Here is a 72,089-nt window from a genome sequence, read left to right on the forward strand (position 1 = left end):
CACACATTCATCCACCTGTGATCAGGCAACTTCTAGGTGCACACATGACACCTTTGCAGGCTGTGTATGCGACTCATACTGCCAACACCACGCTGCACCACATAACAGTGCATGTCGGTAAAACGAGGTCATGTGCCTTATACTACACACACGCTAATTCCACCACCAGCCCATTGTTATCTGTCAAATCATCAACACAACAGCCCCACACATCGCCTTCATTCATGTGACCTGTTTGTCCACAACCTCAGCACACTACTTCAACATTGCCATCACAACCAGATAGTGGAACACCCGCAGGGACCAGAACAAGATACCAGGAGCATGATTTTCCAGACTCTACGAGGTACACCCTCTGAGTCACATACAGCACCAAGGACACACTCCGCATTGTCAAACTTCTGCACTTCACCTTTCACACCAACACCCGGCCCACCCTCAGTGTAACTATCATCAACTGCTCTCCAAGCCTACACCCACATATCTGCTAAGCCATCTAGTATCATATTAATAGTCATTAATTGGGCGCACATTTAACCTGACGTGCTGTTCTAGCCTTTACTCAAGATGGGCAGGAGTAACGGGTGTCTGCAGGCATCCGGATTAGTGGCCAATCTGAGGTACAGGTTACAAATGGTGTACAAATGGTGTTTGGGAATCTTAGCAAGGATGTTGTATTGCATTGCGGGCATGGGGTCCATAGGGGAACTGGATTGACACTTCTACTAATCGAGCAGAGAGGCTTCACCATTAATTGTGTTAAAATCTGTGACTACTGAGCTTGGAATCGACACAACTGATTGCTCCTCAGACATTGGAGTACTACATCAGCACACAGGTCCGCACCTACACAGACTACATGGGTCAGAGGTAGAGCAAGTCCTGGCTGGATGAGATGCACACCAACATCCAGCATTGGTACGTCTACGTTTGTATCCAATTCCCCAAGACAACACCATCACTACCTCATGCTGCAATTCCCTCCACATGCAGGAAATGATCTTCAGATAGATCCACTCCTAGTCAAGACAGACAGCCACCCAGGTCCATGACACCAGGCAGCTGTACTACAGCAACAACATCTATGCAGGAACAAGAGCTATACTCCAGCAGTACTTGTGCACATACAGGGTGCATGCGCACACATCATCCTCAACTTCCCCTGCCACAGCCACATGACCACCTTAGATACGTAGAATAAGCCCACAGTTAACTGCAGGAACACCTTCATACTCCTCTGCCACACTCAGTAGGCACTCCCTAACCCAAAACAATAGTAGCTGAAATATGTACATCTGCCAACCTTCACCCCGTTGCCCAAAGTCCGTCCAGCCACCGTTGCCCTGGGGACCATTCATCACATCCACAATACAATTGCATGTGAGTGATAGTTCTCCCACCTAAACAAACAGACCTGGTACTCCCTCCCTGGACACCTACACATTACACATGACCTCTACACATTCATGGGACTGTTCCGTAACTGCCTGTCATAGCAGAATGGCAAGCCACCACCCCCCCTCAGCAGATAGTAACCATCACAGGTGAGTATTTCCCTCCATGTATGTAGTTGATGGTACATTGTGACCTATGTGTGTCCTCAACCGGACTCTGACTCCACTGTATGGATGGCTTTAGTTTGTTCTACACTCTGGCATACTTTGACATATCCCTACACGTAGGTTGTTTAGTCTGGGGAAAAGAATTAGTACATCAATACGTATAGTGGTTGTAAAATGTATTTGACCATCTAGTGCGTGAAATGTGAGTAGGTGGTAGGTGCTTAATAAAAATGTTGGGAATCCAAAGTTCACAAAGGGAGATGTGATGCCTTGCAGAGCCCAGCACACATTGCTTGGCATCATTGGTCACACTGCGACCAGCAGAGCCATGTGGGAGAGTTGGAAAGTCAATAAGGTGATGCTGTTGCACAGAAAAGCAAGATGCCAGACCAGGTGACCTGGGAGATGCGCATGGCCCACTGCATCTCAACGTCTTCTCCGTGGACGACCCACCTTCCTTGGGGGACCCTCATATGCAGGCCTTGACGATGCCTGGGACGCTCCGTCGGACAATTCCACCTCCTCCTCCTTCCCTGTGCCTGTTGTCAGTCTTTGCCTTGATGTTTCTGGCCTGGTGACACAGGGAGGCTGCTGCATGTTGTCAGCAATCCGACGGAGTGAGTGACTTAAGTCCCTCTGCACCGCCAAGAGCTCAGCCAGTTTTGCCTCCATCCGTCCTTGGTGTCGTCGTTGACTGGCATATTGCTCGGCCTGTTGGTTTTTTAATTCGATGAAGGGCCCCCCTCCCTGGCTGAACTCCCTGGTGTCCCACCGGTATACCTCCATGATGTTTCTCAGTTCAGATATACTGGGCCCTGCAGCTTGCTGGTCAGGTTCTTGCCTCCGCCTTGAGCCACTCCCACCACCCCAGTCCACACGAGCCTGGCCTGCTGTAGTGGGCACATCGGGTCGCCGGGACCCCTGAGGGTTGACAGTGGTGGTGTTGTCTGCCACCTCCTGGGTGTCCGGCGAACCTTGTCCCTCATTGTCAGACTGGCTCAGTTGTGGATCTTGGGCAGGGCTCCGAGCTGTCTGCTGGGATGTGGCAGGAATGGGTGTGGTGGTTGGCACAGATGGCCCTGATCCAGCTGCTGCACGGGTTTGGGAACCAGAGGTGCCAGGTTGGTCTGTGTCATCCGTCGAGTGGTGAGAGGTGTCGCTGTTGGTGGGATCAGGATCCTGTGGAGCCTGGGACTGTGATCCATCTCCCCCACGGTTGGGGATAGATACCGCACGTTGCCCTGTGGGTGTGAGAGACAGCAGATGTTAATGCCATGTAATGCAACATCAAATTTCCATATACATTGTCGTTGTCACTGTGCCACCTGCTTTGGTTTTTTCATATTGATCACTTGCGGATGTTTATTTTGTGGGGTCAGATTGATCTGTGCTCAGGAATCATTGACATTACAATGACTGGCAGAGCCAGGCATATCAGCAGTGATTTGGCATTCATCATGCACCACAGCTATGCCAGCATGGATGCAACACATTAACACTGCGGATCACCGTTGTGGAAAAACAGAACAGCTGCGTCACGCATCTGTGCCATGGAAGTGGCACATTGCTGTAGTTGTGTAGCTGGCACAAGGCAGATCCTGTTATGCTCTGTGTGGACCTATCTGCACAATGCTGTGTCAATCCTTACGTCTGCTTCAAGCATGCACAGGGTTTTGAGGCAGCATGTGCATAGAAGTGACTGAGTGAAATCTTTAAGATTAAAGTCAGCCACTTTTAGGAGGTATTGCTGCGCCATGACAGGCAAACACCGCACACCACAACACAACCAGTACACCGACTTCTGGCGCTGGGATTTAGTACGTGGCACATCTCCAAGATGCATCACCTTGAGATTACCCAGCACCATGGCATGATTTTTTGCATCCACTGCCTCACTGAGGTGAAGCTACGGTGTTGTGGTATTAGCGCAAGGGACTTGTGCATCAGCACCGTGCATGTTTTGCTTGGATGCTTCATCAGATCTGTATTTGTTGTGTTACATGACGATTGTGACAGTGGGGCACTCCATTGCCTGTCCTGGGTGGCTATGTATATGTAAGGGGTGTGAGTGACAGGCTTTGCTGGTAGTTTGAGTCAGGATTGCAACTGGGCGTCCCTCGTGGTGTGGCTGTTACCAAATAGGGCATGCTGCCATGACAGAGGCTGTGAGTTCCTGTTAAAGATATCTGACCTTGTTGTCCTGGTGTTTGTATTTGCAGTGGTCACAGGAGGGCCTTGTGCTGCCTTCACCGGGGCCCAGTGTCAGCTATGTTGTCAGTACTTGCACACTCCATGTACATTGAGCATGAGGCATTGGTGTGTACCTGGGCCATATGGGATGTGTGCAATTGTGCATGGATGTACACAGTATTGTTGATAGTGGTGACCAACTTTTTAGATTATTCTCAATCCCCCTTGCACCCTCCTACACTCCCACTTGCACCCTTCTCAGTCGCCCCCTTGCAGCCTTCAGGCCCTGCCCCTTGCACCCACCCCCATACTGTTGAGCACTGCTGGGAGTCATATCCACCCACCCCTCCTATGTCTGGGCACTGCTGGGAGTCATATCCACCCACCCCTCTTATGTCTGGGCACTGCTGGTAGTCATATCCACCCACCCCCATACTGTTGGGCACTGCTGGGAGTCATATCCACCCACCCCATACTGTTGGCCACTGCTGGGAGTCATATCCACCCACTACTCATATGTCTGGGCACTGCTGGGTGTCATATCCACCCACCACAATACTGTTAGGCACTGCTGGGAGTCATATCCACCTACCCCCATACTGTTGGGCACTGATGGGAGTCATATCCACCCACCCCTCATATGTCTGGGCACTGCTGGGTGTCATATCCACCCACCCCTGTACTGTTAGGCACTGCTGGGGGTCATATCCACCCACCCCCATACTGTTGGCCACTGCTGGGAGTCATATCCACCCACCCCTCATATGTCTGGGCACTGCTGGGAGTCATATCCACCCACCCCTCTTATGTCTGGGCATTGCTGGTAATCATATCCACCCACCCCCATACTGTTGGGCACTGCTGGGAGTCATATCCACCCACCCCAATACTGTTGGCCACTGCTGGGAGTCATATCCACCCACCCCTCATATGTCTGGGCACTGCTGGGTGTCATATCCACCCACCCCCATACTGTTAGGCACTGCTGGGTGTCATATCCACCCACCCCCATACTGTTGGGCACTGCTGGGAGTCATATCCACCCACCCCTCCTATGTCTGGGCACTGCTGGTACTCATATCCACCCACCCCTCCTATGGCTAGGCACTGCTGGTAGTCATATCCACCCACCCCCATACTGTTGGGCACTGCTGGGAGTCATATCCACCCACCCCCATACTGTTCGCCACTGCTGGGAGTCATATCCACCCACCCCTCATATGGCTGGGCACTGCTGGGTGTCATATCTACCCACCCCATACTGTTAAGCATTGCTGGGTGTGATATCCACCCACCCCCATACTGTTGGCCACTGCTGGGAGTCATATCCACCAAACCCTCATATGTCTGGGCACTGCTGGGAGTAATATCCACCCACCCCATACTATTAGGCATTGCTGGGTGTCATATCCACCCACCCCCATACTGTTGAGCACTGCTGGGAGTCATATCCACCCACCCTTCCTATGTCTGGGCACTGCTGGGAGTCATATTCACCCACCTCTCCTATGTCTGGGCACTGCTGGTAGTCATATCCACCCACCCCCATACTGTTGGGCACTGCTGGGAGTCATATCCACCCATCCCCATACTGTTGGCCACTGCTAGGAGTCATATCCACCCAGACCTCATATGGCTGGGCACTGCTGGGTGTCATATCTACCCACCCCACACTGTTAAGCATTGCTGAGTGTGATATCCACCCACCCCCATACTGTTGGCCACTGCTGGGAGTCATATCCACCAAACCCTCATATGTCTGGGCACTGCTGGGAGTAATATCCACCCACCCCCATACTATTAGGCATTGCTGGGTGTCATATCCACCCACCCCCATACTGTTGAGCACTGCTGGGAGTCATATCCACCCACCCTTCCTATGTCTGGGCACTGCTGGGAGTCATATTCACCCACCTCTCCTATGTCTGGGCACTGCTGGTAGTCATATCCACCCACCCCCATACTGTTGGGCACTGCTGGGTGTCCTATCCACCCACCCCCATACTGTTGGCCACTGCTGGTAGTCATATCCACCCACCCCCATACTGTTAGCCACTGCTGGGTGTCATATCCACCCACCCCATACTGTTGGGCACTGCTGGGAGTCATATCCACCCACCCCTCCCATGTCTGGGCACTGCTGGGAGTCATATCCACCTACCCCCATACTGTTGGCCACTGCTGGGAGTCATGTCCACCAAACCCTCATATGTCTGGGCACTGCTGGGAGGAATATCCACCCACCCCCATACTGTTAGGCATTGCTGGGTGTCATATCCACCCACCCCCATTCTGTTGGGCACTGCTGGGTGTCATATCCGCCCACCCCCATACTGTTGGCCACTGCTGGTAGTCATATCCACCCATCCCCATACTGTTAGGCACTGCTGGGTGTCATATCCACCCACCCCCATACTGTTAGGCACTGCTGGGAGTCATATCCGCCCACCCCTCCTATGTCTGGGCACTGCTGGGAGTCATATCCACCCACCTCTCTTATGTCTGGGCACTGCGGGTAGTCATATCCATCCACCCCCATACTGTTGGGCCCTGCTGGGTGTCATATCCACCCACCCCCATACTGTTGGCCAACTCTGGGAGTCATATCCACCCACCCCTCATATGTCTGGGCACTGCTGGGTGTCATATCCACCCACCCCCATACTGTTAGGCACTGCTGGGTGTCATATCCACCCACCCCATACTGTTGGCCACTGCTGGGAGTCATATCCACCCACCCCCATACTGTTAGGCACTGCTGGGTGTCATATCCACTCACCCCCATGCTGTTGGCCACTGCTGGGAGTGATATCCACCCACCCCTCATATGTCTGGGCACTGCTGGGTGTCATATCCACCCACCCCCGTACTGTTAGGCACTGCTAGGGGTCATATCCACCCACCCCCATACTGTTGGCCACTGCTGGGAGTCATATCCACCCACCCCTCATATGTCTGGGCACTGCTGGGAGTCATATCCACCCACTCCTCTTATGTCTGGGCATTGCTGGTAGTCATACTGTTAGAACCGGAGGTCTCTGGTTGGAACAGGTAGGCACTTGTGACAAGCAGGGGCCCTCAGCTCCACAGTCAGGGCAAGGGAACTACTCCTTCGAATAACCCCTGCTCACCCTCTAGGTAGTGTGGCGCGAGCAGACACGGCTAATCCTCAGGGCGATAGTAAGTTAAGCATTTATGATCACACACAGCAAACCCACTGACCCACCACAAATGGACACCAGTCGTATGGTTGTATCAAAAATACGTATACTTTATATAAAAGGTATGTTCAAGCAGAATTATCACAAGACCAAATAACGTTTACGATTGGAGGCCACCAGATTACAATAGGCAAGTTTAGTCTTTAAATGTTCGTTGTTCAGCAAGGTACGATGACAGGGAAAGAAGAACGTTGCGGACCCTGGATCCGATATGAACTCGGGACGGAGTTCAAGTGTACCTTGCTTGTGGAAGTCCGAGGCGTTTCACCTTACTGGTGAGGGCGGACCCTGGACGAGGCCAACGGTTCTCCAGAGGATCTCTCCGGCTCGGTCCCCTCGAGGAGCGAGGCGGGGGAGCTAGACTGAGGAGGGTTGCGGCGATCCGGGGTCGATGCAGCTCAAGGGGCGAGGCGCCGTTCAGGCCTGCGGGATGTACTACTTCTTAGCACGCCGGGTCGTACTCGTGGATCTGTGAGGGGCGTCACGTTCTATGGCAGACGGGTGCATCACCAGGCTTCCGGTACCACGGTACGGGGAGGCCTTTCTTGAGGTGCGGCACGGGTCTGGGTATGCAGGAGGGCAAAGCGAGACAGTCGGGTACGTTACGATGTACGGACCGTCCGAGGCTATGGAAAGCGCTCCGTGCAAATTCCGGCGGGAGAAGATGAGAGGTGCACAACGTGCTCCGTTAGCGGCGAGGTGACAGGAGAGCGGGCGGCCCGGCACTGAAGCGGAGAGCGACTCAGGGATGAGCGGGGCTCTCTACGGCGGGGCGACCATGCTCCGAGCTGTCACGACCTGGGAGGGGGCGAAGGCGCCCGAGTCACAACTCCAGCGAGGGAATAAGAACCAAGGCCCAAAAGCAGACGGGCACAAGCAGATAGAACCCAATGATCCTGGGGTTCCGTTCAGGGGGCAAGCTCTCGATCAAGCCCTTGGAGATCATTTCAGGCACAAGTCTACAAAGTCCTCTCTGGTCTTTTCCCCTCCGTTCTCAGCAAGGCACCACTGCAGGCCAGTCTTACAGGATACAAACTGGTTTCCGTCCTTCAGCTTCTCTTGGTCCTTCTAGTCAGGCAGAGGTTCGTCGTGGTCAAAACTGGATCTGATTTGTAAGGAGCAGAGCTCCTATATTTATACTGAGATTCTTTTGTCTTTGCAGGCCAGGGGGCCTGAGCCTAGTTCAACCCGGTTTTGAAGTACTCTGTTGACAGGAAGCTGCCGTCTTCTTTCAGAGTGCAGGACAGAGACATCAGACGCTCCGCAGGAGGTGGAGCCAGCATTGTGGTGGTGGAGCACAACCCTACTCAGAGTCAAGGACTACTCCGCCCACCCATCCTGGTGTTAGCACCCTATTCACCACCTGGGGGCCCAGACTGTCCCCGGGAATCTCCCAGCCCTGTCACTCACACAAACCAGACAACAGATACACATCCTGGCAGAGGCGGGCTAAATAGTTAGGCGAGCAAAGGCTAACTTTCTAAAAGTAGCATTTGCAAACACAGGATATTAAAATAAACCTTCCTAAAGGAAGTCATTTATTATTCTGAGTTCAGGCATACTAAACTCGACGTGCTACCGTGTTCCCTGAGCCTGCCGTGACTACCGCGTGTAATAGTTCCGACAGCTCATCTGGCCTAAGAGAACAGGTAGCCCTTCAATAGTGAAGAACGAAAAGGGCGGTAATTCACTACTAGGACATGCCACACTCTAGGCTTGTCCTACCTTACACTTACAATGCACCCTGCCCGTAGGCCTACCATAGGGGTGACTGATATGAAGGTTAGGGAAGGTTTAGGGACTGGCAAGTGTGGGCACTTGCGTAGTCAGCGTGATGGTACGGGACTGTACGCAGGGTCTGCAATGGCGGACCCGAGACACATCTTACGAGGCCGCTTCTGTGGGTGGCGCAACCAGCGCTTCAGGCCCACTAGCAGCATTTGTATCTACAAGCCCCGGCACTCCTCGTGCCCTTTACTGGGCACTGACAGTAAACCAAATAAACCAATTGTGGAAATCAATTACATATACACTTTACATTGGGAGCACTTGCACTGCGGCACGGATTGGCCGCGGCCCAGTGCCCTGAGCATCGAACAACAGCAAAACATCTGAGGCACATCAGCAAAAAGTGGAAGGAAGACTCACACCAAGGTGCCAGGTCTAACACGTGTCCCCTCCAGCTGATATGTGGGGAGAACTACCCTTGCCCAGGGAGTTCCTCATCACTAAGGCGAAAAAACCTTGACAGACCGTCAGCATTGGCGTGGTCTATGCCAGGGCGGTGTTCCACCGTAAAGTCCATACTCTGTAGAGAAATAGACCACCTCAACAGTTTCGGGTTCTCACCCCTCATTTGCATCAACCATCTGAGGGGCCTGTGGTCTGTCTGAACTCGGAAGTGAGACCCAAACAAGTAGGGTCTTAGCTTCTTCAGGGCCCAGACCACAGCAAAAGCTTCTCGCTCAATCGCACTCTACTTCTGTTCCCGTGGAAGTAACCTCCGAATTATGAAGGTCACAGGGTGATCCCAGCCCTCCTCAGTCGTCTGTGAAAGGACAGCCCCTATCCCATGCTCTGAAGCGCCTGTCTGTACTACGAACTCTTTGGAGAAATCAGGAGCCAGGAGCACGGGCGCCGTGCACATGGCCGTCTTCAGGGTGTCGAATGCTACCTGACAGGCGTCAGTCCAGATCACTTTCCGGGGCTGCTTCTTCGAAGTCATCTCGGTCAAGGGGGCAAAGATGGTGCCGTATCCCTTGACGAACCTCCTGTAGTACTCGGTGAGTCCGAGGAAGGCCTTCACCTCCGTTTGGGTCTTGGGGGCTTCCCAAGCCAGGATGGTCTGAATTTTGGGTTTTGGAGGGGCGCCACCTGGCCGCTCACAACTTGGTGTCCCAAATACACCACCGAACCCTGCCCGATCTGGCACTTGCTTGCCTTGATCGTGAGGCCTGCCTTGCGCAGAGCCGCCAACACTTCCCACAGGTGTCGCAAGTGTTCTTCCCATGTACCGCTGAACACTACGATGTCGTCCCGGTAGGCGGCACTGAACGTGTCCAGCCCAACCAACACCTGGTTGACCAACCTCTGGAAGGTGGCAGGGGCGTTTTTCATCCCGAAGGGCATGACCCGGAATTGGTAGTGCCCATCTGGGGTTGAAAACGCGGACCTCTCTTTGGCCCCCTCAGTTAAGGCGATCTGCCAGTACCCAGACATTAAGTCAAACGTACTGAGGTACCGGGCAGCCCCCAAAGGATCGATGAGCTCATCAGCTCTGGGGATGGGGTGCGCGTCAGTCTTCGTGACTGAATTGAGTCCTCGATAGTCCACACAGCACCGTAGTTCGGGTGTGGCTCCCGGCGTCGCAGCCTTCGGGACCAAGACCACTGAGCTGGCCCAAGGACTGCTGGAGGACTCAATCACCCCAAGAGCAAACATCTTCGAGACTTCCTCTTTGATGCAGGCTCGTACCCTGTCAGTCACACGGTAGGCCTTGTGCTTTACCGGCAAACTGTCTCCCGTGTCCACATCATGGACGCACCAATCTGTGATACCCGGAACCAGGGAGAACAAGTCAGAGAATTACCCCAACAGTTGGCGGCAATCACTCTGCTGCTCAGGGGTCAGTGAGGGTGAGAGGTTAACTCCATCCACTGACCCGTCTCGCTCGGAGGCCACCAAGAGGTCCGGAAGAGGCTCGGTCTCCTCCTCCATTCCGTCATCGGTTGCCAACAGCATGCCCACTTCGGACCTCTCCAAGTGGGGCTTAAGGCGGTTAACATGTAGGACCCTCAAAGGGTTCCTGGGAGTTTGCAAGTTCACCAGGTAGGTGACAGGACTCTTGCGCTCCACAACCTCGAATGGACCCGTCCACTTATCCTGAAGTGCACAGGGCTCCACCGGGGCCAAGACCCACACCTTTTGTCCAGGTTGAAGCTCCACCAGAGTGGCATTCTGGTCGTACCACCGCTTCATCTCTTCCTGGCTGGCTTCCAGGTTCGCCTCAGCAAGTTGTCTGAATCGCCTGATCTGGTTTCGGAAGGCCAGCATGTAGCTATATACATTCTGGGGAGGTTTCCTGGGAGATTGCTCCCAGCCTTCCCATACCAGACTTAGAGGTCCTCGGACCGGGTGACCGTACAGAAGCTCGAAGGGACTGAACCCGAGCGACTTCTGCGGCACCTCTCGGTACGCAAACAGTAGGCATGGCAAGAAGACGTCCCACATACGCCTCATTGGTCCTTCTAGGCCCATGATCATGCCTTTCAAGGTTCGGTTGAATCTTTCAACCAACCCGTTTCCTTGGGGGTGGTAAGGGGTGGTGAACTTGTACGTTACACCACACTCTTGCCAAAGGGACTTCATATATTTCGATCTGAAATTGGTGCCCCTATTAGACACCACCTCTAGAGGGAATCCCACTCGTGAGAAAATTCCCATCAGTGCTCGTCCCACCACGGGGGCCGTCACTTTCCTCAGAGGGATGGCTTCAGGGTACCGGGTGGCATGGTCCACCAAGACCAGGATGAACCCATTGCCCATGGCTGTCTTTGGGACCAGAGGCCCCACAATGTCAATTCCCACTCGCTGGAATGGGGTGCTGACGACGGAGAAGGGTTGGAGGGGAGCCTTGTTCTTCCCTCCGCACTTACCACTTGCCTGGCAAGTCCGACAGTGAGCGTCTGAGCTCCAGTGCATCTGGGGACAATAAAAGTGGGTGACAAGCCTGTCATAGGTCTTGTCCATCCCCAGATGTCCTGCTAATGGCACATCGTGAGCCAAACCCAGTAGGAAGGCTCTGAACTTCTGGGGTACCACCAGCACACGGGCTGACCCAGGTTCAGCAGCCTTAGGCTCTGAATACAGGAGGTCGTTCTCCCAGTAGACCAAGTGTTTTCCGGACTGAACACCATTGCCCTGGTCTGCAGCCTGCTGCCGCATACCCACGAGAGAAGGGCACTCTCTTTGCTCCTTGCATAATTCCTCCCTGGAGGGACCCCCTTCTTGCTGCCAATGGGTCAGCTCAGGCAAGTCTCCCAGTTCGGCGATTTGTTCCCCGGTAGGCTCCAGGGCATCCCCCTCGAGGTCTGCTTCCTCCTGGAACGTGGGAACTTCGGGAGTCGGCTGTCCGCGCCCCCTGCGCCTTCTCTCTAAGGCCGGTTCCTGGGCCTCTCCTTCAGGCTCCAAGACTTCTTCAACACCCCTACTGGCTGCCATGGACAGCGTGGTCACGCACGCCCAGTCGGGTAGACCCACCATCCGCAGATGAGTCGTTTTCTCCACCTTTTCCCAAGGGGAGTTCTCCAAATCGTTACCTAGCAGACAATCTACAGGCATGGAGGTCCTCACAGCGACTTACAGAGTACCAGAGACCCCCCCCCCCACTCAAAGGGAACCTGAGCCATCGGACATTGGCTCTCAGAATTGTCGGCATTGACAACCCTACAGTAGGCGTGCGGTACTACCTGCTCCTGAGACACCAGGTGCTGCCTCACTGCAGTCACACTGGCTCCTGTATCTCGAAGAGCCTCTGCCTTCTTACCGTTGATGGTCACTACCTGCCCATATTTCTTACTGTTATTGGATAGGTAGTTCTCGGGGACCATCTCACTGTCTCCTAGCGAGACTAGGGTCATCTGAACGGGATCCTCACCCATTTGGACGGCTACTTCCTCCCCACAATTAACATTAGCCAGTTGCCGGGGGGGGGGGGCACCAGTGGGCGCGGGTTTTGCGAACAAGCGACACTTAGGGTCAGAGGCAACGTGACCCAGGTCGCCACACCTAAAACAGGTGATGGGCCCTCTTTGAACAGGTTTACCTGTCCGGGCCCCGGTTGATTTCGGGGGTGGAGGAGGCTGAGAACCTATCCCTTGGTTCCCTTGGGGATTACTTTGGGGGCCTTTTTGGAACCCTTTCTGTTTTCCCCTGTCCCCCCCCCCTCTTCTGCTGGGGACCCTGCCCACCTTTGGCTGAGTCTCCCACTGGACCTTTGTGGACCCTGGTGCTGAGCCAGCGGTCCGCTTCCTCAGCAAGCTTCCTCGGGTTGGACAGCTTGCTATCGATCAGGTGCTGGGGTAACTCAGGAAAACAATTATCAGACAAGTGCTCCCATGCCATTAAATCAAGCAGCCCTTGAAAATCAGTTGCTTTACTGCCCATCACCCAACCATCCAGTGCTCTGCAGAAAAAGATCACATACTCCACGTACGTACCCCCTTGAATCTTTACACACTTCCTAAACCGCTGTCGGTACATTTCAGGAGTTAAACCAAATCGATTAATCAGGGCATCTTTTATGTGCGGGTAGGAGTTGGACTCTTCAGAAGGAAGATCTAGCAGGGTACCCCGCCCCTCGGTCAGGAACCGTCCCCACAACCCCGCTCCCCAATCTCTCTCAGGGACCCGGTGGGAGGACATGGCTACCTCGTAGGCTCGGAACCACTGCCCTATGTCATCCCCCTTGAAATACTCCTTCACCACATCCTTCGGTACGTAGACCCTTGACTCTACCTGGGCTGGCGTTGTGCTGCCACCAGGAGCTGCGTCCAAGCTCTTTGCTTTCAGCTCCAATTCTTTAAGGCGTATCTCATGCTCCAGCTGGAGACTTTTCTCTTCCATTGCAATCTGTCCTTTTAATCTGGCCATCTCCACTTCATGCGCTCTGGTTGCAGCCCTGTCCGCCAGCTCTTCTGACGACGGGCCTTACTGCACCTCGACAAGGCTCTCGGGTGGATCCACTATCACCCGATTTTCTGGCTCTCTTGACTCTTTCCCGGCTCTCAGTGCCTTGATGCGCTGGGCTCTGGTTTTGCAGCCCACTTGGGATACTCTGAACTTCCCGCATAGGGCTTTCAACTGATCAAGTTTCAACAGGTCAAGCCCTTCCCAGTCAACTTCGTCGATTCCAGAGATTACAGAGGGTGCTCTCACGGGGAGTGAACCAGGCATGGTTTGGAGATTGGAGATCTCTCGGCAAGAACGTAATCTGTGGGTTCGTTATTGGTCTGCTCTCACTACGTGGTGATCAGTAATTTACTGTACATAAATCATAAATGCAAATCCGAAATCCTCACCGCTGCTGCCAATGTTAGAACCGGAGGTCTCTGGTTGGCACAGGTAGGCACTTGTGACAAGCAGGGGCCCTCAGCTCCACAGTCAGGGCAAGGGAACTACTCCTTCGAATAACCCCTGCTCACCCTCTAGGTAGTGTGGCGCGAGCAGACAAGGCTAATCCTCAGGGCGATAGTAAGTTAAGCATTTATGATCACACATAGCAAACCCACTGACCCACCACAAATGGACACCAGTCGTATGGTTGTATCAAAAATACGTATACTTTATATAAAAGGTATGTTCAAGCAGAATTATCACAAGACCAAATAACGTTTACGATTGGAGGCCACCAGATTACAATAGGCAAGTTTAGTCTTTAAATGTTCGTTGTTCAGCAAGGTACGATGACAGGGAAATAAGAACGTTGCGGACCCTGGATCCGATATGAACTCGGGACGGAGTTCAAGTGTACCTTGCTTGTGGAAGTCCGAGGCGTTTCAGGCGCGGCTACTGGTGAGGGCGGACCCTGGACGAGGCCAACGGTTCTCCAGAGGATCTCTCCGGCTCGATCCCCCTCGAGGAGCGAGGCGGGGGGAGCTAGACTGAGGAGGGTTGCGGCGATCCGGGGTCGATGCAGCTCACGGGGCAAGGCGCCGTTCAGGCCTGCGGGACGTACTACTTCTTAGCACGCCGGGTCGTACTCGTGGATCTGTGAGGGGCGTCACGTTCTATGTCAGACGGGTGCAACACCAGGCTTCCGGTACCACGGTACGGGGAGGCCTTTCTTGAGGTGCGGCACGGGTTTGGGTATGCAGGAGGGCAAAGCGAGACAGTCGGGTACGTTACGACGTATGGACCGTCCGAGGCTATGGAAAGCGCTCCGTGCAAATTCCGGCGGGAGAAGATGAGAGGTGCACAACGCGCTCCGTTAGCGGCGAGGTGACAGGAGAGCGGGCGGCCCGGCACTGAAGCGGAGAGCGACTCAGGGATGAGCGGGGCTCTCTACGGCGGGGCGACCAGGCTCCGAGCTGTCACGACCTGGGAGGGGGCGAAGGCACCCGAGTCACAACTCCGGCGAGGGAATAAGAACCAAGGCCCAACAGCAGACGGGCACAAGCAGATAGAACCCAATGGTCCTGGGTTTCCGTTCAGGGGGCAAGCTCTCGATCAAGCCCTTGGAGATCGTTTCAGGCACAAGTCTACAAAGTCCTCTCTGGTCTTTTCCCCTCCGTTCTCAGCAAGGCACCACTGCAGGCCAATCTTACAGGATACAGACTGGTTTCCGTCCTTCAGCTTCTCTTGGTCCTTCTAGTCAGGCAGAGGTTTGTCGTGGTCAAAACTGGATCTGATTTGTAAGGAGCGGAGCTCCTATATTTATACTGAGATTCTTTTGTCTTTGCAGGCCAGGGGGCCTGAGCCTAGTTCAACCCGGTTTTGGAGTACTCTGTTGACAGGAAGCTGCCGTCTTCTTTCAGAGTGCAGGGCAGAGACATCAGACGCTCCGCAGGAGGTGGAGCCAGCATTGTGGTGGTGGAGCACAACCCTACTCAGAGTCAAGGACTACTCCCCCCACCCATCCTGGTGTAAGCACCCTATCACCACCTGGGGGCCCAGACTGTCCTCGGGAATCTCCCAGCCCTGTCACTCACACAAACCAGACCACAGATACACATCCTGGCAGAGGCGGGCTAAATAGTTAGGCGAGCAAAGGCTAACTTTCTAAAAGTAGCATTTGCAAACACAGGATATTGAAATAAACCTTACTAAAGGAAGTATTTTATTATTCTGAGTTCAGGCATACTAAACTCGACGTGCTACCGTGTTCCCTGAGCCTGCCGGGACTATAGCGTGTAATAGTTCCGACAGCTCATCTGGCCTAAGAGAACAGGTAGCCCTTCAATAGTGAAGAACGAAAAGGGCGGTAATTCACTACTAGGACATGCCACACTCTAGGCTTGTCCTACCTTACACTGACAATGCACCCTGCCCGTAGGCCTACCATAGGGGTGACTGATATGAAGGTTGGGGAAGGTTTAGGGACTGGCAAGTGTGGGCACTTGCGTAGTCAGCGTGACGGTACGGGACTGTATGAGGGGTCTGCAATGGCGGACCCGAGACACATCTTATGAGGCCGCTTCTGAGGGTGGCGCAACCAGCGCTGCAGGCCCACGAGCAGCATTTGTGTCTACAAGCCCCGGCACTCCTCGTGCCCTTTACTGGGGACTGACAGTAAACCAAATAAGCCAATTGTGGAAATCAATTACATATACACTTTACATTGGGAGCACTTGCACTGCGGCACGGATTGGCCGTGGCGCAGTGCCCTGAGCATCGAACACCAGCAAAACATCTGAGGCACATCAGCAAAAAGTGGAAGGAAGACTCACGCCAAGATGCCAGGTCTAACACATATCCACCCACCCCCATACTGTTGGGCACTGCTGGGAGTCATATCCACCCATCCCAATACTGTTGGCCACTGCTGAGAGTCATATCCACCCACCCCTCATATGTCTGGGCACTGCTGGGTGTCATATCCACCCACCCCCATACTGTTAGGCACTGCTGGGTGTCATATCCACCCACCCCCATACTGTTGGGCACTGCTGGGAGTCATATCCACCCACCCCTCCTATGTATGGGCACTGCTGGTTGTCATATCCACCCACCCCTCTTATGTCTGGGCACTGCTGGTAGTCATATCCACCCACCCCATACTGTTGGGCACTGCTGGGAGTCATATCCACCCACCCCCATACTGTTGGCCACTGCTGGGAGTCATATCCACCCACCCCTCATATGGCTGGGCACTGCTGGGTGTCATATCTACCCACCCCATACTGTTAAGCACTGCTGGGTGTCATATCCACCCACCCCCATACTGTTGGCCACTGCTGGGAGTCATATCCACTAAACCCTCATATGTCTGGGCACTGCTGGGAGTAATATCCACCCACCTCCTTACTGTTAGGCATTGCTGGGTGTCATATACACCTACCCCCGTACTGTTGGGCATTGCTGGGAGTCATATCCACCCACCCTTTCTATGTCTGGGCACTGCTGGGAGTCATATCCACCCACCTCTCTTATGTCTTGGCACTGCTGGTAGTCATATCCACCCACCCCCATACTGTTGGGCACTGCTGGGTGTCATATCCACCCACCCCCATACTGTTGTCCACTGCTGGTAGTCATATCTACCCACCCCCATACTGTTAGGCACTGCTGGGTGTCATATCCACCCACCCCCATACTGTTGGCCACTGCTGGGAGTCATATCCACCCACCCCTCATACTGTTAGGCACTGCTGGCACGGTTTGGCCGTGGCGCAGTGCCCTGAGCATCGAACACCAGCAAAACATCTGAGGCACATCAGCAAAAAGTGGAAGGAAGACTCTTGCCAAGGTGCCAGGTCTAACACATATCACCCACCCCCATACTGTTGGGCACTGCTGGGAGTCATATCCACCCACCCCAATACTGTTGGCCACTGCTGAGAGTCATATCCACCCACCCCTCATATGTCTGGGCACTGCTGGGTGTCATATCCACCCACCCCCATACTGTTAGGCACTGCTGGGTGTCATATCCACCCACCCCATACTGTTGGGCACTGCTGGGAGTCATATCCACCCACCCCTCCTATGTCTGGGCACTGCTGGTTGTCATATCCACCCACCCCTCTTATGTCTGGGCACTGCTGGTAGTCATATCCACCCACCCCCATACTGTTGGGCACTGCTGGGAGTCATATCCACCCACCCCCATACTGTTGGCCACTGCCGGGAGTCATATCCACCCACCCCTCATATGGCTGGGCACTGCTGGGTGTCATATCTACCCACCCCATACTGTTAAGCACTGCTGGGTGTCATATCCACCCACCCCCATACTGTTGGCCACTGCTGGGAGTCATATCCACTAAAGCCTCATATGTCTGGGCACTGCTGGGAGTAATATCCATCCACCCCTTACTGTTAGGCATTGCTGGGTGTCATATACACCTACCCCCATACTGTTGGGCATTGCTGGGAGTCATATCCACCCAGCCTTTCTATGTCTGGGCATTGCTGGGAGTCATATCCACCCACCTCTCTTATGTCTGGGCACTGCTGGTAGTCATATCCACCCACCCCCATACTGTTGGGCACTGCTGGGTGTCATATCCACCCACCCCCATACTGTTGTCCACTGCTGGTAGTCATATCCACCCACCCCCATACTGTTAGGCACTGCTGGGTGTCATATCCACCCACCCCCATACTGTTGGGCACTGCTGGGAATCATATCCACCCACCCCTCTTATGTCTGGGCACTGCTGGGTGTCATATCCACCCACCCCCATACTGTTAGGCACTGCTGGGTGTCATATCCACCTATGCCCATACTGTTGGGCACTGCTGGGAGTCATATTGTAGTGTAGTTCCTATATTCCCAATAGGCTCTGCGCATTGGAATAATATCTTCAGTAGTATAGACGTAGGACAGAGCTTAACTAGGTCTTCTACTGACTGAACTCCCTGCCGCTCTCTTTGCGGGGAGCAACCAGCTTACTTGCTTTTAGAAAGGATCTTAAGACGTGGCTGTTTACTCAGTAGATCTTACTTTGCTTGCTTTTCTGGTACTCTTTGTTTTGCCCCCCTCTTTTAAACGTGTTATGTTATTATGATGCAGCTCTCCTTTACTAAAAGCGCCGGGATACTCTTTTTGAGTCGCCGTGCGCTATACAAAAGATTAAATAACATAACATAACATAACATATTAGACTTAGGTTTTGTGTGCCAGCTAGCTCAGAGTTCACTAGAAACTTTCTCGAATAGGCAAGGAGGAGTTTAACCTCCCTGGATAGACAAGAAGGGATTTAGTTTCTGACAACCATAAAACATGACAACTTTGCTCTCCCTGATTAAGAGTGTATCTCTAGAGTCGTGTGAAAACAAAAGACAGCTATTTTACTCAGTCAATACGTGCGTACTTAGTTTCACCAGATTTGCAGAGAAAAAGAGAGACGGGCGTTTTTCAATAAAAGGTGTTATTTATTGAGCAGTCTTTTTCCTCATACAAGAGAAATTAATTGCTACGATTGCAATACTTATAGTTAAGTAAAGTGCATACAGTAAAAGCAGGATTATGAAATAATACTGTAAAAGCATTGATATGGTTTCTTAGCCATATGATACCTTAAAATGGATAAAATAGATACATACATATATACATTGACTAATCGTACTCAACTGGAGCTTCTAACTACGCCTACCCCGGTGTACCTGACCTAAGCCTAATACGTGGGAGGGAGTAAGTAAGTAGCAGTTTAAGTTAAGTTTGTTTTGCCAAGAATCTGACTCAAGAATTCTCTGTAAGGGTTTAGTCAGTTCAGTACCTGGGGATTTGAAGGCAGGAGGACTGGTATCTCTCTCTCAGAACTCGATATCCCAGTCACCCGCGAAGGCGAGCTGGAAACGCTGGAAGCTGGATTTCTCGGCAGGAGAAAAGACAGCGTCTCTCTCAGCGCGTCAAAGGGGAGGGGCAGCGTCCGTGGGCTCTCATCAGCTGGGCTCTCGGCAAGTAGATAGCTGCTCCATATTCACCACCACCTTAAGGCAGCGTTGGTATATTTATACCTGAAAGGTGCCAGGTTTGACGTAAGCATGGACATAAGACGTCAATAAAGATGTCACTAAGAACTGGTCGTTCTTACAGTGCTTTACAGGAGTTCTTGGACGAAATCAAAACAATAGCAGGCGGGGATTTCCCAGGTTTGCTGGAGGCTTGGATTTGTTTAAGAACTCGGTGTGCTTTCTAGGGGGCTGGAGGAATAGTGCTTGCTTACAGCATGCGCTATGACTAATTTATGAAACGGGTTTCTATGCCGTTGTAGGGATATTATTGATTTATAACCGGACAAGGGCAAAGAATAGTAATATCGATACAGGTACCTAGATAAACACACTACACCCACTCCACGAATTCATGTCCATAATTACTAAGCTAAGCAATAGTAAAACATATATAACAGTGCATGTGTATACCGATCCACCCCAAAATACATTATTTTGCATCTGAAATGGTATATGCGAGATACACCAAAATGAGTATAGGTACTGTATGCTTTCAAGCAGTGTAATCATTCAAAAAGATGCACATTTATATCAGCATGAATGATTTGCGAAAATTACACATGAAATGGCTCTTAATACAGAAAAAAAGTGCGAGACCACTTCATCACATATAAATACAGTTATTTGTAAATATGCTAGAGGCTGAGGTAATGTATTGTCTCTAGAGTTCCTAAAAATAGAAGCTCTGTTCTCTAAGAATAGTTCTACTTTAAGCAGAGGATGAGTGCCAAAAAAAAAGTAAATATTTTGGAATCGGGGAAAAATAATTTCGTTTTCAGGGGAAGAAAAAAGTTCCAAATAGTCCCAGTAGCTTTTGTTTTTTAAAGCTGAAGGCCATATTCAGAGTTCAGGGAACGCTGTGTGCTCGTTTGCTTAAAGTTATTCTCTTTGTTCGGGGGAAAACATCATTTCAGACAGACTTTTAAAAAAAAAACAGTCTACTGCCTCAGGTGAAAGTTCGACCAAGTTGGAGAATGCTGCTACCATGCAGTCGTGCGCATGATTGCTTTCATCGATGTTTTGATCAGCATTGCTTACAGAAGGTCGTACCTGGTTGATGCTGCTCTCATCTTGTACTTCACCACCCTTTAGTCGTAGTGGTGAAGTTTCCACGAATGCCGTCATCAGGATAGGTAACCGCTGGGGACAACACAATGCATGAGCCTTTATTGGACTTAGCAAAGTATCTGTATCCAATGGTACTTCTGATTGTAGTGAAAGACAGGTGTCCAACACGCATTCTTTGCCGCACAGCATACATCTTAACACAGGTAAGATACAATTCTGCCAGGTGGGTCTGAATGTAAGAAACCAGGTCATATTCAGATCTCGTAGCCGGGCTAATCCAAGGACTTTAGTTATGCGGACCCGATAGCGTATAGCTAGGATCGTTTCTTCCATTGATGCTGGAGTCTTGTCTGTGACATGGCTTGCCATAACGAAGCAGGAGTAGCAAAAATAAGATGCCTGCTGCGAGTCCCAACAGGAGTGGAAGTCCGCCAAAGACAGAATGAAGACAGAATGGACAAAATTAGGAAAAATACCCAGGACTGCTTTGAAGGGTGTTAACAGTCCCGAAAAAACGGTCTTAAATACACTAGCGATACCATTCGTATCATAAATGTTTAAGATTTCGTTTAGCATTTCTGTTAAGTGTAGGGGGCAATTTGTTGATAATAATGCATGTATCTCTGTCGTTGTCCTTGCAACTTGGAGATCATACGTTTCTTTTGATGACGTCAAGTGCACTGGCGTCTGTAGAAGCACAGTCTTCATTCTGCTTAAAGTATCAATTCGAATAGAAGAGATATTCAAACTGGGCCAAATATGTCCCTCCCTGTCTGGAGTGTCGTTTGGAAACAATACTCCCTCACAGCAAGTGACCATGGAACTCACGCTTACCAGATAAGTTTTTCCTGGCAGCAGGCCACAACATCTGTGATCCACAATTAGAATGTAGCTCCCGTTAGAAAGCCGTCTAAAGAATGGCTCTATTTGAGTTGCAGGTGTGCCAAGCTGGTGACATGAAAGGCTATTTGAAGTCCCCTCACAGGCCCCATGCAAATTTATGCCCTGACACAGAAGTATACCACTTAGTGATTTTTCACAATTATTACCACTAAGAAATACACTCTGTCCTTTTTCACTATAACATGTGTGTGTATAAGGTAATTTCCATGTTGACTTAATGTATTCTTTACCCAACCTTTCATACTGGCCTGCCTGTATATACTTGTGGCAGTATCGAAATTGGAAAGTTGTTATCGGAATAGTTATGATTCCGTGTATTATCCATTCAATGACAGGTCGTTCTGACATTGTCAATGGTAATCTCTCGAGTTTTTCAATGCTCAGAATTGTATACTCTGCTCCCTTTTGTGCCAAGCTGATTTGTGTATCAGTAAGGTTATAGATAGAGAATAATGACGTTGTGTTGATTAAACGCCAAGGCACGTAGCCTGAAAGCAGATTTTGTAACGTCCAGCCAAGCTGTACAATAGAACGCAATTGAGACTGACCGTGTTGCAACATCAGTAAGTCTTGCTCTATTATATCGATTGCAGATGATACAATACTGTCCAGTGAATATATTCTGGAAGACAGAGTCATTAACCCATTGTCCACAACAGAAAGTGATTTTTCCAAATTAATACGGTCAATTTCCCGTATTTTCTCTGCTGTCTCAATTTGAGTTTCTTTCCAAGCTTCGTTGTAAGCTGCATATATAGAGGCCGCTATGAAACGTTTTTGACGCCGTTTGCGTGGTCCCATAATGAAATCACGCAAGTCAGCACCCTCTTTAAGTAAAGTCAAGTGTTGCTTAATTTCTGCCAGTGTGGATGTTCGTAGCCATTCGAGGCAGAGTTTTCCTACACTGTATGTTGTTACAATCCCTGGATGTTGTCTCTGGGAGTATCTAGGGTCTGGCCTGGTCAAGTTTAACCCCTGTATTTTGTTCAGTAATCTATCTTGACAGTTATTTGTGTCTGTGGGCCAGATCAACCATTTATTCCAATCAGGATGTGTTCTGTTTTGGTTAAAAATATTGGATACGTCTATCTCAACATCTGTAGTGCTATTACTGTCAGGTGTTGGCTTTGGAATAGACGGTTTATTTAAGTCTTTGATTTTGGCTAGGCCAAGACAGGTTGTCTGTTGAATTGTGTCATTCAAGAATATAATTTGTTCTGGGATCATGCAGGCTCTGAATAATGATTCTAAACCTTGGACCTGCCAATCTCTGGTACCCCAGATGGTTTTTGTTTCAATATTATTGTTCCAGAAATCAAAACCGAATGTATTCATTTTTTCAAAAAATGTTTCTGAATAGATTAATTTTGTGTTTGTCAGCATGGTTTTCATTCCTGTCTTATTTAACAGTTTGAAATAAAATGTTTCTGCATCACTTGTGTTAAACACTGAGAAGTATGGGAATTTATCATAAAATGTTTTTGAACTGCCTTTTTGTGGAATTGCACAATGTTCCCATTGATTATAATTAAAAACATTTCTAGGTTGAGCAGATTTATGCAAATAATGGTTAGCATAGTGGTTGTAACAGTACATCTGGTCATAATTAGATGAACCCTGTAAATAATCATGTTCTGTAAATTTAGCTGACATAACTAAGTCTGACATCATATCATTAATACTTTCAAAGTCCCAATCATCAGAAAATGTGCTCGGTTTTACAAAGTCACTTAATGAAACCTTAAATTGATGAGGATACTTCAAGAGCTCGACCGGGCCATATATTTCGTAATCAGTTTTGTCCATGCTACCCCACCGGGTATAGGATTGGCTGTGAAGTTTACTGAAGAAAGTTCTCTCTTCTCGATGTGTGAAGACTTGTGTGGCTTCAGGACCAAGTTGATATTCTGACTTGCTGTGTCCATTGTAACATATTTTCCTTCAATGAAGTGTCCCAAGCATATTACCATGATGAGCCAAAGCAGGAGGAAAAGTACACCTAGCACCACCCAAAATTCAATCCATGGAGAAATCAGATATGTTTCTTGTAGTTGATGAAAGAGTTCTTTGGCTTTGTTTTAAAAAATCTTTGATGTTTTCGGCTGTTCCTCAGGTTCGCTCGGATCCTCAGAAAAGTCATTGAAGTTGATGAAGTAGCCTGATGCAGTTCTGTCAATTGTTTTAATCGCTTCTGGATTTCTTTTTGCTTTTGGAATTTTCTTTGTTTCATTAGCATAGTCTGTGGTTACATCATTGTAGACTGGTGTTTCTTGATGCATTATTGCGATTTGGGTTTCAAGAGGTTTAAGTTCCATGGCTTTGTTGCATAGTCCTTGTTGATTCACTGTAGGTTTATCAAATGTGATTAGTCTCTCAGTTTGAACCTCTTGGTTTGTAGCAAACTTTGGTGTTCTGCTACTTCTTGGGAGTTCACTTGGCCTACTACTTATTATTGGCCACATGATTGTGGTTTAACCAGGTCGATGGATACAACTCGGTTCTCCTTTTTACCAGCAAGGGGCGGTAGTACAACTGATCTTGTTCCGTTGATAGCTAAGACAGGTACTGCTTTTCTGTAAGAAGGCCCAAATTTCTTCTTCACCGCGATTTTCTCTCTGACCAGATCCCCAATCTTTGGAATCCAGACAGGCCTTGCTGGGACAGGTGGTTTCTCTTCAGTGGCTGTTGGCTGTTGTTTCAACTTTATGTTGCTCAGGTTTTTTCTTTCTTCATTTAAGTCCTGTAAAATAGCCAAACGATCTTTGATATCAAAGCATTTTTCTTTCACCACTGAAGTCTGACTATCGAGGTCCTTGATTCGCATTCTAGTCCCGAACAATAGTTCGTACGGACTGAGACCTTTTAGAGAATTTCTTGGCAGATTATTAAGACTACGTTGGACACTTATTAAATGTTTGACCAACCCAGCCCCCGAACCTAATATATTTGCCGTTATAGATTGCTCTATGCCTCGGTTTTTTCTTTCCACCATCCCATTTCCCTCAGGAAGGAAGTGATAAGAGTCCCGCAATGCAATGCCCATGCTGGCCATTGCCTCCCCCCAAGCTCGAGAGCTTGGAAGCAGGACACTGGTCAGAATGTAGCATGCCCATTGCGTATATGCCGTTATAGACTCGCAAATCTTTTTATAACAGTTCTGGCGTCAGCCGACAGCTGGGGTCTACATTTTAAGTGAATCTAGTCTCTATATGTTAATATGACGCATTATTCCTACTGGGTTTTGTATGTCGATAGCCTTATCCTATCTTTAAGCGTAATGCCATGGCAATACACCGTCTCGTTCACCACTGCGATCTCTGTTGCGTCTGGGCAGTTTATTGCGAAATTGGTATGTTGCAGGCTCATTCCTGGCCACCAGTATATTGATTGTAATTCTTCCAGAGATTCCTTAATCTTAAGGTGTCTAAGACCCTCACCCATGTGTGCGTCTGCTATTAACAAGACTCTCCTGTTCGTGTTTGGAATTACCCTATCCCCCACTCCAGGGATTTGAGCAAAAGGAACGGAGTTTGCATCGATTATGTATGTATAATTGAGTGGATAGTTGACGGGTAGCGCTGCACAGTCGCCTTTTGATGATGTTTTTACTGCCAGCATTGTTTCCCCATCTATGTATTTTCCTGAACGCTTTTTTGTAGCTACGAAAGCCGATTTAGTTGCTTCCGCTGTGGCTGTCTCAGCCAATGAATTCCCTGAAACGTGAACGCCATCACGTTCATGACTCAGTGAGTGTATCACGTGAGTCTTTTGTAGTTCTTTCTGTAAAAGAACTACTTGTTCCCAAAGCGATTTTTGCTTGAGTGTGGCACCTTTGTCATCTTTGTAACCGTTTTCAACCCATTTCTGCAAGTCGTTATTGTATGATTTGATGCAGTAATGCGAATCGCACACTATTAATGTCGGGAATTCGCGATCGGCAATATCTAGCTCCATTTTCAACGCTATTATTTCAGTCTGTTGTTCTGAATTGTTCTCTACCGAGTGTGATTTTGTTACCAGAGGTCTCAATTTACCTCCGCGCCACACGTTTTTTACAATCTCGCATGTGGCGTTATAGGCTTGTTTTCCCCAAACTGAGGGTTGTGCATATCCGTCTGTATATATTACACAGGCGTACTGTTGTATGGGCAGGATGTCGATTGGCAGAGGATATTCTCTTTCATATTCTAGATTTTTTAATTTTTCCATGTTCGGGTCAAAATAGTATTTCACTTTGTCTGTAGCAAGAGAATTTTCCCATTGTATCCATTTTGGATTTAATGCCACCGTAGTTAAATTACATGGGCTTGTTAATGCCTCAAAGGCTGATTCTGCTGTTAAAACAGTAATCCGTCTGCCTTGGGCCTGGGCTCTTTCTTTTGCTATAGCTGTTTGAACCGCATGTACAATGTTTTCCTTAATACTGAATGTTTTTTCAGCTTTTGTGTACAAATGGGATTTGTATGCTATTGGTACCTTTTCTCCCTCATTAGAGGTTAGGTATGTGAATCCGCATCTTCCTGGGATGACTCGAATCACAAGGTTGTGTGTGTTATCGCGTGTTTGCAATTTTGTTTTAGCTAACATGTCTGTTTGCAATGATCTCAACATTTGTGTGTGTTTTTGAGTCCAATTGATTGTTTTAAAATCTGATTTTATTAGTTCATAGAGAGGTTTAACCCTCTCTGCATAATTTATAATGTAAGTTCTTCCGAAATTCAGGAAACCTAGAATTGATTGTAAGTTTTTCAGCGTTCTTGGTGCTTGGATTACAGCACATTTCCCTAGGAAATTGTCTGCCAGACTTTTGCCTTCACTTGATAATTCATATCCTAAAAACAGGACAGTTAGATGGGCAATTCTTGACTTTTTGAAGTTGAATTTGTAACCCTCTGCTGCGAACCCAAGTATTATGGTGTTCACTCTTTTCAAGTGAGTATCCAAGTCATCATCTGTTAGATAGATGTCATCGACATAAGATAATGCCTCATCATCATACGTTTGTAGTAACTCTGTTACTCTCGCTGAGAAGAATCCTGGGCTGTTTTTGAACCCCTGTGGCAAACAACAGAATTTTTTTCTGCGAGCCATTTATTGAGAAAGCGGTCAAATATCTGCTTTCAGGTGCTATATTTTGACAGAAGAACCCATTAGAGATGTCTAATGTTGTTTCGTATTTTTTTGCGCACTATGTTATTCATTAGTGCTGCACTGTGTGAGTTTTGTACTGCAAAAGTTTTGCAACATGAGTTAAGGTGTCTGTAGTCCAAAACCAGACGATATGAATCGTCTGGCTTGGAGACAGGAAACAAAGGATTGTTCATTGGTGAGGTGCATGTTTCAAGCACCCCCTGGTATTCAAGTTGATCTAAGATCTCCCTGACCTGTTTTTTAGCTTCTTGCTTAATTGGGTACTGCTTCTGTGCAGTTGGTTGTGATTTTAACTGGATTTTGTGAGGAGGTGAGTCCTCATCCCATCCTACATGGTTTTTATATAATGCAGGAGCCTGGGCTAGTGCCCACTTTCTTGCAAGTGTATATTTTTTATGTATTGGAATGTGATTTGAGAAGGCAGGCATAATCATTTCTTCGCCATGAGGGCACTCCCTGACAAACTCCGGTGGCCAGTCTTTTTCAGCTAAAAGGATGTCATAGCCTTTGGAGAGGTTATCTCAAAATAGACCCCTTATTTTCCTTGTCTTATCTCCCTCTATACGTAATGTTATTTCGTATATTTTATGAGGTTTGCTAACTCTGGTATCTGCAGTTTCCACCTGAATGTATTCATTCGTGTCCACTGTCTCCAGATGATTCATCAGGATCTTGCGAGCTATGCTCACTTCTGCTGCGCTGTCTAGCATTGTCTGAGCCCACTCTCTGTTTTTCAGCTGTGTCCTCAATATCCTCGGCATGTTTGATTACTTTAATACTGGCTACCTTCTTTTTTGGAAATTGTAATTATTTACTTTGATGAGCAGGTTCCTTGTCTTTGGACTTGACGTGCTCTTCCCTGTGTTCTGACCCTCCTCTTCTTTCCAATTTCTGCGAGGAAGTCTGAAAAGATCGAGAGGGACGTGTATCAATATCTTGATATCTATCAGGTTTCTTCAAATTACCCCTATTTCTAAGGTTGTATCTTTTCTCAGAGGGCTCCCTCTGGGGAGACTTGTGTCCTTGGTCCGGAGATCTCTCTCTCCGCCGAGGAGACCTTCCTCTGGACTGGAATCTTTTTTCTTTGGGAGTGGATTGTTTATTTCCATCCCAGCTCTTTTTTGGAGTGTTTAGATTATTTTTAATAAATATCTTTTCAGGATTTTCAGTTAGTTGGGGTTTTACCAGTTTCCCACCCAAACTATCTCTTCCTAGTTCTTCATAGGATTTTTCTATGATTCTGGCAAGTTCAAATGGTTGTTCTGCTATATCTGTTTCTTTCAACTTCTGGCGGATCGCCACAGATGCTGCTTCCCCTTTTATGTTGGCTAGTAATATAGCCGAGACCTGCTTGAAGTCTTTTAGTAATTTCATACCCAGAGTTAAAGCAGGTTCTGGACCGTATTCATTTTGAATCTGTCTTAGCACATCTGGTATTACCGCCATGGACGGAACACCATGTGTTTTTGTTTAAATGGAAGCAAAGACTGTGCCCCAAGTCTCACAGTCCTCCACATGTGGTGCGATCCCCATTGGAAGACAGATAGTCAGAATTCTGTGTTTCTCAAAAGGGGTAGTATCCGGAAATACTGCCTCTATTTGAGTGATTTTTTGTGCTAACCTGAATGGAATTTGTTCCCGTTTTGCGGGTACTTTACCCAGACATGACTGTATGTTCTGTGGTGTTATCTTATTTGTATTCCCCTAATGAGGGGTCAGCTGTGAAATGTTAATAGCTGGTTGGACTGTTGAAGTCCGCATTACATATTGGACTAATTGTCTATGAATTTTAATCAGTTGTTTTAGCTGTGCTAAAAGTTCTGGTATTGACATTTTTTCAATGTCTGGATGTGGTGTGTAGCCGGCTAGAACCGGCCACGTTGCTCCTGGTCTACCTAGTGGACCGAGCCTGGTGATGTGATCATTATGTTTTAGGGCGCCTTTAAACCAGAGCTGGTGCTCTTGGTATTTTAATGAGATTTTCACCTCCTCGAAAGGAGTGTATGCTTCCGGAGGTTCCTCTATTTTATAATAGTGGAATTCTTTTGTGACAGCGTTTGCTGCTGGAAAGTTTATCCATGAATAGAATACCTCTGTCTGCCGATATTCATGTGCCTCAATTACGAATATGACTGTGCCACCTCTTGGTGTTAGTCCATTTTCTATAAGTTTAAGTGTTATAGTTTTTCTTATGTTGACCGGGATGAGTATTGCGTCCGGGTCAGTCTGCAGGAGACTTGTGTCATCCGCTAGGAGTTGAGCTGCTATTCTAGCTGCCTCCCTTTCTCCTTCGTTGTCTGACATTTTACTGACAGGAAGGTTTTGTTGCAGATCAGGTTTCCAAGGAAACAAAGATTAGGTGCACAATATTTTGAAACACTATATCCTTCAACGTTGAATAAACCAAATACTATACATAGAAATCTCTTCCTACTAAGTTTCGGCGGATTTTAACCTTTGACCCACTCCAGACGTCTTTGGAGTATTTACGGGAGAAAGGGTCTGTGTGAAAAAGCACGACTGAGTTACTCTAATGCCTTGCGTTAGATTTATCGCCTTACCAAACGTTGGGCGCCATGTAGTGTAGTTCCTATATTCCCAATAGGCTCTGCGCATTGGAATAATATCTTCAGTAGTATAGACGTAGGACAGAGGTTAACTAGGTCTTCTACTGACTATATTAGACTTAAGTTTTGTGTGTCAGCTAGCTCAGAGTTCACTAGAAACTTTCTCGAATAGGCAAGGAGGAGTTTAACCTCCCTGGATAGACAAGAAGGGATTTAGTTTCTGACAACCATAAAACATGACAACTTTGCTCTCCCTGATTAAGAGTGTATCTCTAGAGTCGTGTGAAAACAAAAGACAGCTATTTTACTCAGTCAATACGTGCGTACTTAGTTTCACCAGATTTGCAGAGAAAAAGAGAGACGGGCGTTTTTCAATAAAAGGTGTTATTTATTGAGCAGTCTTTTTCCTCATACAAGAGAAATGAATTGCTACGATTGCAATACTTATAGTTAAGTAAAGTGCATACAGTAAAAGCAGGATTATGAAATAATACTGTAAAAGCATTGATATGGTTTCTTAGCCATATGATACCTTAAAATGGATAAAATAGATACATACATATATACATTGACTAATCGTACTCAACTGGTGCTTCTAACTACGCCTACCCCGGTGTACCTGACCTAAGCCTAATAGGTGGGAGGGAGTAAGTAAGTAGCAGTTTAAGTTAAGTTTGTTTTGCCAAGAATCTGACTCAAGAATTCTCTGTAAGGGTTTAGTTAGTTCAGTACCTGGGGATTTGAAGGCAGGAGGGCTGGTATCTCTCTCTCAGAACTCGATATCCCAGTCACCCGCGAAGGCGAGCTGGAAACGCTGGAAGCTGGATTTCTCGGCAGGAGAAAAGACAGCGTCTCTCTCAGCGCGTCAAAGGGGAGGGGCAGCGTCCGCGGGCTCTCATCAGCTGGGCTCTCGGCAAGTAGATAGCTGCTCCAGATTCACCACCACCGTGTGTTTGCTTAAGGCAGCGTTGGTATATTTATACCTGAAAGGTGCCGGGTTTGACGTAAGGATGGACATAAGACGTCAATAAAGATGTCACTAAGAACTGGTCGTTCTTACAGTGCTTTACAGGAGTTCTTGGATGAAATCAAAACAATAGCAGACGGGGATTTCCCAGGTTTGCTGGAGGCTTGGATTTGTTTAAGAACTCGGTGTGCTTTCTAGGGGGCTGGAGGAATAGTGCTTGCTTACAGCATGCGCTATGACTAATTTATGAAACGGGTTTCTATGCCGTTGTAGGGATATTATTGATTTATAACCGGACAAGGGCAAAGAATAGTAATATCGATACAGGTACCTAGATAAACACACTACAATATCCACCTGTCCTCATATGTCTGGGCACTGCTGGGTGTCATATCCACTCACCCCATACTGTTGGCCACTGCTGGGAGTCATATCCACCCACCCCCATACTGTTAGGCACTGCTGGGTGTCATATCCACTCACCCCCATACTGTTGGCCACTGCTGGGAGTCATATCCACCCACCCCTCCTACGTCTGGGCACTGCTGGGAGTCATATCCACCCACCCCTCATATGTCTGGCCACTGCTGGGAGTCCCCCCATGTTACATGAGTTGTTGGTATACTCCCCAGGCTCCACGACTCCTTCAATTCCATGTACTCCCACCAGTGGTAGCACAGCCATGACCTTCTCCTCCCAGGGATGGTACTGGTCTGTTCTGCAGGGACCACCACCTCCAGTGTACTGGCTCTGGGCGTAGTCCTCGTCCATCTTGCGCTTCACCATCCTCCGCAGATCGTACCACCTGGCCTGGCAAACCGACCTGGTGCGCCTGATGGGTGCAACAGCATTGACCCTATTGACAATCCTCTCCCACAGGTGTGTTTTGTCAGCTATGCTGGTCTGTCTGACCAATGCGCCAAACAGCTGTGGCTCGACTCTGATGACCTCATCTCCAAGGATCTCCATCTCCTGGTTTGTGAACTTTGCAGACATGTTATGGGGTGATTGTGATTGGGGGTGATGGTGTGTGAGGATGGGGGGTGTGGGTCTGAGTGTGAAGGGGGTGTGTGGGTCTCAATATGATTGGTGTTATGTGTGAAGGTTGATGTGTGCTGTTGTTGGCGTGTTGTCAGTCTCTGTTGTAAAATGTGTATGTTGCAAAGGATGCTGGTTTGTGTGTGTGGGCTCTTTTTATTGGTCCATTTGTGGGTGTAGCTTATTTTGAATTTTTGGTGGGTGTGTTATATGAGGTGGGTCTGAGTTGGGCCCTCTGTTTGGCAGTTTTGATCTGGACAGGACATTGTTTTGCAATGGTTAGTACTTATGAGACATGTTTTGGAGTGTTGTGCGACTACTTTGCACCTTCCTTGTGCTGTTTTAAGGGTACGCGTGCGCTTTGTTGGGGGGTTCGTTTCGTGATTTGCTGAGTAGCTCTCTCAAATGCGACGTTTTTGCAGGGTACATGTGGGCTTGTTGGGGGGGTTTGTTTTGTGATTTACTGTGTAGCTCCCTCAAACGTGACATTTTTGCGGGGTACGCGTGTGCTTGGTTGGGGGGGTTCATTTTGTGATTTACTGTGTAGCTCTCTAAAACCCGATGTTTTTGCGGGGTATGCGTGCGCTTGGTTGGGGGGGTTCATTTCGAGATTTACTGGGTAGCTCTCTCAAATGCGACGGTTTTACGGGTTGTGCATGCGCTTGGTTGGGGGGGTTCGTTTCGTGATTTACTGTGTAGCTCTCTCAAACGCGACGTTTTTACGGGGTACGCGTGCGCTTGGTTGGTTGGGTATGTTTTGTGATTTACTGTGTAGCTCTCTCAAATGCGACGTTTTACGGGGTACGCATGCGCTTTGTTGTGGGGGAGTTTGTTTTGTATTTGATAGTGTGGTTCGCTCATACGCGATGTTTTCCGTGCAAATCACAGTTCACACGCGACGTTGCTTTCCCGTACGTATGGCGTTCTGGGTCCCCGATCCGGATCGTATTTTGCGAGTCGTACGGCATGTTTACAAATCATACGGTTCAATTTCCGAGTCATGATCCTACGGAGCTTTGCGCCGAGCACTTGTCTGGAAGAATAACAATCACATAATATAAGATTTTTAAACGTAAGTTATCTGCATGTAAGCAGCAGCAGCACTCTTGCTATTTGGGAAAAAATTATATTTGCAATAACACAGAACAGAAGAACACAATAGTAATATAATTAGCTACTCACCAATCCCCGGGACCTCAACACCTAGCAGGTCCAGTAGGTCCTGCTCCCACTCCAGGATGCCGGACCACCGGTGCGTCATTTGGTTATGGGTGCGCCAGACCCCAGAGCAGCAAAACACTTCCCTGCGCACCCTCACCCACCGCCGGTGTCGCTCCCGGAGGTCGTACCTGGACTCAGGCCTGCCGCCTGCTGCCAGGGTAAAGGGGAGGTGGCGCTGGACAAACAAAACGAGTGCGGCCACCTCCACCTCCACCTCAGAAAACATGGCCCGGGCCGGCACACCTTCTGGGCTGCGGCTCTTGCTCCTTCTCTTCCCCTGCTTGCTACAATATTTCCCCCCGAGCATGCAATACGCGTTCCCAAACACGCAAAGTGTGTTTCCGAATTTCAAAAATGCATCGTGAATGGGCGGAACAAGCAACTCCGCTCTCGGAACTCCGCGTTGCTCGCAGAGTTTTTTTACAACTTCATGCAATTCTGAATATTGCAGCTATGCGATCTCCGCCCAGGCTTAGGCAGGACTAGTGATTAATTTGTAACTAAATAAGTGCCAGGGCTCTCGTCAGGTGACCACGGCAGCTTGCATTACAGATTGCCCCTGCCAGCGCTGCCAATGATGGTAGCAACACAATTATGAATCATCACACCCCTACAAGTTAGACAATTCAGACTATTTCAGGCCCCCAAAGCTATAATAATGGCTTGGGCAGCAGGTAATAGTCATTTTTAATATATATTGAATTAATAATTGACTGTTGTTGTGGTCATCTCTAATTAGCCAGACTGTGCCACCTTGTGGCAGGGTGTCAGAAGCAATGGTGTTGATAATAAAGTGCTGGTGCTGAGCACTGGAAACCACTGGCACAAAGTAAGCACTGGGCAGGGCAGGGTGTATGTGTGTGTGGGTGGAGTGGGGAATGCTGATGATGGACTATGCTGGATGGTTTAACTCTAGGACACATGATTTAACTTGGTATGGATTACTATACCTGAAGGGTTGATACACAGCACTGGCCATTAAAACCAGAAACACTGAGAGACCGATGTTTTCAGCTTCTGCAAATGTGTTTTCAGACACCCAAATATTTAGAAACAGTGCTTATTTTTTCTCCATTCAAGAGAGTGCAAAATTCCATGAACCAGTGTAAGACACATAGATCTGTGGTAGATTTGCTCATGCAGAATATTTAATTAGGTTCTGTGTTTGGCATACTTTGGAGTTGCATGCACAAGCCTATCCATCTTCATAGTTACTTTTTAGTGTAATAGAGAAGATTGCAAAAGGCAGTATTTTTAAAGTTTATAATTGAAGTTGGGGACAGCAGATAGGTGGCTGAGGCACAGTGAGTGTAGGCATGTTTGGCATCAGCAGATCAAATTCTGAAAGTCAATTCTTACTTTTAATTTGAAAATATGTCCCCATTGTCATTATGCCACTTTCTGTGATGTCATGGGGCTTTATGATTGTGGTATTCCCTATGTCATCTAGAACTTTCCCATGTCACTCTATGACCATGACTCCCTGTCATCTGGAACTTATCCATGTCATATAGAATGGTCTGAAGGGCTTAGAGTGTTTCCCCTTGAATGTAACAGTTATCTGACTTACTGATAACATGAAGACATGTCCTGCTACCTGTGGATGTTAAGCTGTTCTTCCTAAGAATAAATTCACTTGGAACCTACTTCTTGTGTGGTCAGAGTCACTACATAATTACTGGTGACGATTGGGAGCAGTGGATTTAAGAAGACAGCGTTCACTTACTTCAATCAACATTTGTTCAACTTAAAGAAATCTAAAAGAAAAGAAAACCTTAATTTCCTTCAATTGTGAAGAATTTCATTATACAACTTGACTTTCTAAAAGAACTTACGTAAGAATCCTCAGTGATCATAACCCTCAAAAACGTAAGTTACTTTGCATTCCTATTTTACTCAATTTCACCGCAATATTCAACTTTGCCAGTTTTCGACCGCACTGATCGAGCGGTTTATTTGCCTGTATTTAGAAGATTTGTTAACATTGACTTTTGCGCTTTCAATCGCCTTGTTTACTTTTAAGTAAATTATTCGAAGAACTCACCTCGAGCCTCCCGGAGTTCGTTAGTGTTCAGCCGACTCGCACTGCATTCTGGGTATCAGCGTCATCACGCACGTCATCGCGTACTAAAGACGCTCTCGGCGGCCATCTTGGTTAAGGTTGATGCCAAATCTTCGCGTATTTTCAGAACTTTACCGAAATAAACTGGAAATCAATCTTTTAACAGTTTCAATTAAGACGCTTTGCTGCAAACTTCAACGGTGATTTGCACACCTCGTTTACTGCAAATTTCAACGGTGATTTGCACACCTCTTTTGCTGCAAATTTCAACGGTGATTTGCACACCTTGCTTCAAATAAAAAAATTTTCTTTAGAAAATTTTCAATTACAGTAATTTACACATCCATATTTGTAAATTGTATACTAACATTAAAATTTCATTTACAGGATGTCTAACATCACAGCACCACCTCATTTCCTTCAGGTTGCAGGTGATCCTCCTATTGAATGGGATCTTTGGTTTCCCATGTTTAATGCATACGTAGATGTTTTGGAAAAAGATGATTGTACGGCAAAAAGAAAACTTGCTCTTTTAAGACATTGTCTTGGTGGCGCAGGAATAAAAGAATTTGATAACCTACCACCTCTTGAGGATGCAGGTGACATAGATGTATTTAACAAAGCCTCTAAACAGATGAAAATTCGTTTTGGGAGGAGGATAAATACAGTGATGGAAAGGTTCAAATTCTACTCTCGTGAACAAAAAACAGATGAAAATATTGAGGATTACCTTGCGGCACTACGTTCACTTGCCTGCACTTGTTCTTTCGAAACTATATCATACGAACAAGTCCTCAGGGACCAAATTATGATGAGAACAAAAAGCAAAAAGATACAAGAAAGACTTTGGATGGGTACGGAGACCACTCTTTCTGCAGTAATAAATATAGCTAAGGGTATAGAACACTCTGAAGTATTTGTATCCGAAATTAGAGGGAAGAATACGAAAACAAATGTCCCTGAGGTTGAAGTAGCCATTGTTAAAACTCAATCTAGTCATTCTACTTCAAATACTTTTAATGCTAAACCTACTTTCAAGAAAGAATATTTAAGGAATTCTAATGAAAACAGGAGTTATACTAAGAAAAGTACAATAATCTGCTATAGATGCGGTAGTCCCAACCATGTTGGCAACTACAAAGGTTGTCCTGCCTGGGATAAAATCTGTATCAAATGTAAAAGGAAAGGACATTTCGGCAATGTGTGCAGATCTGGTCAGAGAATTAATTATATCTCTCCTGAAGAAGAAGAAGTTCTTAATAGCCTGAACTGCATACTTTCTGTTGATGAGTGTATTCAAAATAATTTTCCTTCTTGTATAATTTATATAGATAACAAACCTGTCAAAATTTTTGTTGATTCTTGTGCATGGTACACTATTATCGGTAAGGATATTTTCGAACAAATGTGGCAAAAAAGGGAACTTTTAAGTCCAGACATATATCCTGGTGGGTACACAGGACGAAAGATTGCATTGGAGGGTTTCTTTTGGGCCAAATTGTTTTTTAAGAACTGGGATTTCAGGGCAAAGATTTATGTTGCTACCAAGGGTGTTTCTATCCTAGGTTGGCCCCATCAACGTGCGTTAGGGATCAAGTTAGATCCAAATTCCATTCCACCAGTTTATGTTGATGAACCCCGGTTTGAAAAACACATTACTGACTCTTTAGTTAACTTAACCACTAATACATCTAGTAATATTGAATTCACTGAGAGTGTACTCAAGAATTTTCCTGAAATTTTTAATGACAAACTGGGAAAATATATTAATTTCAAACATAAAATTATCTTAAATGATAATGCAGTTCCTGTCAGACATAGGGTAAGAAATGTTCCTTTAGCCTATAGACCCAAATTAAAAGAAATCCTAGATGACTTAATGAAAAAGAGTATTATAGAACCAATTGAATCCTCCCCTTGGGTTTCGCCCGTAGTAATTTCACTTAAGAGCTCAGGAGAACTTCGTTTATGTGCGGATTTGCGCAGTCTTAATAAAGAAATATGGGTCGACAAACATCCTCTGCCAAACATACACGAGTTGATTTCCGCATTGTCAGGTGCCACTGTGTTCACCTCAATCGATTTAGCTAGCGCCTACCACCAGGTAGAATTAGATGAAGACTCAAGGAAATTAACTGCCTTTGTTACCCCGGAGGGCATGTTTCAGTATTTACGCATGCCTTTCGGGTTGGCCAGTGCAGCCTCCGTCTTCCAACGCCTTATGAAAGAATTATTGAAGGACTGCAAAGGAGCCATAGCTTTCCAAGATGACATTCTGATTTTTGGAAAAGATCATCCTGAACATGATGAGAATTTAACTTGTGTTTTGGAAAAAGTTCGATCTAAAGGTCTTACTCTGAAATATAACAAATGTAAATTCAGGCAAGACAAGGTTGAGTACCTTGGACATGAAATATCTAGTTGTGGAATCAAACCCAAAGTTAATCATGTCCAAAATATTGTCAATGCACCATCTCCCAAAACAAAGGAACAATTACTTTCTTTTTTAGGATTAACTGAATTCTACGGTAAATTTGTTAAAAATTATTCTGACATTGTGCATCCTTTAAGGATTCTTTTAAAAAAAAATGCGAAGTTTGTCTGGGACAAAGAACAAGAAAATTCCTTTGAAATTTTGAAACGTAAAATTGTTGAGGCTCCATTTCTGAAACCTTACTCAGTGGGTAAAGAATGTATCGTCTATGTAGACGCAAGCAATGTTGGCTTAGGAGCCGTTTTAATGCAAAAAGATAAAACTGGTGAGTTTGTTGTCTCATATGCTTCCCGAGCCCTACGTGATGCTGAGAAGAACTATTCAACTATAGAGAGGGAATTACTTGCTTGTACCTGGGCTTCTCAGCACTTTAGACAGTTTTTATGGGGGACAAAATTCTCTTTGAGAACAGATCATAAGCCCCTAATCACCATGTTAGCTGCTGGTGGTGGAAGAGTTCTTACAGCTCGTTTGGCGACACTAGCGGCCAAATTACAAGAGTACCGTTGCGAAGTTGTGTATATTCCAGGACGTTTAAATGTTCATGCAGATTGTATGTCACGCTTCCCAGCTAGAGTAGAGGTAGGTGACAGCATGGATTGTGATATTGCGTACTCGGTTGCAGATGTTAACATAATTTCAGATCAAGAAAGTCCTTTGACCCTTTCAGAAAAGGATTGGTCAGGAGCAATAGAGAATGATGTTGTATTGAATCAAGTCAAGCAGTTTTTGGTAAAAGGTTGGCCCGAAGAAAGGAAGCTGTCTGGTGAGTTGGGATCGTTTTATAAAGTTAAGGATGATTTAATGTTATGTGGAAACATCATTGTCAGATCAGATAAAATTGTACCTCCTTCAAGTTTAAGAGAGAGAATTTGCAAATTGGCACATGAAGGACACATGGGGATGTCCACCACCAAAAGAAGGATCAGAGAACACTACTGGTGGCCAAGTATTGATGCCATGGTAGATAATTGGGTCAGGAATTGCTCCCCTTGCTCTTTGAGTGACAAAACTGTGAAGAGTATGTCTGTTGATGTCACTCCCATTGAATACGCCGTTGGTCCTTGGCGGAGGTTAGCAATTGACATCATTGGACCTTTCAGCTATCAGTCTGGTAAGGAAATGTTTGGATTAGTTCTAATTGACTACTTCTCTAAGTGGCCTGAATTAAAAATTGTTGAGAAAATTTCCTCAGAGCATGTAATTGATTTCCTTGACGAAATATTTGCTAGGGAAGGTTTACCGGAAGAACTCATCTCAGACAATGGACCACAGTTCATTAGCAATGAGTTCGAATGTTTTCTTAGAAATTGTGGTATTGTTCACAAAAGGACTTCTAATTATTTTCCGCAGGCTAACGGCCAAGTTGAAAGGTTCAACAGAGTAATCAAGGAATCGTGTCAACTAGCTGTAAAAAGTGGTTTAAAGTGGAGAAAAGCACTTCAAGCAACCCTGTTAACCTATCGGTTGTCTCCCAATTCAGTCACTGGTTTATCTCCTTTTGAGTTGTTGCGAGGGAGGAAACCAGGTTCTCGTCTTTTACCCTGGTGGCTGAAAGGTGATTCTCCTTACGAAGTAGATTTTAAGGAATTGAGGGATAAAATTGGAAAATACCAGGAAAGAATGATCCAGCATTCTACTAAAAAGAAGTATAATCCTTGCAGTATAAAGGTTGGTGACCAAGTCCGTGTAAAAATGGGTGGTTTATTTCACAAGAATGTTTCCAGATGGTCTGATCCTATTAAAGTCATTGAAATTTTTAGCAAGGCTGTTAGAGTCGAAGGAGGGAAAATATGGAATTTGAGGAGAATTTCTTTGTGCAAACCCTTTGTTGTTTCTCCTCAAAGAATTACTCGGAAAACCATTTTTCCTGAGAAACTTGTCTCAGACCCTAATGGTTTTTCTGGTATGCATGAGATTTATGACAATTAAGAAAGGGTCATTGTAAACAATTCTGATGTTGTGATCAATTCTGATGTTCGACCTGTCCCAAGTGTTACTATAGACAACCAATCAAACGTAGAGTGTGAAGATATTTCGTTAAGACGTAGTGAGCGTGTGAAATGTGTTCCTTCAAAGTTCAAAGATTATATTAGAACTTAAATGCTGTTTATAATTTCTAGTTTCTGTTAAGGATTTAGTTTTTTTTTATTACAATTTTTTTGTTTTTTTTTAAAGGGGGGAAGGTGTGTGGTATTCCCTATGTCATCTAGAACTTTCCCATGTCACTCTATGACCATGACTCCCTGTCATCTGGAACTTATCCATGTCATATAGAATGGTCTGAAGGGCTTAGAGTGTTTCCCCTTGAATGTAACAGTTATCTGACTTACTGATAACATGAAGACATGTCCTGCTACCTGTGGATGTTAAGCTGTTCTTCCTAAGAATAAATTCACTTGGAACCTACTTCTTGTGTGGTCAGAGTCACTACAATGATCATATGATAATGACAGCAAAACACAGCTTTATCAAGAGGGATGTGTCTGTGTGTGAGAGAAAGAAAGAGCAAGAAACAGCAAGCATGGGAAACCCCTTTTTGTGTGTTAGCCAGATACAGAAATTGTGTTGTGATGTAAGAAAGTGTGTGACTTCTGAACAAGTGTGTTTGTGTGAGTAAGCCTTGTATGAGAACAGTGAGCATTTCAGAGATTATATGTGTAAGAAATTGGATTATTAGTTGTGAAGAATGTGAATCCTTCACAAGTGATAGGTTCTCAATTGTCTTATTACTGGAAACCAAGTACCCCATGGTAGACCGTGACTCTTCACTCTCTCAGGTTAGTGGAGCAGAACAGTTCTAGGCCTACTCATGGGAGGGGCATGGGCTAGCAATCCCAATTTCTTTCACGCAACACTCAATAAATCATTGTCCAACAGTGGTTTTCCTTTTAAAACCTAAAAGTAATTTTTGTTCACACACTACTAAATACAATGCATTAAATTACAAATATGTAAATCAGATAGATGGAAATACCTTTGCTGACAACCTCATATCACATTACACCCCTATGGGGTCCTGATCCACATAATCTCAATGCCCCCCTCCTATACCAAGTGCAATATCACAATATAGTAGAGTGTAATTTAAAAAAAAGGCAGGCCTACTAGCTTTGTAAAGGTGGCACCACCTTACTAAAACAGCCCAATGTTATGATTTACCATGATATCGCCATTAAAATCCATGGGGACGATAAACATCCAAATGTATTCATTATGTGCATAAGCACTGCTGTAGTTATCAGCAAGACTGTCAACCTAGCATTTCAATTTAAAGCAACCATAAATGTATGTCTGAGTCTTTGCATTCCAGAGGCAAAGAGGAAAGCCACAAAGCCCAGTTTGGGCCCAGGTGACTGAAACATGTAGACCACGATTACCTAGATGATGTCAGGGATCATTGCCAACCCTGGCTACATCTCTTCATTTTGTAACCATACTCTGATTCCCAAAAACAAAATAAAATCAGATTGGGATATCTGAGGTCATTTAAACACGCACTTCACAGATCCCACTGACAATTTAATTTAGAAGTGCTCATATCCGTGGCTGGGGGTGATGTTTGGCAATGTTCAACATTCTGTCCATCCTTTTTTGTTTAGCAGGCCTCAGCCCTAACCCTAGCTTGCACCACTGCCTGATCCCCCAACCAAAGGTTCAAAGGTGAGCAACTCCCGTTTTGGCTCCAGAGGTCTTGGCTCCCTCCTTTGTTCTAGTGGCACTGGGCTGTTCTAACACACGTGCAGTGTTACAAACCAATTATCAGATATAGATTTCCTCTCAACCCCATTCTTTCCCAGAAACTGAGTCAATCACTGTTGATTGCCCTTCTCTGTCGGAAGGGCTTTGGTCCATCTGCTGGTGAGCAGAATAATTACATTGGCCCAGTAGGGAAGACAAAGGCCTGGATCTGATTTTGAGCTGAGCTAGAGAAATATGATCAATTCGGGAGTCCCATAGAGATGTGGATATAGTGTGGTGGGGACTGTAAAGTCAAACTCGATGTGCATGTTGTACCCCAGTTTTATAACTTACTGGACCCTGTAGGCCTAAATGGTGTGAAGCTGTACTTTAGGGCAGATTTTGCCTATATGTACGCTACAGTGAAAACACCATAGAAGACATGAAAGACCTACACTATGTACACCCACTCATAATATAAGGCATAATCCAGGTCAGTATCAATCCTTGCAGAGTCCATTCTGCAAAAGGATTCCTGTGCACAGATAGTAGGCTGTGCACAATGATAGTTTCACACGTGCAGCCAGCACATGCATGTACACACATTTTTATGAGTAAGTAGCCCAATGCCTCCTACCCAAGGTGCGCAGCAGAGACCTTCTCCTAAAAGGCATGTACTAGTGGTTAGCATGCTCAGTCCAATTACATACATGAGTTAAACTCTGGTTGTGGGACTCGCTCACAGAAAATAAGTTAAAAAAAACTGGGTAGTCAAAAGAGAAAAATGGTGGTATACAAATTTTTTTTTTTAGAGTTTTATATAGCGCAAACTAGACCCGAAGATATTGGGTATCAGAGCGCTTTACATAGCACAGGTTTCATTACTCAAGGACATATTCATTTGTGTTAGGCACAGGGAGATAAAGGGCCATATGTATGAAGCTGTTTTGCGATCGCAAACACTGCGAACCGCAAAAAATCGTGTTTGGGATCGCAAAACGCAGCTTTGCTATGTATGAGAGACATCCTGATCTCAAAATTGCTAATCGCTAAATTAGCGATTAGTAATTGTGCGAAAAATGGATTCTGCGAATATATTTGCGAATTCGCAATGAGCTACACCACAATAGCAAAAATCGCAATTAAGGACTTCACAATTTGCGAATTCGCTAAACAGAATGCAACAAAAATTCACAATTTGCGAAAAAAAGAAAATCGCAAATTTGCTAATTGCAATTACCACCAAGTCTGAACAGGTGGTAACCAGGTGCAACCTATTTAAAGAGGCCCACAATGCCACAGTATTTTTCCACAATGGCTGGGCTGTATGTAATAGCCAGGAGGCTGCAACTCAGAGCTGCTGCACAGAGAAGGAGACGCCAGGAAAGGATCTTCAGAGCACGCTTTACCCTGTTCCAGGGGACTGAGGAGGAGATCCATATTAACTACAGGCTGGATGAAGAGAGCATCCTGGACTTAATAGAGGAGCTCAAACCCATACTTGAACACCCCACACACAGGACACACACCATCCCCACCCATGTACTGGTCCTGTGCTCACTGCACCTCTTGGCATCACGGAGCTTCCCGGGGGTGATAGCCACAGCAGGAGGGGTCTCACACAGTTCACTTTCGCGCTTTTTCCACGTGCTGCTTGATGCAATGAGCCAGAGGCTGCAGAACCACATCCACTTCCCAGGCTCACCACAGGCACTAGACCTGACCAAGCAGGAGTTCTATCAAATTGCACAATTTCCCCACGTCATTGGTTGCATTAATGGGACCCATGTCGCTATCCCCCCTCCCAGAACGAGTAGGTGTTCAGGAATCGCAAGTCCTTCCATTCCCTAAATATACGAGTGGTGTGCAATGCCAAGCACATTATGACTGACATCGTAGCGAAATACCCAGGCAGTACCCACGACTCATTCATCTTCCGCCACAGTGGGGTCCACCGTCGACTCACAAATGGGGAGTTTGGTGAGAGCTACCTGCTAGGTAATTGCATTGGAAACAAGGACTCACTAGTAAAGTACAGTAGTGGCAGGACAGTGTTTAACCTATTTTCTCTCATCCCACAGGTGACAGTGCGTATGCTGTCCGTGAATACATATTGACTTCGTACCTGAATCCTGCCAACGCTGGGGAGCGAAGATAAACTGTGCCCACAAAGACACCCGCAGTACCATTGAGCGGACCTTTGGAATACTCAAGAGCCATTTCCGATGCCTGAATAAGAGTGGAGGTGCACCACAATACAGCCCCGAGACCTGTTGCAAGATTGTGGTTGCGTGTGCCATGCCGCATAACATCTTCACCCGGAAAGGTAGCCCAGTGGAGCACACCGATTCGGAATCATCAGATGAGGAGGGGCCAGGTCCAGGATGCAGGCCAGCTGGTGTTATTGGTGCGGCTGCTGGGCACCAGAGGCAAGATGAAATCACACAGAACTATTTCTAGGTGTGAAATGATGACACAATGCTATGTATTCATGCAAGACTGTGTTTAATTTCCTTAAGTTCAGGATGTATTACGTCACACAATGTAGGTGTTAATGTCCCGCACATGTTGGACACACAGTGCGAATTAACATTACTTCACAAGTGTGTGTGTATAATAGGTTAATCCACACATTGCCATTTGGTGGTCAGGGCACCTCAATGGGGGCGCTGATGGCTCAAAGCTCCTCACTTTGAGTGCACATTGCCCTCTTCAGTGCAGGGGCATAGAGCTTGTAGCGCCCGGGGGCATAGAGCTTGTGGCGCCCGGGGTAATCCCTCAGATTGCCGCCCCTGGGGGGAGGGGGTGCTGAGAGACACGTAGTATTGCCGCTAATAGTTACCTCGATCATGCAAGTTATATGCACATACATGACACGGTCCAAGGCTACACAGTTGACTGGCAGTACAAAAGAGAACACACAGACTGCATGATCTATCTAGGGACTCGGAAAAACTGCATGTGACATTCATCAGAGAGCTGCGTGAACAATTACCTGGTAATCCCCTCAGCACAATGCAAACATGCACATACATGACACTGTTCAGGGATCCATCATCTACAGCTGACATTAAATGACCATACATCATGGTCCCCCCATTAAAGCAGTGGGAACCTGCACAAACGTGATGTGCTCTAGGGACCCAAAACCAACTTAACAGTGTCGAAGCCTGTGATTCAAAAACAGCAAATTAATTATTCACATGGAATGACTCACTGTGCGCCCTTAGAACTAAACGTAGCACAAAGGGGTCAGTCAGCTCCACCTTGCCAACACAGACCGAATACAAAGCCCACTCTGGTGGCCCAAAGGAAAAAAACAGGGGTCACACCCTGTCATTACTTCTTTTCAAATCCTACTGTTTAGAAAGCCAACTGTAATGGCTATCACACTGGCTAGCCAGACATAACCTGCACAAAATAGCCTACACTCCCCATATGCTCGAACACTGTACACTACACACGATATTATAACCCCCTGTGTGCACCCCAACTCAGGCTCTGATACTATTAAAAGTCATCCTCATATACTGGAAACTGACCCTTAAATACACAGCAAAGACAACTCCACATGCACCAAACATTTCACTTCTAGGCCTCTCCACCCCAAAGGGCTCACTGACATCGCAGCGCTTACACATATGGGAACAGGCCGGAGTGTCCACAATTGGGACATTGTTTGGGGATGGTACGCAGTTAAACCACATGGATTTTATAAATGCACACGACCTACCAGACTCCCTATTTCTTACACATGCAAGCATAATGTGGTATGTAAACCTACATTGGGCCCCAGACAGTGTCAAATCTACCACACATGAATTCAGAAATGCAGTACACTTAACGGGTAACAGCAAATACCTGACGCGGTGGCTATACCGTGGACTGAGGAACCACCTAGCAGTACCCCTGACTCAACTACAAGCCAAGTGAGGACAGGATATTGGGAGGGACCGGCAAGACAAGGAATGGGAAACTGTAATAGAATTCCCAAAGAAGGTCTCATGCAACTACAGATTCAAGCTTCTACAATTTATGATCTTACACAGAGCCTACCTTACACCACATGCACTGTATCCAGAAGCGTTGTCAGTATGCTCAGATGCCGTATACTAGACACAAAACTAATACACATGCTGTGGTCTTGCCCTACCCTGTAAACCTATTGGCCACAAGTAACATAGGTTATAAGCGATACAATAGGGAGCCCTATCTGATGCTCAGCGGAGAATTGTTTGTTGGGCCTACATCCCCGTGCCAAAAATTGCGCGGCACAGACTAAATTTATAGACCTGACCCTTCTTCTCACGAAACGTCAAGTAACGAAACGATGGAAGTTCACATCCCCCCAACTATCTCAACCTGGCAAGAAGATGTTATTCAGTGGGGAGGGGAGGAGAGCGGAGTACTCCGCAGGGAGGAATATAGAGGTCTGTGGAAGAAACCAATTGCAATGGACTGGGACACCCTCATTGCAGTTCCAAAACCGTGGTACTACCAACCTCTTGAACATATGCCCCATTACCTCTAACTTCCCTGAACAGTACACTAAGCTCCTAGCATTAGAAACCAAATCAGCAAAAGTGAAAAATTCAAATGCCACTTAAAAGACATGAACAAGACCACTGCTAATACTCACACTCCACAGAAACACAAGAGGTCACCAGTGGAGGGGGGGAGGTGGGAGGGAGTTTCACAGTTTATTAGTTTTAAATATATAGTACAATCCCCTAGCAAATTCATAATAATTAACATGAAGGGTTTTTTCTCTTTCAAAAAAGGTATTGTAAACACAGTCTGAAAAAGTTTAGCAATAAGCTCTCCTCTTACCTCACTCCAGGGTCTCTATGGCAGGCAGGGGTTGGTTTGTTCACTTCTGCTGCAGCAGCCGCCAGCCAGCAAATCGCCCAGCAGCACTGCCACTGCCCTTAGGCCAGAATTTACTCATCACAACTCACGAGAGCGCGTAGTGGTGAAGCATGTGAGTTACTGTCCTAACCCTGATCTCTACGTCCAATAAAGGTAGGGACCAGTAGTCCCAGGGACCAGTAGTCCCAAAACAAGTCCATGCAACCAATGGTACAGGTAGCCCTAGTCCCTACTTCCAATAGAAAGCCTAAACTCTAAGTCCCACACCTAGTCCAGCAACCAATCACACCAGAAGCCCTAATCGCTACTTACAATTAAAGGTCTAACCCTAGCCCTAGTCCCACCCTACTCCCAACAACCAATAACATAGGAAGACCCTAGTTTCCAACTTTCTTGTAATTAACTGATGTAGTGTAATAAGCAATCCTACTATTTCTTTATAAGCTCATCACAGTGACATTTTAGGCACAAATAGTTTGGAAGAAGGAGCTGAACCTGTCATTCTCACTCTCATTGTCATCGTAGCTGTGGTCACTGACCTTCGTTTTGTACTATCTGCCAGCACAATTGAAGAATCAGAGCGGTAAAGTCATGTACTCACAGAAGAAGTGATGTTACAACTATTCTATAATAAGGACGTAATGACATTTACTTTTAAAGTTGTCATAGGTGTCTAAGCCTTGCATGTTTCTATATGAATGTGTGAGAGGCACACACAATCAGAATCTATAGAGTACAGCCATAGCTGCCGATGAAGGGTTGTAGGAATCTTGGGCTGGGAGGACTGGTCTCTACCACTTGCCTCTATGGGCGCTTTTCAATGGTATGTGCTCTGCTGAAGCCAGTAACTCCTGCCCAGCAGAGACTTCAATGTGAGACTGGCAGATATTTAGTCAAATCATTTGTCCCTTAAAAAAGTTTTGTATTGACTCATTTTTGCCTGAGGGAGTTGTTGTTTCGGTACCTGGATCCTGCCCAGGTTTGAGTTCTCAGAGTTGCTGGGTTTCAGGAATCTCAAGTTTTGTTACAAACATGCGGTCTGCATTCCACAGGCAGGATGAGAGTGAAAAACTCCTGCTCCTGTCCTGCAGAACCTGGTTCCACTGGGAAATATGTTAGACTTGTTCATCTTGTACGATGAGAGGATAAGGCATCTGACCAGGAGCATGATGCTTACCAATTTGATCATTTGTATTTGATTTTAGCACACATTTATTCCCTCCCAGAACTGTGAAAATGTAAATTTCATTTACTTATTCACTGGCTCTGAAAGACTTGAGTCACAGAATTACAGAAACATCTTTTGCAGTCATAGGTACTTCCTGGGCCGACGGTCAAGGGCCATCATGGCCGATACCAGCAAGGTGGCCACCGGGGCTACCTCACTATGGACTGGAAGTGGAAGCTTCAAAGGTTGTAATTTCTCCATATATAAACACGTTTGGGTACTGGAGAAATCCAGGTGCCCAGAGGGTTTGAGAGGTAATAGTAACTGGAGTATATCCTCCCTAAGTAAATTCAAATCACAAAAAATACTCCAATTGACCGCGTAGTGGTCAGTTGTGTGAGAAAGTAAACTGTACCAGAGGTAGAAAATATAGATAGAGGGGGACTCTCTAGTTTAAGGTTGTACCTAATCCAACCATGAATGTAGGGGAAAAAACTATTTTGTTTATATTACCCTCACACACCCTAGTGGTGTCATGCTTCATCATCGGGTCACCCTGACCCCTAAAAGTCGGGGCTAGACCACAGTGTTGGGAGCTCTTTGGATACATAAGAGGAGAGGGGGCTCCAAAGATGAAATACCTCAGGCAGATCCCCGGTTTCCCTTTATTCTTGGGTCTGTCTGGGTAATTAAAAAATCTAAAAGTGGGTCTTTTTGGAATATTATGGTCCTAAGACCCTAGTGCCGACATGTTTCAATCCACGGTGGCCATAAAGCTCCAGGACTTTCTTCAGGGCAAAACTGACCCCTATGTGAGGGAACTAAAAGGATGGTAGGTCCCTATCCTATTAGTGTAGCAAGGGCAGAGTAGCTGCTTCTCGTAGAGTGTAAAATGTAGTGCGTGTCATCTGCCAGACTCCATCTGAAAAGAAGAAGAACAACGACAAACAACATGTAACACAAATTCACAAGCAGAATTGCTGCTGTGCTTCATACTCAAGTGGTCTAAAGTGAATACCACGTGAGTGAGCATGCCCAAACATGAAGTGCATGCCTATGTATAGAGGTGTCTAACCCCTCATTGTGCCACTCAGATTCATTCCACTGTAACATATTGTATATCATGTGACAGAAGTATTGTCCCAGTGGCGAATATAATCGCATTCTAACACAAGTTGCGTGGTAGTCTGATTATATATATATATACATAAAAAAGCATGCATCAATCGATAGGTAGTCTCAATTGCACCAACTCTTGTAAAACCTTCAGATATTCTTCTATGGATTAAAAGTCATTGTGAATATGTACACTCATTCATACGTATACCTCATGCACATTTGCGTTGTTAAATAATACTTTACCCAATTAGGGAAGTTGACCTTTTCACACAGGACCAGTACGATAATGTGGGTGGTCCTGGGGGTTGTGTAAGAAGAGCATAATCAATCTAGATGGAGACAATCAAACCGGGATACAAAGGGAAGAAGGACGCCGTACTCGTGGCACGGGAGCGAACGCGAGTCCTCGCGCTAGAAGCCACTTACTTCAATTAAAGGTCTCACCCAGCATTTCAAACTAAGTAGGTTCCAGTCCTCAGCTCTTGCAGCTTGAGTAATCGGTGTTGTAGTTAAATATAGAAGCGTGGATAGCCGCTGGAGCCCCATGGTGCCGCCCCCCGGTCCCGGCAGGAAATGACGTCATGCGTCAGCACGTCCAACCAGGATGTGCACGTATGGGAAATGTAGTTTGTTTGAAGAATAGTAGTCTAGGGTTTATAACCCGTTAGGAAGGAAGAACCATGATATAGAAAGATTCTTATCGTGTCACCCATTATAAACGAGAGTAAATTGTTTTTGCTACAGTGCGAGAGGTACTGATGTGCTGTAATGGGTAAAAGGGACACGCTCTGATTGCAACAGATACGCTGTTAATGCAATTAAAATTACAGTATGCAAACGATGTACTAAGATACAGATGATAAAGTGCTCCAGAAATAGGAGGCACTTATAACTAATCAAATGTGTCCAGTGGTCAGGTTATGATTGCATTACACCAGTTGACCAGCGGAGCTCCACTGTGTGAGTGTGCAAGGACGGGCGTCTCATATGCTTATGAATGAAAGTTGAGAGATAAAAGTGGTAAAAATGTCTGATGTCTGATAGGTTCCTGTATGTGTAGGAGCTAGACAGTATGTATTGGAGCTAGACAGTAATATGTGTCATGGGCATAGGGTGGATCACTGACATAATATCGACTACAAAAATATAGGCATTTAAAATGTCAACTCCAAAATATCGACTACAAAAATATCGAAGTCCTATCTACAAACAGGTAAGTACAAAAATATCGTTTAAAAATATGTACTTTGTAAAAATATCGAATTTATTCAAATTAATGTAAAATTAAAAAAATATTAAAAATAAATAACTAAAATATACTTAAAAATACTTAAATAACCTTAAAATTATTTAAAAATTAATTTAAGTTATATAAAAAAAAATGTCTTTGTTAAAACATATATATATATGTATTAACATAATATTATTAAAAAATATACAATATTATTACCGTAGTATAGCAAGAGTGTTAAAATTACTATTCCCACTCCAATGAGTGCAACAGTAGGGAAAGCGTTGGATAGCATAGGGGTAAAAATTACTATTCACACTCCAGTGAGTGCAACAGTAGGGAAAGCGTTGGATAGCGTAGGGGTAAAAATTACTATTCCAACTCCAGTGAGTGCAACAGTAGGGAAAGCGTTGGATAGCGTAGGGGTACAAATTACTATTCCCACTCCAAAGAGTGCAACAGTAGGGAAAGTGTTGGATAGCGTAGGGGTTAAAATTACTATTCCCACTCCAAAGAGTGTAACAGTAGGGAAAGCGTTGGATAGCGTAGGGGTAAAAATTACTATTCCCACTCCAGTGGGTGCTACAGTAGGGAAAGCGTTGGATAGCGTAGGGGTAAAAATTACTATTCCCACTCCAGTGAGTGCAACAGTAGGGAAAGCGTTGGATAGCGTAGAGGTAAAAATTACTATTCCCACTCCAGTGGGTGCAACAGTAGGGAAAGCGTTGGATAGCGTAGGGGTAAAAATTACTATTCCCACTCCAGTGAGTGCAACAGTAGGGAAAGCGTTGGATAGCATAGGGGGTAAAATCACTATTCCCACTCCAAAGAGTGCAACAGTAGGGAAAGCGTTCGATAGCGTAGGGGTTAAAATTACTATTCCCACTCCAAAGAGTGCAACAGTAGGGAAAGCATTGGATAGCGTAGGGGTAAAAATTACTATTCCCACTCCAGTGGGTGCAACAGTAGGGAAAGTGTTGGATAGCGTAGGAGTAAAAATTACTATTCCCACTCCAGGGAGTGCAAAAGTAGGGAAAGCGTTGGATAGCGTAGAGGTAAAAATTACTATTCCCACTCCAGTGGGTGCAACAGTAGGGAAAACGTTTGAAAGCGTAGGGGTAAAAATTACTATTCCCACTCCAGTGAGTGCAACAGTAGGGAAAGCGTTGGATAGCGTAGGGGTAAAAATTACTATTCCCACTCCAAAGAGTGCAACAGTAGGGAAAGCGTTGGATAGCGTAGGGGTTAAAATTACTATTCCCACTCCAAAGAGTGCAACAGTAGGGAAAGCATTGGAGAGCGTAGGGGTTAAAATTACTATTCCCACTCCAAAGAGTGCAACAGTAGGGAAAGCGTTGGATAGCGTAGGGGTAAAAATTACTATTCCCACTCCATAGAGTGTAACAGTAGGGAAAGTAAATACTTCATATATTATTTAAAAAAATATAAATTAATATCTATAAAAAATTAATTAAAAGTAATTACCAATTTAATATAATATAATATTTAATCAATTAAAATGACAAATTATAACTATTACAATTAGTTACCTATTAATACAAATTAATTACAAATCAACAGTTAATCAATTTACAATTAAAAATGAATTAACAATTAATTCAAATCATATACAATTAAATAAGTTGAATTATTTAATTAATTATAAATAAATTACTTCCCACCCTATTCCCCTATAAACCCACAACCCGCTACAGAAAATAAATTAGTAAAATTAACATAATTAGCAATTAATTAATTATATAAAATCAATCGTCAATCTAAAATGTAATTAATTACCCATAAAAAATTAATTAACAATTAATTCTAAATAAATACCAATAAATAATTTTACATATTTAATTAATTATAAATAAATTACTTCCCATCCAATTCCCCTATAAACCCACAACCCGCTACAGAAATTAAATGAGTAAAATTAACATAATTAGCAATTAATCAATTAATTAAAATTAATTGCCACTTAAAATGTAATTAATTACCAAATATAAATTAATTAACAATTAATTAAAAATGAATACCAATAAATAAATGTACATATTTAATTAATTATAATTAAATTACTTCCCACCCTATTCCCCTATAAACCCACAACCCGCTACAGAATTAAATTACGCAAAAATTTAAAAATCAAAATTCATTAATTAAAATAAATTATAACATAAATACACACTTTTCACACATATAATAACAGAAAAAACACTATAAAAAATTCGATATTATAAAAAAATTGATAATTTTAATAACCTATATTATATACTTCGATATTTTAACTTTCTATATTTTTAACATTCGATATTACATTACTTACCTTAAAAACGATATTTTTGATGTCTATATTCTGTCCATTCGATATTATGTCCATTCGATATTTTTTACTCGATATTTTGACTGTTTACTGCATTGGGTACCTTAGAAGCATTGGGGTCTACTTGATCATTTATTGAGTTGGCTCCAAGGTTTACCATCATTAAGACCGTTAATATAAGTTTTTAAGCTGTACACCCTGCGTTGCTCCCTTTCAAGGAGTTTTTTCTGAAGGTTGCCAGTGCCTTTAATTTGCTCAATTATTATCCATTGTATATCTGTATATTTGTGCTGTTTCTCAACGTAGTGTGCTGTTAATCTGGTGGCTGTGACTGCTCACCTGATTGTGCTTCTATGTTCACTAATTCGTATCTTGACTTTACGACTAGTCATGCCTACATAGGAGAGTTCGCAAGTACATTTGATAAGGTAAATCACTGATTCAGAATTACAGTTAGTGTGGGATCTCTGTTCCCACGGAGTCTGTAGTCCCAATTCAAGAGTTTTCGTGTCTTCAGTAAACTCACAGGCTACACATGACCCGCATGGATAATGTCCTGTTACCGGCGGGGTGTTCCAAAGTGTTGCTTAGTTCTCGCATTTTGGTTTGTATATGTCTGTGTGGATAAGGGTATCTCTCAGACTCTGATTTCTTGTGAATGAGAACATAGGTTTCTCATATGTCAATTTGTTTGACGTGAGTATGGGCCATTTTTTGTTTATGATTCTTTTCAAATCGTTTGAAGATGAATTCAATGTGGTAACACAGATCATTTGTTGTGGTTGTGTTCTCTCTCTGGTTTTGATGAGGGCCTCTCTTGGGGTATTCCGGGCTCTCTTTTTGGCCTTTTCAATGATTTTAATAGGATAGTCCTTCTCTTTTAATTTCTCTGTTAGTATTCGTGCTTCCTTCCTGTAATCTTGGACTTCAGAACAATTCCTACGGATCCGTAAGAATTGTCCCACCGGTAAGTTTTCCCTAAGGGCCCGTGGGTGCGCACTGTTAAATTTCAACAGGCTATTTCAATCAGTTGGTTTTGTGTAGAGAGAGCTGCCAAGTGACCCATTGTTGGCAGTTACATTGACGTCTAGAAATGGGATTGTTTCTCTATTTTTATTCAAAGTGAAACGTAAGTGTGGATTTAACCCATTTATCCAGATTGTGAAGTCATCAAGACTCCGGTCATCACCTTTCCAGATAACAGGGATATCGTCTATGTATCGGTACCACTTGCAGAAGTTATTAGTATATGGGTTTGTGGTCCATAGTTGTTGGTCCTCGAAGTCGCTCATGTAGAGGCATGCAATGCTGGGAGCTGAGGTTCCGTGGTTTTCGGTACCGGACTCCATTTTGTTTGCGTTGTTCGTGACGGCATTTTGTGTTGCCCTCACGTAGGCCGTAGTGGTAAACGAACGAACAAAGTTGCATGGGCCTCTTTGTTCATGTACGCATTAACAGGTCCTTTTCAACTTGCGAGTGAACTGCAGAGATGCTGACCCCGTCACCTGAAATTGACCCTTTGCGAAGCCGATTCCTTTAGCTGATCGTTGTCTGAAATTGCCAATCAATGTTCAGGATATCGTTAACTTTTAGTTGCCTTACACATATCTTATCCTATTCAGCATCTTAACTGTTCCTTTTCTTATGTCTTTTCATTACATGGGTAGTGTTTTCAATTATGGGTTTGTCCGGCTAGTGGTAATCGAATTTGGGACAGTTCTAATAATTAACTTGTGGGTTGGTACAATGTAAAGTGAGCTTTTTGGAATGTAATAATGTATGTGAAAATGTATTCTATTGGTCAGAATTTGCCGCAATGGGTGTGCATTTGTAATTAATCAAAAACAGCATAAAAAGTGATGTCTTGCTCCACGAAAGTTGAGCAGTCTCCTGAGTTGTACACCGTGTTGTATTGCTTGGTTTACTGTTACTAGCTGCAGCTAATAAATTTGATCTCTGACGCCACCTAGAAGTATTCCGTGTCTCTGTATACCAAGACAGGGGAATGCGAAGACTTCTGGTGTGTCCCTGGCACCACTGGATTCTAAGAAAACCCGGTTCTTCAGTTGGCGGCCAACGTCGGGTGACTTCAGCGGTACCAGTCCAAGCCCGAGGATCGTGAGGAGCCACGTGAGAAAATTCTGGAGGAAGGCTGCCACTTTATCGACCCCTGTATGTCGACGTGGACTGAAAGTCTTTGCTGAGAGGCCTCCCCGCTTTCCGACGGCTACGAAGGACTGCTGCCCTGACTGTCGCCCTGTCTTGGACCCTTGATTGATCCTTTATAAAGCGAGACGATAGACGGTCTTCTGGTGGCGTGACAGATACTTTGGTTAAGTATAAGTGGGTCGCTCCCACGACTTTGTTTTGGTTCTTGGTTTTGATTCGGTTCTTGCAAAAATCGAAGCCGAGGGGCTCGTATATTTACGAGTGTATCGATAGTTGATAACCCCTTGAAGTTTGAAGCTAGATTAGTGAGCTATAATATGCCTGGTCTTAGCAAAATTAGAAAATGGTTTAGTTGTGGTTGCAACAAGGATTCCCGATTGGAGGAGTCGTGTCCGATACCTCCGGTTGGAACTCCGACTTATGAGCTCTATTCAAAACACGGAGTGGGTCCTATTACTTATAATGAAGTGTGGGTCCGCTATACAAAGAAAGATGGTGTTTTACGATGGCCCCTACATGGTAGTTTCGAATTAAATATTTTAGATAATCTGGAAGTTGCGCTATTTATGAAGAAAGCCCGGACGGCAATGTTTGACTCTTTCCGCCTCTGGCGTAAGGAAGCCAAACAGCGAGAAATTAAGCAAGCAAAAAGAGATAGGAAAGATATGTCAGTACTACAAGCTGCTAGGCAGTTTAAGGCAGACAAGGAAGATCGAGTGAGTGCAGTTTCAGATAGACAGCGTTGCATGGCCATAGATAAATGTTATCCGGCCTTGCCGTCTTCTCCTCCGAAAGTAATTGAAGATCCTGAAAAAGATCCTTTGATCTCTCATCTACTGAGATTGCCATCCCCTTATGTGCAGGGTGCTACTGCGCCTCCATTACCCCCGGTTGTTCTACCCTTTGTTGTTCAACCTCCTGCGGTTGTTCAGCCACCCGGTGCTCCACAGATGGTTTTGCCTCCTACTGCGCAACCAACTCTAGGGTCGCAAACTTTGCTACCAGCTTTGCCCCAAACTCCTTTGCCTTCTACTTCTGCATCTCAGACTCCTACTGCTCTTGTTCCTACTTTGCCTCAAGATATTCATTTTCCTGTTTTTACGCCTACTTCTTCTCCTTCTGCTCGAAAACGAATGACTGAGACTGTTGCTAATTTGTTTTCTCCACTTTTTGGAGCACTGAATATGACCCCTGTTTCGGTAAGAAAGCAGAGTCGTAGTCAGTTTCCTGGTCCCGAAGAGCGGGCAGTGTTGGATTTATTGGCTCGTAGATGGATTTTAAATGCTTCCAGGTATAATTTACCAGCAGTTATGGATGTTTTCTTTCAGTGGGAGCCGCCTAAGCAAAGGTATGTTTTTGATGTAATGTGTACTTTTCTGCGTCAGGCATGGGAAGATAATGAGTTGGGTTCGATTCCGCAAGAAGTGCTTGATGTTCAGTCAGAGTTTGCTAAAGGGACGATAGTGGAATCTGATGTTGTAGATGCCGTAGAGACGATACTTGCTTTCAGGTCTAGACTACCGTCTCAAACATTGTACGAACCTGATTCTTCTGTTAGGAGGAAAGTGAAGCAGTATCCTATGAGAGAGGTTCCTCCTGTAGGGAGAGACGCAGTTCAGGCTGATGTCGCTCATAACATTGATGCCGTACCGGCACATTTTCAGCGAGTATGGCTCTTAAGCAGACCTTACCTGGCCCCGTAAGAATTCTGCTGGTTATTACAAGGAGTTGTCTCAGACAGTTGAAGCATGTATTATGAATTTAGCTGACATTGATATGTTGATGGGTAATGTAGTTCCGCAACCTTTGTGGGTGAAGATTCGTCATGAGAATCATGTGGCAGAATTAGGTGATACATGGGCTAATATTGTTGCTGCAGATGGTCGACAGGTAGGAGGTGCCAAACCTGAGCCCTTAGTTGCAGAATTACCTGGTAGGATTATTAATTTAATGAAAACTATGATGCCTCCTTTACGAGTGAACTGGGATAAGCTAGCAGCATGCAAACAAAAGAAAGACAAGAGTGTGTCTGATTTCTTCGTTTATCGATCATAGTGGTCAGGACATGAGTACGGAAGGTGGTCAAAGATTGATTGTGGACACATTTGTCTTTAATTTGCTTCCCGAGCTTTCTAATAAGTTAAAGGACTCTGAGAGTTCATGGGCTGTTTCTTCGTCGGCCCAGATATTGGCTACTGCACAATATTATGAGAATAGGGATAAAGATGAGAAGGAGAAAGCAGAGAAGAAAACTAAAGATCTAAAGACGAAAGTTCTTTTGCAGCAAGCTTATCCTCCTCGTCAGAAGCAACCTCCACAGTTTCAGAGATTGTTACAGAAGTCTGAGCCTTATGCTCAGCGATTCTTTTCTGGACCTAATCAGTGTGCTTATTGCAGAGAGGAAGGTAATTTCAAGAATAGTTGCCCGGTTTTGTTACAGCGTACAAATGGCGTATCTGGTCAGAGAGGTCATGGTGGTTTCCAGCAAGCTCCTAGGGGTAGGGGACGTGGTGTGTTACCTCAGAATGAGCGTTCCCCTCCCCTTCAGAATTCTGCGAATTATTTTGACAGACAGAATTTTCCGACTGGTCAGTCTGCACAGTACTATGTTGATGATTATTATGTCGAGAGTGAGAGTGCTGGTTATAATGATAGTTAGGACAGCCATGGGCAAAGAGAGGGAGTAGTGTCAGTTCCAGTAGACCAGTAGACCAGAGTGGACCTTAGGTTGAAGTGATTATATCAGGTGTGGCAGAACCTTTTCTTTTGGATACTGGTGCGACAAAGAGTTCTATCATGCACTCTAAACTTCCTGGCGCACCTTTGTCTGGCTTGACCAATGTTTCAGTAGGATTTTCAGGCGCCCCAGTTTGTAACCCGATTTCTAATCCTTTGCCCCTTTCTATTGGCCCTTGTGAATTGGAAGCTCCCCTTATTCTGACGACTGGTTGTAATGAGAATCTGTTGGGTTTGGACTTGCTGAAAAGATTGTATGCGACATTACATTGTTCTCCTTCGGGAGTACATCTTACCTTGGTTAAGAAAGTGATCTCCCCGATGTATTTGTCTAAAGATTGCCTTCCACTGGAATTACGATCGTTACCTGATACACTTTGGGCTACAGGTCCCAATGATGTTGGTCTCTTGCAGATTCCACCCTATGTTGTCACCCTTACATCGAATGCTAGGCTACCTCGTATTCCACGATATAAGATATCTAGTGATGGCGAGAGAGCTCTTTTGGCTATCATATATGATTTGGTTGAGAAGGGTGTAGTTGAAGAAATGAGAGGTAATGTGTGTAACAGTCCTGTTTTGCCTGTCCTTAAGCGTACTGATGCCTCTCAGCCACCTATGTATTGGTTTCGAGAAGCGTGGCTCAGTGGTTAGAGGCGGCAGACCCGGAAGCTGAGATCGACCGTGGACCAGGGTTCGATTCCCCGCCTCGGCGGGTCTCGGGCTCAAAATTCCACGGACTCGACAATTCTCGCTCTGGTGCCTACTCAACTCACGGGGTCACACTCTGCGACTCTGGGCAATAGCTTGCTTAATCTCCACTACGGCCCCTCGCGGCAGGATGCCTGGCTTTCACCTTGTGGAAACCCTGCCGGGGTTTCTCACAGGGGAATACCAGGACGGGTTCCCTAAGCAAGCGCCGGGACGCTTACGGGCAGCCGTGCACTTTACAAGTCCAATACATTTACATTTACATGTACATTTACATTTACATCTTCGAGAAGTGAATAAGATTGTGGTGCCACAGTTTCCTGTTGTCCCGGATATCACTGCTTTGTTGACTCTGATTCCTGCTTCGGCAGCCTGGTTTTCAGTTATCGATCTGAAGAATGCTTTCTTTAGCATTCCGATCACTGAGGAGAGTAGAGATATTTTTGGCTTCTCTTTAGGAGGACGAAGCTTCCGGTTTAAGAGAGCTCCCCAAGGTTATTGTGCAAGTCCCTCCATCTATAGTCAGGCGTTGAAAACTCAGCTTGATAGTTTTGTGTTGCCTACTGGTGCTACTCTTATTCAGTACGTTGATGATTTGTTGGTTACTGCTGATGATGAAGAGATTTGTAAAGAGGCTACTCTTTCTTTGTTGCGACATTTGTCTGACCTTCATCATAAAGTGTCACCTTCAAAGTTACAGTATTGCCGCCAAGAAGTAACCTACTTAGGTCAGCTCTTGTCGAAGGAGGGAAGAAGGTTGACCCCAGAACGAATTCAAGCAATTGCTCAAATGACTGTACCATCCACACAGAGAGAAGTGCGCGTTTTTTTGGGTATCACCTCGTATTGTAGATAATAGATCCCTAATTTTTCTCTACTAGCAAAACCTCTGTTGGCGCTGACTCTTAAAGATACTCCGCATCCTCTCCCTTGGTCTGATGAGTGTCAGAAAAGTTTTTCTGAATTACGTGATGCATTGTGTTCGGCTCCTGTGTTGGGTACTCCTGACTGCAGTAAACCTTTTACACTGTATGTGCATGAGAGAGAAGGTTGTGCATTGCCAGTTTTGACGCAACGATTTGGAGATAAGCAACGCCCATGTGCGTATTGTTCAGCTACGTTAGATCCGGTAGCTAAAGCGTTGCCGAGCTGTTTGAGAGCTACAGCGGCAGCGGCTGCTTCTATTCGACAGTCTGCTGGTTTGGTATTGGATAATACGTTGATTGTGATGGTCCCACATGCAGTGGATACTTTATTGAATAGGACCAAGACTCAGCACCTTACTAGTGCACGTCTGTCAGGTTATGAGCTGACGCTTTTGGCTAGTCATGTGCATATCAAGAGATGTAATGTGTTGAATCCAGCTACGTTGTTGCCGATTTCTGTAGAGTCAGATGCTCAAGAACAGCATGATTGCTTCCTTCGGACAGAGGAAGAAACGAAGGCTAGAGTTGATTTAAAAGATACTCCTCTTACGAATATTGAAGGTACCTTATGGGTAGATGGTTCGTGTTTTATGCTTCCGAATGGTGAAACGACTGCAGCATATGCCGTCACAACTTTGCATACAGTTGTTGAAACAGCACGCATAGCACAGAATTCTGCGCAAGCAGCAGAGTTGATTGCATTAACGAGAGCGTGTGTGTTGTCAGAAGGAAAGCGAGTGAATGTTTATACTGATAGCCAGTATGCGTTTGGTGTTGCCCAGAGTTTTGGGCGTTTGTGAAGAGAAAGAGGATTTCTTACTTCCCATGGTACGAAAATTCAGCATGGGAAGTTGGTGAATGACTTCTGGAATCACTTACTCTCCCAAAGCAGATTGCAATTGTGAAGTGTAGTGCGCATAAGAAAGGTGTGGATGATGTAGGTCGAGGAAATGCGTTTGCAGATGAAGTTGCGAAGGAAACGGCGAGAGACATGATGAGCCGTATGCATGTTGCAGGCCCTGCTAATTGGGTCATGGCTGGTGGAATGTGTGAAGACACAATAGAAAGTGTGAAGATGATTCAGGCTGAAGCTACGGAAAAAGAAGTGAGTGTGTGGAGAGAAACTACGGGTATGTTGGATCCGACGGGTTGTTGGGTTGAGTTGTCAGAACACCAGCGATGGTTGTTGCCAGATGCGTATGTGCTCCCAGTGGTTACTATGGCTCATGGAATGGCTCATATTAGTTCGAAAGGGATATGCAAGTTGTTGGCTCCAGTATGGCAGAATGCCGGAATTCCGAAATGTGCTGAGAATTTGGTGAAGCATTGCATGATTTGTTTGAAGTATAATCCTGGAAAGGGAACTCCAACTCCAGCTGGTCATTTTGCTCCTCCGACGTATCCATTTGAAGTGATACAGTTAGATTACATACACATGGAGAGATGCAATAATTTGAAGTATGTCCTTGTGGTTGTTTGCGCCTTTTCCAGATGGATAGAGGCCTACCCCCTAAAGGATAATACTGCCTTGTCTACAGCCAAGGTTTTGCTCAAAGAGTATTTCACTAGATATGGTTTGCCGAGAATTTTATGGAGCGATAATGGGAGTGAATTTGTGGGTCAAATCATGAAGAAAGTGTATGCTGGTTTGGGTACCAATCAGAAATTCCATGCTGCGAATCACCCCCAGTCAGCAGGTCTGGTAGAGTGCTATAACTACACGTTGAAGCTGAAATTAGCTAAGATACAAGCGAGCACTGGTCTTACATGGCCGGATGCCTTGCCGTTGGCTCTTTTGTCAACAAGGAGGACAGTGCATTCTCGTGTGGGACTTAGCCCAGACGAAATAGTTTTTGGTCGTCCAGCGAATGTTTGGGTGTGTGCCTCGTCCTAAAAAATATAGCGAGATTGAGTACCCTATGTTGGTGGATTACTTACAAAACTTGACTGCTAAATTACGTGTTCTCCACCAACAGGTCTATGACAGTTTGCCGACAGCTACTGCAGATCCAGGCAATACGATTCAACCTGGAGAATTTGTATTGACGAAGAACTTCCAGCGAGCCAAAAATTTGGAATCGAGATGGACTGGACCGCATTTGGTTCTCTTGGCCACTAGAACTGCTGTTAGAGTAGCTGGTAAAAAAAACTGGGTGCATGCCACCCATTGTAAAAGAGTTCAGTTGCCCTTACCATATGACAAGTGGGTGAGGGATGGAATAGCCGACTCTGAGTGTGAGAGGATTCCTAGATTTGTACCTTTTAGTGATGCACATTTGACATGGACTCAGTCAGAACGTGCGGATGACGATATTCTGCAAGCTGCTGTGTCTCCGCACCTACAACTCGACACCACGAATCCAGAAACACTTTTTAAGGATCAAACTGTGGCTGGCAAAGAGGGCTACAATCTGAGATCGAAAAAAGATACACAAATGGACAAATAAAGATTGAATTTTTTATAGTGAATTACACCTTGTCAGATCAAGAGACTTTCTTTTTTTTTACTTTTTTCTTTTTCGAGTCAACATCCGGACTCAGCTGCAGGGTCGCGGTACAGCCTTAAGGGGTGAGCCACGTATTGACACAAGGTCTGTGGTTCAGGGTCGTTAGTACGGTCTTGACGCACACTTAAGTGAAGAAGGTAATAGCCGTGAGCAGCACGTTAGAGGATGGAGTCTTTTGAGTCTGATAAGGGTGTTAAGAGAGTTGATTTTAGAGCGAAAATGTGCACATTGATTCGTAACAAAGGTTTTTTAATACTGTGTTTTCTAATGCTTTTGAATATTACGTTGGTTTGTGTGGGTTGGATTATCTATGTTTCACAACAGACGCTTGCATCTACCTCCCAACCTACTCTTTCTTTTTCTACTGTTTCCCCACATGAGTTTCATACGTTGCCTGAACATGAACAGACACGAAGATCAGAATATGTGAACAATTCGTTTATACAGATGTTGCATCAGCATCAGCTAGTTGTAAATACCACAAATTGTTGGGTTTGTGGTCTTATGCCGCATACGACAGATAAGGGAATGCCATATTTGGTTTTGCCTTTTTCGCCTAATGGGTCAGTATGGGCACTCCAATCAATGTCTATGCGAATGAAGCATCTCCTGTACGTTCTGTCAAAGATAATGCGAATAATAATGCCTTGATACAGGGAATAGTAGATATGGTCAGAGATATTGATGCATATAATGCTATCCCTAAAGATGAGGTACGAGCATATGTTGGTTGGAACAAGATGAAATATAGTATTAGTCTGACAGAAAAAGAGAGACAGAAAAGGTCTCCTCCTAGTTAGATTGTACCCCACCGAGGTCATTTTTGTCTGCAAGGTAATGGTCAGAATCCGAGAGCTCAGCTTGGTAAGAGTGTGTGTGTTCACACCTATGTTTATACGTCCCAGAAATCTCCACCGTTCGTGCCAGCCAAAGGCACGTATTTTGTTTGTTACGACAGAGCATATACATGGTTGCCTTCTGATTTTTCAGGCACATGTTATGTGGCATTTTTGCTTCCCCCTACATACACAGCTGCTTTCAATTACCATAAGACAAGATATGGTAGAGGTGTTATCGATGCGAAAGATACTGTCGCACAAGAAGTTGGAGACTTCTTTAAGGGTTTCCTGCCCTTTTGGGGTCCTATGGCTAATAGTAGGAATATTCGTCAGCTTACGAGAGTGGTTGAGGCCACTATAAATGAGACTGCAGGTGCCCTTAGCAATATTACAGCTGAGCTTCAAGCGGATCGCCTTATGGCATTACAGAACCGCTTTGCTTTAGATATTATACTTGCAGATAGAGGTGGAGTATGTAAATTGATCGGGTCTAGTTGCTGCATTTTCATTCCAGATAACGCTCCGACAGTGTACCAAGCCATCTTGAGGTTACATAAGTCCGCTGAGTCTATACATGTAGACAAAGGGAACTGGTCGTTGATAGGATGGTTTTGGGAACTGCTGTCCAAATGGGGATGGAAGATTCTGATGTTTCTTGGTATGGTTTTAGTAGTCCTTTTCTCGTGTTGCTTATGCATCCAGTGTGGTCCCGCCATTTGTGGCCTTTGTGCTACGATCTGTGTGAGAAGACCTGTCCTGAGAGAAGTGAAGGATAATAAGATGATGTTACAGCAACACCTTAATGACCTGATGAGAATAGATATAGACCTCGATTCAGATTGACGTGAGTTTGGGTCATTGCCTACGTAATGGCAAAAGTAGGGTCTGAGGTTCCGTGGTTTTCGGGACCGGACTCCATTTTGTTTGCGTTGTTCGTGACGCCATTTTGTGTTTCCCTCACATAGGCCGTAGTGGTAAACGAACGAACAAAGTTGCATGGGCCTCGTTGTTCATGTACGCATTAACAGGCCCTTTTCGACTTGCGAGTGAACTGCAAAGATGCTGACCCCGTCACCTGAAATTGACCCTTTGCAAAGCTGATTCCTTTAGCTGATCGTTGTCTGAAATTGCCACTCAATGTTCAGGATATCGTTAACTTTTAGTTGCCTTACACATATCTTATCCTATTCAGCATCTTAACTGTTCCTTTTCTTATGTCTTTTCATTACATGGGTAGTGCTTTCAATTATGGGTTTGTCCGGCTTGTGGTAATCCAATTTGGGACACTCCTAATAATTAACTTGTGGGTTGGTACGATGTAAAGTGAGCTTTTTGGAATGTAATAATGTATGTGAAAATGTATTCTATTGGTCAGAATTTGCCGCAATGGGTGTGCATTTGTAATTAATCGAAAACAGCATAAAAAGTGATGTCTTGCTCTACGAAAGTTGAGCAGTCTCCTGAGTTGTACACCTTGTTGTATTGCTTGGTTTACTGTTACTAGCTGCAGCTAATAAATTTGATCTCTGACGCCACCTAGAAGTATTCCGTGTCTCTGTATACCAAGACAGGGGAATCCGAAGACTTCGGGTGTGTCCCTGGCACCGCTGGGTTCTAAGAAAACCTGTTTCTTCAGAGCAAATGTGCTGCCCATAGATGTTCCATGGACTTGTAAATATAGTTGATTCTCGAATCTGAAAACATTTTCAGTGAGTGCCAGCCGCATCAGAGACTTCTAAAGCTTCATCCTAACACGCCGTAGTCCTGATAACACAACATGAAGCTCATCGAGAACAAAGACCCAAGTCCAGACAGACATGCCGCCCAACAGAAAGCGTGTGAAGGATAAGCCGACCCTGAGCCTGGGTCTAAGCATGTGTTGGACAATGCCAGGACCACTTCTAACAACACGGTGTGTAAATACTTACTCACAAGTGTTAACTAAACACAAGGCTCACACTTCACCTACCAGGCTGCACAATGACCACTACGGCGCCTCTCCTGTGGGAGCGGTGGAGTGATGCTGCTCCTGCTTGATTGGGCGTCCTCCTCCAGTGAACTGAGGACTCCTCTTCCAGCAGTGGCAACTGCCCGCAGCTGGTCCACAGCACATGTGACCTGGACTAGTCCCCTGGCCACGTCCTGGCTGCAGTGTGCCACCTCACGCTGCATGCTGATGCTGTGCCGTGACTGCACTGAGGTGGCTGAGGCCAGACGGTTGACAGTCCTTGTAAATAGGTCAAGGCATGTGTGGAGGCACTGCCTCTCCCTGCGCCTAGGAGTACGGTCCTCCCTTATCTCAGCACAAAGTGCCTACAGGGCACCCGTAATGCCCTTGAAGCCCACCCTAAGTTGCCTCTGAATTGACTTTATGCTTCTTCCCTGCAGGCGCTTAACTGCAAGCATGTTCCCCTCAAGCCCTCTGAAGACTCTCTCCTCCCCTGCGGCAGATGTACTTGTGGATGGACGTGCCCTGCGCCTGGATGGTATAGCTGGAATGGGACATTGGGAGTGATTGAGCTCCGGGTTGTGGCTCAGACTGTCCCTGGACTTGGTGGGCATCATCATCAGTGTCCAGGGTTTCGTCCTCCAGCGGTGGCAATGGTGCCACTGCAATGCGCCGGAGGCGTTCTGCAAGGATGACTGGGCTGCCCTCCTCCTCCTCCACTTGCCCTGGCACTGCTGCGCTGTGGGACTCATCCTTCGCTCCGGTCATCAGTCCCTGTGTTTCTTGTGGTGCTGTGGACGTAAATGCACACATTCATTTGATGTCCTGTCTTTCATTTGTAATTCAATAAATTACCCTATATGTAGTTACAGAGGTCCTGACTGTCTGTATTTTGCCTTTACTGATGCACGCATAGTGCTTGAGCCTAGCTGGGTTTCACTGCTCCACTGTTAGGTGCATGTGACTTCATCTCCCATAATGCATTGCTGTGGGTGCTTGTGTGCCTGCACTGGACTTGCATTTTTGTTGTGTACCTGGGTCTCTCCTGGATGTGGGGCTGAAGTAGGGAGGTATCAGGGGTGTGATGGCATGCTTCTTACCTTGTCTTGGGTCTGGGGGGTTGGCGCTGTCAAAGTCTGCCACGCCCCTCACACTCTCCGGTAGCAGGGTCCCCTCGACCATTTCCTTCAGTGGTCTGGAAGCGGTGGCAGTGGAGGTCCCTCCACCGGTCTTTTTAACCTCACCCAGCCTGGCAGCAACCTTTTCCTTTGAGCACTGGCGCATGTCATACCAGCGTTTTCGCAAATCCTCAACGCTGCGGTGGGTGACGCCAATGGAGTTTACCTTCTCCTGTATCTCAGCCCATATCCTTCTTTTGCGTGTCTCTGGCACACACAGGGATTTCTTCCCGAAGAGGAGCTCATGGCTCACCACCATCTCCTGTATCAAGACCTCCTGCTTCCTTTCAGAAAACTTTTGTTTGCTCTTCCTTGTTGTTTCCCCCTTTTGGTTGTCCTGGCAGGCCATGTCTCCTCTCACAGTAGCAGTGCATTGGTGCCTCAACTCTCCTCCCAGCCTCTCACTCTGCTTCTGAAACTCAGGTGCAGCATGGGTAGTCACACTTCCTGGTTGTGATGTCATCAAGCTGCACCTGAATTTCCGATTAGCAGATTTGCAATTCCTTATTTGCGAGTTCGCAAAATTTACGGATACGCAATTAAGGAATTGCTATTTTGGTATTCGCATTTAAAAATGCGAATTTCATGGTCTCGCTATTTATTTGCGAGTTTTTATTTACATACCGATTTGCAATTCTCAAAATGCGATTCGCCATAAATCGCAAATTGAGAATCTCAAAATCGATTTTTCATACATATGGCCCTAAGTGATTTGCCCAGAATCACAAGATGTTGAGTGTGTTTGTCAAGACTCGAACCCGGTTCCCCAGCTTTGACATTGACTGTTCTTGCCCTGAGGCTACATCCTCTTCCCATGGGTAGAAAATATTTTCTACAATACTTTAGTGTAAATCAATGTGTTTGAGAGGCCAAGGGTCAAGAGCATCTGAGAAAGCATGTACAAGATGGAAAATGAGAGACCTATTTTTTGATATTTTGGAACTGCTATTACTTCTTACTTAGTATGTGATCACTGCATTATACAGCAGTTGGATGGAGTCTACATCTAATCACCTCAATAATATTGTCTTTAACCCCTCTCATGTCTGGACCACTTTCTCTGGTCCAGGCATGAGAGGCTTTAAAGATAACATATGCTTAATATTCTTACGTAATGTTCTTTAATATGCACACATATTTACCTGTTTCCCTAAAAAAACTCAGAGGAAGAACTCTGCGGCTTCTTCTAAAGTGACTTTAGGCCCTGTCAAGTTTAGAACAATGTTACTTGACCAAAGTGTTTGAAAAAAATCATCTTTTTTATCTCACTGAAAAACACACAGGTTTAATCCTTCCGAGCTTCTCTGTCATCTGATATTTTTGTAGTATTTTTGCAAAATGTGAAGGACGTGAAGAAGGCACACTAATGCTTACAACAACATTGCAGGGATTCCAGAGGCCCCTCACAGTTTCCTTCTGGAGAAGCCTCATCTTGTGCTAAACCACAGGGCATCACACCTAGACAGCAGTAGAAACAAGAGACAGAATACTGTGAGAGTAGCTCCTGCATGTCATGAGGTAGATGACTGTCCACCTACTGTTCCATGATGGATAAGCAGCCATTTGAATAGAAGTGCATTGCCAGTGCACCTAGTTGAGGCTTGCATGCAGTGCAACGAAAGCACTCCTCTGGCAAAAGAAAAATAGATGATTGATACATGTACCTCCTGCCATTCTATGCTGCCTTTTTTCTTGAAAAATGCTACTCAGGTTGTTTTCGTTCAGTAGTGCTAATGAAAACATTATGAAATCTCAAAACCATTCCCCACTGGACATACAGCTGCTTAGTTTCCCCCTTTCAAAGAGATTCTTAACATCATTGTGTGGCATGCAGGTGCCATGGAAAGGCAATCAGGGTTGGAGGCAGCGTGAGGTAGAATAAGAATGTTAGTGCACCTGCTGCACAGATCTGTGTGTGATCTGCAGATCACAGGCTCCCCTCTCGTAATATACTGCTGACGTGTGTATTACTGCTACTTGGTCAGCAAATTAAGCAATTTTCTTGTTGGGACCCTTTATGATTGGCTACAAAAACATGAATTTTGGCCTTCATGGAACAGCAGACCACTATCCCTGTATTTGGATTCCCAAACATGATTTTTTTGTTTAAGCAGCCTGCGTTCCTTAAAGGACTCGGAGTTTCTTTAAAAAACAGAAAGTTTCCCATTTGTGAAAACTTCTTAAGGACAGCTGGTGTTACTTCCTTAAGCCACCTGACACTATTCCCAAAGGGGAAACTGTCCATCGGGAATTGGGTTCCCACCTTGTCCCTATACAATGCACACTACAATAACATTTATAAAGAGCACAGCTGCATCCGAAGAGGCGTCCAGGCACTAGCGGCCTAATACTAGAAGCGATGACTAATCAAACCAAAGAACAGGAAGTTTTATACATCAAAAAGAAATGTCTTCAGTAGCTTACAAAAAGCCTGTTTCAGTAGGAGTGAAGCGAAGAGTTCCAGAGTTTGGCGGTCAAGAAGTAAAAGGAGCGACCACTGGGAACACGAAAACGTTTTTGCCCATTGGAGCGCAAGGATCTCCCCTGTTGGTTCTTGAATATAAAGGGCATTGTTGCTCACGAGCTCTGAAGGGAAATATTAGTGCTTTGAATTTGATGTGGCTAGCAATGGGTAGCCAGTTTAGACTGCGCAAACAGGCCAAGAAAGATAAGCTAACCGGGGTCTTCAGGATCAACTGAGCTGCAGCATTCTGAATGATCTGCGGGCGGTATAGCACATACCATGGTAGACACACATAAAGGCTATTAGCATGATCAGGCTTTGAGGGTACCAAGGTATGAATGACGGTCTGACTATTTTCCTCAGAAATCGATGGAGCATCTTTCTGGTAGATTTCAACCTGTGGAAACAGCGGGCTGACACAGCTCTAACCTGAGGCTAGAAAGACATAAATCAAATTTGACGCCTAGATTTCTTACCACAGACGATGGAATGGGAGGGTGCCCCGCTCTTAAGGCTGCCAGTTGTAAGCTCTGGGTGACTGTTAATGGCAAAACAGAGTATTCAATTCAATTCAATTATTTTATTGTTTGATTAGTAAAAACTCATTACAATATAAAAAAGAAAAGTTCACGTTACAAAAGCATGCTATCATTAATAAACTTCATAAAAGATAATTTTAAAACAATTTCTCAGTTTCCCTCATGAGCTAGTCTTTTAAATTTGTTAGTCTTAGACGAGCAAATATGGGAGTTGAGGTCACGTTAGTAGGTGTCCAGCCATAATTTTTGTTTTCATCGATTATCCTGGAGCTGTTTTCTTACTTCAATCATGAATTTGAGACCCCGACAGGCCAGGATTGAAGAGGAACCTCCCAGCCAGCTTATTACCGCCTGCCGGCATGTTTTTATGTTCAGTTGGATCAAGATGTCCCGTAAGTACCGTCTTCTTAGTGCCATGAGAGCTGGGCACACACAAAACAAATGAATTAGGGTTTCGTTGTAGTATCCGCACAGTCTGCATTGCGGGCTTTCTTCTTGGTGTTTCCAGGACGATCTCAGGTCCTTGGAATAATGAATACCCATTCGATAGTCTATATAGATCTTTTTTAAGTATAGGCTAAAGTGGGTGGCCAAATAAACCTGCGGTTTTTGTTGGTTGTAGGAGGAGATTACAGTCCAGGCATGGCGTCGATTAGACAGTATTTTTTTGTCCTCTAGAAGTGATTTTCTTTTTGTTGCTATGTTGGCTGTTTTACTAAAGTATGCTTGGTCTGTTTTTTTGTTCCATACTTCTAATAATTCCAGTTCAGACAGGCAGGTTCTCAAGTAGGTTGCCCACGAGTTTCTCGAAGGCTCAATGACATCAGTATTTATTTCTTGCCACAGTGTAATTCATTGACTCTGGTTTGACTGAGCGAAGTTTGTGACATAGTTTTACAATTCTTGTCATGGACCAAAATATTTGATTTTGTAGTCCAAATTCAAGACGGACTTGAGCCGCAGATGCTGATTTCGGTAGTTTGAATACTGCTTTATATATTTTGTTTTGTAGGTCATTTAGTAATTTGGCCTCACCACCAAGCCATGTTACTAGTCCGTATGACAGTGTTGGTAGAATCTGTGAGGCCATTACTTTGAGGAGGTGAGTGTGGTTTGGGCCATCCATTTTTAATTGAAGTTGCCTGTAAGCATAAATTAGCGTTTGTGACTTTGCTTTTATTGCCAGTGTGTGTTCTTTCTTTGAATTACCTTGCCTGAGAGTCACGCCTAGATACCGATAGGATTTCTGTTCTTTTAACGCTAAGTTGTCAATTGTCCATTTAAATTTGATGTTCTTATGCTCCATTAGTCGCACTACATTTGTTTTTTCCCTGTTTAATTCAAGGCTCTCTTGATCTAAGTAGGATTGTAGTATGTTTATTAAACGTTGCAGGCCTATTGGAGTCTTGCTTAAAAGGACAATGTCGTCGGCAAACTGCAGAATTGGAATTAGAGCGTTGCCGAGTTTAGGTGCGTGACTTTCAATTAGACCTAGGTTTCTGCCTAAGTCTGCGAGGTACAGATTAAATAGGCACGGGGCCAGGCACAGCCCTGTTTTAGGCCATCCTGGGTTTCTATTTTGGGTGTTAAACTTGATCCTTGACCTTGTTTTACTCTTGCCCATGTGTCTGTATATAGAAGCATAACTGCGTTTAGAAGATTTTTTGGCAGCCCCCACTCTTTGAGCTTTCCCCAAAGTCTCGACCTTCTCACTCGATCGAATGCTGCTCTTATATCCACAAAGCACCCATATAGCCGTTGGTTCTTTATTTTGTCTCTCTCCATTAACAGAGCAAGTGTGGTCAGGTTTGTTGTTGTCCCCATCCCCTGTCTGAAACCGATTTGAAAACTCGGGATTAGGTTGTTGTTTTCCACCCATTCTTGGATCTGCTCCAAAAGACATGAGGCGTAACGTTTTGCTTCCACGTCTATTAGAGAGATCAGCCTGTAGTTCCCCGGAAGTCTTCTGTCACCCTTTTTATAAATCGGGTGAATGATGTTTCCTTTCCATGATGTTGGCATATGATTTCGGGTGAAGACTTGGTTAAACAAAGCTGTTAGATGTTTAACCCAAAAATCCTCATTGTATTTAAATACAGCGGTAGAAAGACCGTTTTGTCCAAGTCTTATTGGTTGGATCGGGTACCCTTCTTAAGTAAAGGTTCCTTACATGATCTTCCCATCTACCGTCGCCAATTCCGGGGTCCCGTGACATTGCTTCACCATTGTTTAAATTATTGATGATGCCCCAGAAGTCCTGAGTATTTTGCTTTTTACTTGCGAATAACAATTTTGTCCACACAGCTTCTTTGTGTTTGGACTTTGCGGTCCACACCATCTTGCGGTATTTTCTTCTCAAGCTCCTAATGAGGTTGTAATTCGATTTAATTCCTTGTTTTTTGTTCCTTAGTTCCTTTCGTTGCTCCCGGGCTATTTTAATATTTTCTTGTCTTAAGTCTTGGTAAAACCAAGGTTCTCTCAGAACTTTTGTGCTGTTTTGTGGAGCAGGAGGGGCGGAGTGCTTGTGGATCAAGGCCTCTATCAGATTTTCCCAATTTTTTACATAGTTTCCGTCTTGTTGATGTTCATATTTTATCATATAATTACTTGCTGTTTCTTGGATTGCTTTCGTTTCTCTGCCTCTCCATCTTATTTTTCGCAAGTTAAACTTCTCAGGTTGTTGAAACAAGGAGGTTAACTTTTCGGACCAGGTAACCGTGATGTTTATACGTGTGATTTGGGAAAAGTGGTCACTTTCTGTGCGTTGGACTATCTTATAGTCTTCAATGGCGTCTAGTAAGTTATCACTGATTATTGTGAAGTCTATTGTTGACATGACTTTGCCGCTCATATATGTTGGTTCTGACGTTAGAGTTCACCTTTTCGTCGTTTTTAAAATTGTGAGACCCAATGTTTGTAGTTTATTCAATGAGAACGGATTGTTCCCATCTCGTGGTTTTGTCTTCTGATTGTGAGTGGATGTCCTGTTGCTCGTTAGGTTAGAATTAAAATCCCCTGATATTATCAACGGGCATCGGGTGTTTGATTTCTTGAATGCTTTAATAAGTTTGACGAGTATGTTCATTTTCTCTTTTTTGGTTGAACGGTCTGGGTGGATATGAACATTTATTATTAGAAGTTGGTGCTGAGGTTTTCTAGTGATTTTCGTTACTTGGACCCAACTCAACCCCACGTCCTGAGTCTCAGTTTGCCAATTACATTTCTGTGAGACGTACATTGATAGCCCTCCACATGGATGACCATAGTTGGACGATCTCTCTGCAAGTATGTGGTGTTCGGTAAAGCACAGGATTGCGGGATGTGACAATTTCCAGGTCTCTTGTAAAAAAATGATGTCATGTTTTTGAAAAAAGGATTGAGTCTTGTGGTCCTGATCCATGCTGCTAAATCCGTGAGGGTTCCATGTGCACATGTTGATTTTTGCCGGGTGATTTATGTCCGTGCATTGGTCTTGGATGTTTCTGTCTGGTGCTAATACGTTTGTTTTAGGTACTCTTTTGCCTTAGTATCTTCGGAATCCATGACCAGTCCTGGTCGATGCTAGATGGCCCTCCATTTTGTGCCTGGTTTAGATAGATGTTCGTTGCTCCAAAGATTTTCTCTTGTGAGGTTGATAGGGCTCCATGGAGGCATGATGACTGCTTACAACTTGTTGGGTCCTCCCCTCTTAAGTGGGATGTACTTTTAGACAGGGGGTGTGGATATCTGGGCCGCATGTGTTGTTTAAGAATTATTCCCCAACTCTCGAACGATCCTTTATTAGCAAAGATCTTGGTGGCTATCTCCTTAGAGGAAAGAAGTGGGGTTGGAAGCGCACACCAATTAAAGGTACTCAAAAGGTAATCAAATATTGATAACAAATAAACAATCTTAACACAATTGGTGCAGCAGTGTAACCCTCGCTGTCTAACAGGGGTCAATAGACAAAAGTGGAAAAATGCTACCAAGACAGGTACAGGATCTAGACAGACCCCCCACCAGTCAGGCCGAAGGTGCCACATCATCAACAGAAAGACTAGGCGAGGACAAACAAAAAGCCGGACGATCATTGCGCAGCGGCAAGATCGTGACTTAGTCATGAATATTTCCTCTCAACAACTTAATTCCCAACAGATTGCAGTACTTAACCGTGGGATGTCTTTTGTACCCACCAATACCACCACTCCTTTGCAGGTACAGGCTGACATGTTTAAGTTCATGCGACTATTAAAGCTACGACACTTCTTCACTAATGTGGTTCCACCAGACCCCCATCTTCCATCCACAAGGGTCAGCCCATTCAAACCTAAAAGCACTTTCATGCCACCAGTGTCCCACAAGACATTGGACACATTTGAGACACTTATTCACAACGACATTAAGAAACTGTCCTTCACTACCAAAACACACGATAATCTCAATCCACATGAACGCAAGATCATTACAGCCTTAGCTAATGATCCGACTTTAACCTTACAACCAGCGGACAAAGGGGGTGCCCTGGTAGTGATGGACACCCAATACTATGAATCCAAAGTTCAGGCTCACATCAATGA

The sequence above is a fragment of the Lissotriton helveticus genome, chromosome 3_1 (genome assembly GCF_964261635.1).
Source record: "Lissotriton helveticus chromosome 3_1, aLisHel1.1, whole genome shotgun sequence".
In the NCBI taxonomy this organism is placed as follows: Eukaryota; Metazoa; Chordata; class Amphibia; order Caudata; family Salamandridae; genus Lissotriton; species Lissotriton helveticus.